At 35.6% G+C, this 60948-nt stretch overlaps 1 protein-coding gene and 1 long non-coding RNA gene across 2 annotated transcripts; one reads left to right on the top strand and one right to left on the bottom strand.

The window, feature by feature from the left end:
• The first annotated feature begins 30343 nt into the window (after nt 1-30343).
• Nucleotides 30344-49123, top strand: LOC128997241 (60S ribosomal protein L44). Its single transcript, XM_054422853.1, has 4 exons — nt 30344-30446; nt 41217-41390; nt 45228-45344; nt 49062-49123. Exons 1-4 carry the CDS (start codon nt 30444-30446, stop codon nt 49080-49082), a joined length of 315 nt encoding a protein of 104 aa, XP_054278828.1. The 5' UTR covers nt 30344-30443; the 3' UTR covers nt 49083-49123.
• A 4877-nt stretch (nt 49124-54000) lies between these two features.
• On the bottom strand, nt 54001-60239 carry LOC128997333 (uncharacterized). The gene is made up of 3 exons (XR_008491121.1): nt 60097-60239; nt 56967-57069; nt 54001-54060 (listed from the first exon to the last, which is right to left on the bottom strand). It is a non-coding gene; the product is annotated as an uncharacterized LOC128997333 (long non-coding RNA).
• Nucleotides 60240-60948: the final 709 nt, after the last annotated feature.

Genomic DNA, 60948 nt, shown 5'->3' on the forward strand with positions numbered 1-60948 from the left:
CCTCTAGAGGGGACGGATCACATGTCCTCTATCGGATAGTCTCTTTTGACTAATTAATTCCCTGAGCTATGTTCACCATTGTCATTTACAATCAGTGTTACCACACGCCACACCAGGTTGTCCACGATATCGTGTGTATCGGGTGTAGGGTTAGCAAATCACACCTCTCAGTGTTGTGACGGGTAGTCACCAAAAATTATTTTCTAAATTTTGGGATTATATTTCAAAAGTAAAAGACCTGGTAAATGGATTTCACAATGCATATACCAGTGTCAGAACATTGGCATTTAGTAGACAGAATTCTTGATGACACGTAGCTTGCTCAATCGACCGACCCACAAAAACCGTAGACTTAGCAATTGTACTTTGGAGAGACTGAGGTCGGAGTTGACCGAAAGGAAGACACTTGGCCCTAGTAATCAGACGGGGACACTTCGCCGGTCTCCAGGTTTTTGGTAAGGCGATTACTTTATTAATATTTCAACTTTATAATTTTTGTGATTGTCCAGGCTAACTTAACCTTTTAAAGTCAGTGATTGATTGATGTTAATCGTAATCATTCTTATAATAATAGATTTCATTTATAATTTGTGTGAATAAATATAGTGACTATTAAATTCCTGTTTGAATATAATAACGTGTCAAAAAGAATTATAATTATTAGAGTTTTATATATAAATTTCATTTGCTTAGGCCTACTTAAATAAAAGGAGCCTGTAATTATTTTATCATCCATTTTTATTATTGTCTTTATTATTATTATCTTTATCATATTGTCCATCCACTTTATTTGAATAATGATTAAACATTCTTTTACCTCTCACTAAAGTATTCTTATTATTTTCAATCGATCCCGGTTACGCCCCCGGTCACAATATTCCAATCGTGGCAAATGGTGGAGACAGCCGTGTCTTAAGTTTTTACTTAAGAATAGTTCTTTTTTTGTGTACATCAATGATTTATTTTGTTTGAGTTACATCTTATATGTCTATAATTGTTAGGCCTTTGTTATTATTACCTGGACAATCGTTGTATTTTTTGTGCATGCTAGAAAGTAAGTAATTTCTATTTAGTGTTGTGTCTTATAAAAGTATTATCTATTTTTGATTTTGGGCGGGTGATAAGCGATTTAAGCCGTTTGATATACCCTCGTTGAGAATAAATAGCTGGACGACAGTGAGCTGCAGCTCATGCTTAATTCTCGTTGTTAGGCCTCTGTATTAATCTAGTTTTAAAGTTTTTAGCCACACTTTCGTTTCATACGTCTTTTACCAGGTATTAGGGCTCGGTTATAATTAGCTTATTTACACGAATATTTTTGTTTTGTATTATCGAAGATTGCTTATGCGTATTATTTAAATGACGATTGATAACATTAACGCTGTTTAAAGTTAAATTTTATATCTGTTTATTTCTTTTATTTTGTACCTATTGATAGGATGCGATATGCTTCTATAGCGAGTTACAAATTAGTAATGTGTTTCTTTAACGTAGGAATGTGTGGATTGATTTTGTTACATTAGCTCTATGAATTATTTAATTTAGATCAATTTTTCATGTCATATAACAAAACTATGTGTAATGGCGAGTAATGGACGCACTAAGTTTATCAGACATTAAAAGCTGTAATAGAAAGGAGGTATTAAACTGGTATAAAAATTTAGGGCTAACTTATCCGGTAGACGCTGATCTAGACTATTTAAGAGGGAATCTTAGATTGTTGAAACTTAAGTACAATCAAGATTCCAAACTTACTTTGTATAGTTCACCAAGTGAGTTTCAAACTTATGATTCAGTTAATGAGTATCATAATGAGATAACTTTAGATAATAGACAACTTCCATCTACCGCTAACCCCGCCCCCGTATATCAAAATACCGACATCCAGACCTTAGGTGCCAGCTCGGGATCGCATACCTTCGACCGGACCAACAGTTCACTTCCTACCCTTGACCCTTCAGAAGCCGTCACAATGAATAGGGAAAAATCTCCTTTTTATCAACCTGGAAATTTCACGGGAAAAGCTGGTCAGGATATTCACATATTTTTTAACAAATTTGAGCGCGCATCCAAGATAAACGCATGGGATGATAATAAAAAGGTCTTATATCTTCCCATGTATCTAGAAAACGCTGCACTAAGTTTTTTTAAAAATCTTGAAGTTAAAAACCCTCAGGCTACCTATGAAGCTTACAAAACTGCTTTCTTATCGAATTTTGCACCGGTTGAAAGCAAAGAACTGCTTATGCTAGAGCTAAACTCACGAGTCCAACAACCTAATGAAACGGTGGCAGAATATACTGCTGACGTTGAAAAACTCTGCCGGCTGGTCGACTCGACAATGGACGAGTCCAAAATCTGCGGTCATATTCTAAAGGGGTTAAATCCTGCGATGTTACAGCAAATTTCTATTTTGGATAATACCACTCTAGGATTGTTAAAGGCGAACATTGCTAAATTTGAGCATGGCAATTACTTGTTAAGGCGTAGATTTGGGGTATTGGAGCCTAAGCAATCCAATCATGCTGATATTGAAGCCAAATTAAATTCTCTTACTGAAATGGTGCACGAGATACACGTTTCTGCTAAAACCGACAGATTTGAACGCTATGGTAAAGATAGAGTCGACGACAGATCTCAAGACGACAGCAGGCGGTCTCGTAGGGATATCTCGCCCTATACTCCACATAGCTCTCGTAGTTTACCACGTCATGAAGAAAATAGGTCGTCTAGTTCCCAAAAGTATCACCGATCACCTGTCAGATCACCATACCGCGAGGAGAATAGGAGACCAAGTTATCGCCATTCCCCCGCCCGTACCAGCTATAATAATCGAGATGAAAGGGGACGTAGTCCTTACCGATCTGAAAGCCCTTACCACAAATCAAGGTCTTATACTCAGCTTAATTCGTACAGTGATCGTGACCGATACCCCCGCAGGGAAAATGTACATTATGGGGGCCGACCTGGTAAACAGGTGCATTTCTCTAACTTCCCCAGTCAGCCTTGTAGGAATTGTCATAACATGGGACATTTCACTGTTGACTGTCGTGCCCCTCGTTATCAAAAAAACTAATTAGGCCGGGGGATGATGAACCTCCCCCCGCTGGCCAAATACCTCGGAAGTTTAACGACAGTGTACATAGCATAGATAATGATGAGTGTAACATTTACAATCCATGCGTGCAAAAGCAATATCAGCAAAAGCATGTAAGGTTCCTTTCTGACTTTACAAAACAAATGAAAGCGGAAAGTGTTTGCAGCTCAGTTGTTACTCGGGGAATCAAGAAAAGATATCCTTTGCACGTGAACGGACTAATGGAGGGCGGTGAAGTAGCTATACTCTTAGATTCTGGAGCTAATATTTCATGTGTAAATAGCAAGGAGCTCAGGGAATCAAAATATATTATCAAGCCAACTAACGCACTCCTCACTACAGCGGGTAAAACCCATTTAAATGTGTTAAATGTAGGTGAAGCAGAAGTGGAATTTCGCATAGACTCTAAGTGTTTTGTACATAATGTATTTGTAGTAGAGGAACTTAATTGTTCTTTACTGCTAGGAAATGATTTCTTGTCTCAGTATTGTACAGTACTCGATTATGATAAGCGAACAGTTGCGTTCTCGTGCCAGGGTCAACGTACAGAGTTGCCGATGCTAGGTAACTGGACACGAACTTCAGCGCGCAATGATGAGTCAGCCGCTACACGTAGTGCCCCAGTACAAATAGTCTCAGTCGATTTATTAGATGCTTCCCAAAACTTTACACTAGATGCATCCAACGTGACTCATAATTTGGAAACACTTTTCCACGAGCCCGAGCCCCAAAACGTGACTTTAAGCCCAATTTCTAATGGTGTCTCTGATGTTGTAGAATCTGATATTCTAACGATAGTACCTAAATCGGACCCTCTACCTCCTAACTTCTCAGGAAGTATAACTGATAGTGGTGGGAACAAAATAGATATAAACCCGCAGTTAACGCCTTCTCAATTCAAGTTAGCACAGGAGCTAATAAATTCTTACAGGGACGTGTTTGCTAAGGACGATACAGACTTGGAGGAAGCAAATATTCCCCCGTACGAGATAAGAGTTAAGTCCGAGGAACCCGTAGCCCTACCTCCCTATCGGTTAGGCCCCAAAGAAAGGGAGGAATTAGATAGACAGGTGGACGGTTTATTAGAAGCTGGTGTTATTGAACACTGTCAGAGCCAGTATGCGGCACCTACTTTCATGGTGAAGAAACCTGGGGGGAAGTTTCGTTTAGTACATAATTATAAGAAAATAAACGAACTAATAGTGGATGACAAATATCCTCTCCCCCGAATAGATACTATCCTTGAGACCTTGGAAGGTGCGTCATTCTACACTCAAATGGACGTAAATCAGGCATTTTTTCAACAGCCAATAGCCCCCGAGCATAGGGATTATACAACTTTCATAACCCACAAGGGGTTGTATCGCTATACCCGTCTCCCTCAGGGAATGAAAACTAGTCCAAATGCTTTCCAGCGATCAATGAACAGGGTTTTTGCGGGATTGCTGTATCACGGAATAGTATTATACATTGACGACTTGGTCGTGTATGGTAACACTTTTGACTCACAGCTTAAGAATTTAGAAGACACATTCAAAAGACTTAGGACCGCTCGTTTGAAGCTTAAGACATCTAAATGTCATTTTTTCTACACTAAAATTGAAATATTGGGGCATGAAGTACAGCCCAATGGTATAAGGCCCCTCCAGGAAAATATTCGGGCTATACAGGATTTTCCCCGTCCCCGTAAAGTCAAGGACGTGCGGAGTTTTCTGGGTACTGCGTCATACTATAGAAAATTCATCCCTAAGTACAGTGAAATCGCTCATCCGTTAACGCAGTTAACCAAGAAGGAGCACTGCGATTCGCGTAGCTTACCATGGTCAGAAGAGCATGAAACGGCATTTAAGGCGTTAAAAGATGCGTTGACTACTCCACCCTTACTAGCTCATTTTAGTAACAACCTTGACACAGTGGTTATGTGTGACGCAAGTCGAGTAGGAGTCGGTGGAGTGCTGTGTCAGTACCAAGTGGACGGAACATTGCGACCCGTTGCTTACGTCAGCAGAACGTTGAAGAATACGGAGAATCGTTGGACTGTGTCTGAATTAGAACTTTTAAGTGTGGTGTTTGTAGTGAATTATTTCCGTTCGTTGTTACTAGGTAGACATTTTACTATTTACAATGACCACGCTAGTCTTCAGTATTACAAGAACATTAAGAATTTGAGTTCTAGGCTAAATCGGTTGGCTATGAAACTGATTGACTTTGATTTCACGATAACACATAGGCCTGGTGCGGTAATGAGGGTCCCGGATGGACTGAGCAGGAACCCAATCAACGTGGAAATAGACAATGAAGCAGTTGCTGAGGAGATGCTGATAAACCTGGTCACTCAAGTTAACATTCACAAACTCCAGTTAGAAGACGAGTATCTCTTAAGCATTCGTAATGCACTTCACGATCCTGTAGGAGCACGTGGGAAGATTAGGAGAGCCTCTAGAATGTATGTCTTAAAAGACGATATTCTTTACTACAAATCCTACTTTAGGGATGGGAACAAACTTTTACTAGCCGTCCCAACTGCTCTAGTAAAAGATATACTAAATGCATTCCATGATAGCTTATCTTCTGGTGCACATTCGGGAATAACAAAGACAGCGTACAAAATAGGAAGGCGATACCATTGGCCGACAATGAATAAAGACATCGCTACCTACGTCCGATCTTGTTTAGATTGCCAACTTAGGAAAACCGACAAGCGAAAGCCTGCGGGTTTAATGCAGCCTATTAACCCTCCTTCCACGATCCCGTTTGTGAAGATACAGATAGATTATCTCGGTCCCCTTCCTAGATCCAACAAGAAACAATATATAATTGTGGCAACGGATGTTACCACAAGATACGCAGTCACCAAAGCCGTGGAGAAAGCAGACGCAAAAACTACAGTAAGATTCATATTGGAAACAATACTACCAAGATTCGGGTGTGTTCAAGAGGTCCAGACTGATCGAGGGACACACTTCACTGCGGACATCTTGAAACAGCTTCTCGACGCCCTAGGAATCCAGCATAAGAAGAGTTCAGCATATCGACCACAGTCACAGGGTCTCACGGAGCGCTTCAACGGGACGCTGTTGGACATGCTTCATTTCTACTCCAACAGCCAGCATACCAACTGGAGCAAGTTTGTGGACAATGTGACATTCGCCTACAACACGTCAATACAGGAATCCACCGGACACTCACCATTCTATCTGCTTATGAGCCTCTTCATTCCATCGATTTGGCCATCCTCCCAACAATCCCGGACAACGACATCTTAGAAGCAGTCAAGAGAATCCACGATGTGCGAGAGAAAATCCCAGACATCCTCCACAAAGCCCAGCAGCGCCAGAAGACCCGTCATGATGCAGGACACACACCACGGCATTACGACCCGGGTGACAAGATACTTCTAGCAACTCCCCACTCTGGCGAAGGATCAAAGAAGTTGGCCCCCTCCTATCGTGGACCATTTGAAGTGAGGAAGAAGCTCTCGGACCTCAACTACGAGATTCATCTTCAAAAGGCGGGAAAATGGACGACAGACGTAGTCCATGTAAATAGGATGAAACCATTCTATGATAGAAGAAAGTAGTTGTAGAGTAGCATAGTTATGTCAATTAAGTAGGGACTATTATTCAACGTAAATAAATTGTATTTTTGTATTTAGATTTAGATTTTTCTCTTAGTTAGTGTAGTAAATATAATATGTAGAATGAAAGGTTTTATGTTATACTATTGCAAATCAACAATTGATTAAAGCAAATCTCCTCAAAAAAAGGTACTAGGTAGTTGTAGAAAGGGTTATTTTATATTAGGTAGATTAAGGTGAATACATTGTAATAATATAGGTCAACAATCCACACATTTATTCATTAATTAGAACATTAATTTAGTTTTTTGCCCTACTATCACACAATCACTGATCTTTGTGAGTAGGAAAATTACAACAGCAACAGTATATAATTGGCATATGATTTTATCTCTTACTTTCGAAACTGTTGCTAATAATTAATTATTTGTTTGTTCGCCTTGCCATAACCCCATAAAAATTTAAAAAAAAATTCTTTATATTGTATAACGTACATACAACCACTAACACATGTTTCTTTTCTGTTTACATATATCCATGGAAGCTGAGATGCCAACGACAGTCAACAACACATCGCTGAGTTGCACATAGTCCGCAAGGTCGCCGCCACACCCGACACTAGTCTACTATCTTCGCTGACGCCACCAGTCTTGGCCACAACCTAATCCACAGCCACTCAACATCTCTACCGTCTTCTCATCAACACCAATTAAGAATCTAAATTTGACATTGTTAATTTTCAATTACACAGGTTCCTTTTAACAGACATGGGGACCATGTCTAACTAGGCGGGGGTAATGTGACGGGTAGTCACCAAAAATTATTTTCTAAATTTTGGGATTATATTTCAAAAGTAAAAGACCTGGTAAATGGATTTCACAATGCATATACCAGTGTCAGAACATTGGCATTTAGTAGACAGAATTCTTGATGACACGTAGCTTGCTCAATCGACCGACCCACAAAAACCGTAGACTTAGCAATTGTACTTTGGAGAGACTGAGGTCGGAGTTGACCGAAAGGAAGACACTTGGCCCTAGTAATCAGACGGGGACACTTCGCCGGTCTCCGGGTTTTTGGTAAGGCGATTACTTTATTAATATTTCAACTTTATAATTTTTGTGATTGTCCAGGCTAACTTAACCTTTTAAAGTCAGTGATTGATTGATGTTAATCGTAATCATTCTTATAATAATAGATTTCATTTATAATTTGTGTGAATAAATATAGTGACTATTAAATTCCTGTTTGAATATAATAACGTGTCAAAAAGAATTATAATTATTAGAGTTTTATATATAAATTTCATTTGCTTAGGCCTACTTAAATAAAAGGAGCCTGTAATTATTTTATCATCCATTTTTATTATTGTCTTTATTATTATTATCTTTATCATATTGTCCATCCACTTTATTTGAATAATGATTAAACATTCTTTTACCTCTCACTAAAGTATTCTTATTATTTTCAATCGATCCCGGTTACGCCCCCGGTCACAATATTCCAATCGTGGCAGTGTCGACTTGTACTTGGTTTGTGCAAATTACATTGTATTGTTGAAACCGATCTCTACAGTTGTAACATTTTGTTCGTTACAACAGTTCGTGTTGAAGTGGTTCTTATGAATTAGTTAATTATATTAGTTGTAACGAGAGCTCGCCCTTATGGGCAAAAACTTGACCTAAACTATGTATTGTGCAAACTTCTCTATTTTAATCCCACGCTGTAAATAAAACATGCGACTAAAATTTCTTCCATAACCTTATTTTGGTGCAACGCGCGGGTAAATCGGCCCAGTAATATGGTCAGGCTAATTGTCATAAGTTTTCCAAAAGCTTTTTAATATATTATAAGATTCATCAAAGGAATAGTAAACTTTTCAGGCACATGGGAAACATTTCATTTAACACAACCTGCATGTAAATCTGTCCAATAGATCTCCAGATATCACTCCTATTAGACTTAAAATTTCACCCCATGTTAAATTGTCAATAGATTTTTTAATTTCTGTTTTAATAACACTTAGTCAAGTAATATCTGAAGGTGCATGGAAATTAATATCTGAAATCGAAGCAAAATGGGCAAATATAGAGACAATTACATTTCGGTCCAGTAGTATGGTCAGGCTAGCTGTCGTGAGCTTTACAATTTTGTCCCATGTTAAATCTCTATAAGAAAAGTCTCCATAAGTATTTTTATATAATATGTTCCTAGAGGTCACCCCGTGGTTGAAAACCCAACCAAAAATATGTAATGTACAGACTTCTCTATTTTCCCCACACACTGTAAATAAAACATGTGATTGGAATATCTTTCATTTGTTTTGATTTTCTGTTTATATTTTTTGTTATTTCGTCATCACCATGGCAACCCATAAGACCCATGTTATTTTTTTAATGATTTCAAATTCATTTTTTGTGCTTATTTGTGAGCCGAATTCAATTTATAATGGGATTCTGCACATCTACAGGTAAATATCTTTCATTTGGTAACAACCACGTGTAATTCGGTCCAGTGGTCAGGCTAGCTGTCATAAGTTTTTCAAAATTGTTTTAGTATATTCTACTAATATTATAAATGAGAAAGTTTGGATGTATGTTTGTGACAAGTAAATGCGAAACACATTGGTCGGATTGGGCTGAAGTTTGGTGTGATGATAGCTCACATTCCCGATTAACATATAGACGCATTCTTATCTCAAAAGTCCTTTCAGGCTCCGCCCCAGTGGCTCTGGAGTTTCCCATGTTAACCTTATGAGTAATCATATTTAACAGAAATAATACCATTTCATCAGCTGTTTCAAATACACAAGTTGGTTCTATGATATTAAATGGCATTAACAAGTTATAAGGTTTACCAACAGGGTGCAGTACTATTAATTTTAATATAAAACTTCATTATAGAATATTTTTTTTCTAATTTATGTCAATAGATACTAAAGTGCAGCCGAATTTTGTTTCTAAAAGCGTTGGTGGATGTGCAACTTTTTTATACAACGAATGTAAAGATCGAAATGTTTCTATTTTGTGTCCTCTTCCCGTTGCAAAGCACGGGTACAGCAGCGAATAAGATATGTATATATTTTAATGATTCGAACTTAAACTAATCAGCTGTTCTGGCCAATTTAATTGTTAAGTGGCGCAAATAGAGTTTGGTACAATGTTTCGTTGCATCACTGTCAGTGGCAATGAGAGGTTATATAGGAAAGCATAACCACTCATAGAAGTTATGAGTAGTGTAGTGATAGTTGGTAGTGCCGTACGCAACTCGCGTAAATAGTGTTAACGTTAACGACACCATCTTTACGCAATCGTTGCGTAAACTACTATTAACTGATCGACGGAGACGATAAATCTTACAGGTATCGACATCTTCAATCGTTTAAAAACACTTAAATTTTTTTCAGCTGATCTTAATGGATTAACTGTATGATTTTTTGGATACTGATAGTATGATTTTTATTTCTAAAATCAACCAATACACGTATAGATCACATAAGGTGGATGAAAATGTATTTAAGCTTTGGCTATTAATACAACAACTAGACATTCCATCCCCATGTTAAAGTTGTAGCCAGGTTTTTAATAAAAATTGTCTTAGTTGATGTGAGCCACCTACAGATTGCGCTGATCTAAATCACTAATTTCTGCCGATTACATTATGGTTTTTACCAAGTCAAACTGATGGAAAGACTTATTATGAGCTATAGCAACTGTTGTGACCCAGCAACTATGTCAGTAACGAAAAACAAGGTACAAAATGGAGTTTTAGACACTAGCGCAATCTGTCACACAACTCCACACAACTACATTCTTTTTTAGTAAAAAATTGGCGACAGCTGATCCTTATAGATGGGATGTTTCTTCTGTATCCAATAGTCAATGATTTAAGCTATTGCATCTTGCAAGTAAACGTTTTATTATATTGTAAATTGAATACTGTGTTTCTACACTTGACGTATGATAACATGTGTGTCAATGATTTACTTTTTATTTGGGATGATGTTTATAAAAGAAAAATTGCCCTCCGTTTTACTATAATATCAGAGGATAATAAATGTGAACATATGAATTGTTTTATTCGGTGGTATTAATATAAAATGTACTAAAACAACAATTAATAAACTGAACCCACAATCTTAAATCTTAGAACCCTAAGCTTTGTATATTAAAAGGAATGGAATGGCTAGAACCCATTTTCTATTTGAATCAACCACAGTTGAATTCGTCACTCGAAATGCTACTGACAAATTTCTATTTTCTCTCGTAGTTTCTGATAATTCAATAATTAGAGGAACTACAGGATTGTATGTATTGAAGTGAGTTGTCCGTTCAGTTTTGTTTGGTTGCAAAGTCTGCCAATACAAAGAGTCATTAATTAATAGGAGAAATATGTTCCTGGCTCAATTTAACTATTCTGATCAACATGGTAATGGTATGTATATTTCTCTTTAATTGGTTGCACAACATGAAGAAAGCTTTTAAATGTTCTTAAGATGGTCCACACGGATGTATTTGTTTAAAAATATTTGTTAAAATTTAAAAAATTGAGGAGGATGTATAATAAATGTACTTTTATAAAAAAGTATGTTGTATAATCTATGAAAAACCAACCAATAAAAATGTAGAAAATACTTGTGTTGAGACAACACTAAAGTAACTGTGGCATTTACACACAAACTCTGGGTTCTGATTATTCCATCAAGCATAATTATAATTAATTGTGGTTCGATGTCTGATATGATACCCTGGAGCTGTAATTTACTGCTCAAACCAAAACCACTTAAGAGGAAATATAATGGTTTGAAGCAATAGTAAGGAGCTGATTTCAATTGATCAAACTATATTATGTAAAGTCTACAATGATTCGTAACTATTTAAGTACGGTTTAGACAGTTGCTAACTATACTCATAATTAGGTACTTATATATTCTATAATTGTATTATGTACACCAGCTTGAGTAACTGACTGACTCGCGTATAAAAATGTGAGACCACTTCAGATGAGCGAGAGACTTAAACGATTTTTGGTCTTGGCCCCAAACTCTAAGGAAAATTCTAAAAAGTTGCATTTTCAAATTTACCCCCCACCTCCTATTAAATTATCCTTTCCCCTTGTTATTCTCATAGAAAATAGAAATAACATTGAAAGTTGCTCACTTTGGAATGGGGATCCAACCCGTTGTCCGTTTTGAAACGAGATACTCGACATTATTTGTGAAGAATGTAAAACGTGATCTTAAATTAAAGGTATAGTTTCTAAAAATTAATTTATTATTTCAATCCCTTCATAATTTCAAAACTAGCAGGTGGCTCAGTAGCCCCCCTGTATTTTTCAATATCGATTTCAATTCAATTCAATTTCAAAACTACGTCTTTTTCTATGACTCATCAAAACAGGACACGGTAACAGTTTGTTTGAATCGTAAAACTGAGAGGACCAGTAGACGTTAATTTTGACGATGTAAAACTTTACTTCTTTTCGTGTCTCTGCTCCCTGACCATTGATAGCGTTAAATTTTTCAAAGATTTGAAATTTTCATTGAATGCGGAATTTTTTTATCAATTTATTTCTGATTCACGAGTTTTATACTGGAGGTATAAAACTCATCGTCGTATAAACTTATCGTCAAATCACTTTGCACTCGATAAACATTTCACTTCCTAAGGGTAGGAATAACTTCCTCAGTCGTGAGTCGTTTTTAGGCGTTCGGCCTATGTGAGGGGTAAAAATATGGAAGCAGGACGTTTTTTTGGGTCCCGTGAAAAGTCTGACTTCATTTCCCAGGAAAAATGCGATTACAAAAATCTATTGGAAATCATACAAATGTGTTAATTATTTATTTAACCTCCCAAACACATCAATCACCACGATTAGTGCTCTGTCCCTTTAAACTAATATGTTAATTAACCACTAAAATACCACAAGACTATTAATTTTCAACCCACCATGGTGTGAAAAAAAACTCAAGTTCGAAATATAGTATGTGCTTTTTGTCCTTCCTTGTTGCCTAAATGATGTTATTTTACTCGTATCTATACTTCCATTTCGAAATGGACAAACCTATTTTAACTGCAAAATTAATAATTAGACTGTAATAAAACACGTCTATTACAGAATAATTCTAATGGATTACTACAGTCCATTAACTAGAATTACTAATACTGTAATATAGAAAAATTGATTAAAAGGAGTCATACAGGTCTACCTATGTAAGTTCTACGATTTATAATAGGTCTTTTTTTAGACCTTGACCGGACACAAATTCTTCTTTCATTTTGATGACCAATGAGGTAGAAAATACCATCCGTTAAAGTGCATATTTATATGGGTATTTATCATTAATTTATAGAATATTTCTCTTATGTGTTTGTATTTGTGTTCAACTAGACATTCTGCGAAGTTATTTTGTAATGGCTCTGTTAATCAAATTCATAATCCACGTAACAATATTTTCAGCAAATATTTTTCCGAGGTTAAATTACTTGGGGGATAATCCAGCTTATAATGCCGGGCAGAGTGTTGACTAAAGGCGCTAAACCCTCTCTTGTTATTTTTGACATCAAGCAATTTCTTCGGACGTAAGCCACCGTCTTTGAAATAAAAAAAATAAGTGATAAATAAAACTTAAAACCAAAACACTTTATGTAAACTAGTAAGAATGCCAGTTATACGACTATTGATCTTTGTTACTGCTATTTCGCTATGGATGTTTAAATTGCCAGGGATAAACTGATAAAACTACAATAATCTGGGGAAAAATATTTTAGTAAACAGTTCGATCAATTTATTGCCAAACTTTTGTGAAAGGGTAAACATAATACCCATAATATATACAATACAGGCAAATGTTGATTAAATTGCAAAAAAGTAAAGAACAGAAAAGTGTTACAAATTCCTGATTCAAAATAAAAGTTGTTTGGAGATATGTTATATGGAACAGATATACATTTATATATCTCTTTAGATGGTAAATCGGCTGCATAGTAGATGACATGAAATTTGCTTATAAGGGAGGAAAATATATTACATATTTTTATTAATGTTTTAGTACTTCAAGGAGTAGTTCATAACTATTTAATTTGGTATTTTGTAGATTTTATCGGTAAATTGTAATATTTCGATCCCTGAATTCTAAACTGTCTATTTTTGGTATAAATGTATACTTGTACAGGAAATGGACAGGTCTGCGTCCTGTTCAGTCCGCCCTTTTTTATTTTTGTTTCTAGAATTTTTTTAGCTATAAATAATTTTAATATTCAACATTACAAAGTCTTCAAAGCTGTACTCTGTTACGGCAGAACAGCCAAGAAACTCCGAAATCTTATGTTTTGTCTTGTAAATCAAGTAATTTAAAAACAACTATTCGGCCAACTGGCAATGCGTACAAATGGATTGTCGACCTATTGATAAACTCCCACTTATGTATTGAACGTGAAACTTTTACTGGGTGGCCTTAAGGGAAGCTATAAAGATCTATAATCGTAGTCATAAAAGTGAACTATACATGTCCTATCCATTAAACAGATGTGCAGTTCAGATATGGATAAAGTTTATCAATCTTGTCTTGTCAAACTTGTGCTATGACGTAATTGCATTTCACTGTTCAGTATTATCGATGATTCTATGATTGATATGGCAAACCTCCACGAATAGATTGTGGCAAAAAACTATTTTCCTACAGTTACCTAACAAAGCGGACTTTCTTGTACTAATTATAGCACCAAAGTAGCTAATTGCTGCATTTATTTGCCGCACTCGTTTTATTTTTTCCACACTCGTTTTTTTGCCACACTCCAGTATTCCAACCAAACAACACAAAACAGTGTGCATTATTAGGCACGTAATACGTGTACGCTTGAAAATAAGTTGGCAACACTTCAAGATCCTACGACTACGATTATCTGGTACAGTGTTTCCCATTTCGTTCAACGCTTGGATTTAACCTAACCTTAAAAAGTGTTGTTTGGTGTTTGAAAGACTAATTATTACTATGCTTTATAGTCTAGTAACTGTGGGAAAAATCGGTACTTCAGTATTAAACGGAGGCCACATTTTGTCAGCGCGCTGCGGCGGTTATGTTAGGTTGGGTTATCATAATAGAAAGTATCGTTCGATTCATAACGAAGCGAGGAAAGTCCTACACACATAATATTTACGATAACCCAACCTAACATAACCGCCGCAGCGCGCTGACAAAATGTGGCCTCCGTTTAATACTGAAGTACCGAAAAATCTTATGTGCAGCACGAGCGCAAAGGGCCACTTTGCACACTAGTTATACAAAAAAAACTATATTATTATTCATAGTGTGGCAGTATCAAATACAAATATTACCAAGCGAAAATATCGTGGTGTAATGGATATTCGTCGTTTTGTACTGGAGACATTGCGAATACTACCACTTTAGACTTACAAAAGATCCTATTCATAGGGTGGCAGTGAAAAATATCAATTGTTTTAAACAATTTCGAAAGGCAATAATTGTAAACTTTGTAGAGCCATTACGACTAGTTAATTACTATTTTTACTTCACAAGGGGCTACACTAAGAGCTGAAATAGTTTTGTCTGAGGAATTAGACTAGACAAAAATTAATTTAAGAATTGGCCTAAAGTAATCCTTCGTAATTACAATATGTTTGATCAAAATTCAGCTAATTTGGTTTTCGTTTTTTTGTAATATGTGTATACAAACTATACGATATGTAATTTTTTGGTACACCAAATTGTTCTAAAAAATCTTGGTGTGATATAAATATGTGTAACCACTCAAAAATAACTAAACGTCTCCTCCAAAAATGCATTTTTACGTAACATTCAATTTTCAGAAGAGTTTTGAAGACTGGGTGTTTGTATTGGAAGGCCCTTAGTATGTATTTTATATATATATACATATATAAAAAGCAGCTTAAAAATTATACTCTCGTACTTTGTTTTAACTTCTTTTGTAAAAACGCCAAGACAGATTAATTGGTTAGTTCCTATTATTTACAATAAACAATACTAAATAACAATTCCTAGAATAAGTTAAAAGCTAAAATAAACTCATTTTCATGCCATTTGCACCGAACGTCAAAGCAATATTATGTTTGAGGAAAAGCACGAACAATATTCCAGAGAACAGCTATATATTGGTAAACTATATGAAGTTCTCTAAAGAGAACTCTAATTACTAATGGAACCGTTCATTGAAACCTAGAACCTGGTTTCAATTGGCTCTATCGGTGCAGAAACTATTCCAAGGGGAATTCGTAACCCATTACCCACCCTCTTAAGACTGGATTAACTACATTGCCAGATAAACTTGACTATGCTGTTGAGAAGGCTATTAGAATCAACCACTCGCTATTTATCAGCAAATGAGATACATTACTTCAACGATCATTAAAAATTACATTAGCCTACATGTTCCTCTTTTACATGTATACATTATAATCAGTGTTGTCACTTGTTACAATATTATTTTTCAAAAAAAGTCTGTCGTTACTTCTTGACCCTAGCAGTAGAATTTTTAACATTTAGATAACAATTTGTTATACCTCTCATTGTAATCCGTGGACCCGGGACAGATTCACTTTTTCGTTTTGATGTCCAAATACGCCAAAAACATCATTCGTTCAAATTATCCGATTTCGATTAAATGTTGTACAAACGTGCAAACCTACGTTTATTCGGACGAGTTCCCTAACCATAATGATCGGACTGTGAGTACGGGGTTTTAGACTGAAATAGGGTTTTACCATTTTTACTCCCCAATTTCTTTACAGCCCTTTTTTACACAAATAGTTTAGTAAATTGAAGAGTTGTTGAGTGTGTAATGGTTACGGAGAAAATTCCAAAAACTGTAAATTCAAAATTCCCATGTTATTCTTTTGCAGATGAAATAAACTGTTTTAATTATCTTGTTTATTCATACATTTTGAATGAATTGAAATTTGCCAAATGTAAATACATTTATATAGTCAATACTTTATACTAAGCTATTAAAATTTCACTAGAAGCACGCTTGACTACTCTCTCTGTAGCAAAAAACCTAAGTACTCATTGTAATGCTATTTAAATAGGGAATAAATTTGACATTTATAAGGAAATTATTTTTTGAAATGCCAACAAGGCTAATGGATATTTGCTTAGTCTGCAGGTTTGCTGCGACGTGGGTATTATTTTATATTCAAAGAAAAATTAACTAGGACATTATAAAAGTTGTTGTTTTACCGAAGTCTGTTATCTATTTGCCGTTGTTTATAACATTTACCGAAAGTTACTTTTCGGCATTTGCTCCAATTATTCTTGAAATTTAAAATGTTGCGTTCCAGTGTTCTGTTTTGTATAACACTTGGAACTTAAGTGCAATAATTTCGGTACAGTACTAGTAATTAAATATACCGTCCATTTACAGTTTTACCGTTTTGGCAAAACTCCGCAACAGGATGGTTTTTTTTAACGTCAATGGCTTTTTGTATAACATTGTATTGGGGAAATGCAGTCAACACTTCTTAAATGTTTGTGGATGTGTAGGGCGTCGTCCCTCTAGCACTCAAGTCCGTGACATAACCTAACTTAACCTAACCACTAGGCTACCAAGAACATTGCACATTTTTTCATATAAAATATAAGTACATCCACAACATACAACTACAGCTATAATCACAACTAATTTACAAGAATCTAAGTTACATTTTATTTTGAATATATAGATTTTGTATACTCTTAATTGTTTATGGAAATGAGTCTTAAATGAATATATTGACTATGCAGCAAATGATTGTACAGCAGAGGAGCAAATTCAAGCTAACCTAATTAAGCTTAAGCGTGAGACCCCTTACATAGTTGTCCAAACTATTTGATGAGGTGTTTATTATGGAATGTTCTACAATCAAGTTGTATATTTACACACGCGAAGGTATGGAGTGTGGCTGGGATTGTGGCAAGACCCCACTACACTACTACCAATACTACCATTGAATATATTCAATGCTACTACACCGTAGTGTAGTGGGGTCTTGCTTGTGGTTTGGAGCCTTAGGCGGACTTGTCCAGAAAACTAAAAAAGTTTGGTGTCCCAGGCAAAGAGAAATTTCACTTTATTGAAGAACTCCATTGAAGTGGTTGTCATACAAATCCTCAAATAGTTACGGTATTTGTGTAACTAGTGAGCTAAGTGCACACTAGATAAGTGCGTGCGGAATGTCTCTCGAGTGCAGCAAAAGCCATTTGCGCTCGTGTTACAGGTTAAGTGTAAGATAGGGTCATGTGGCCCTAACTTTGCCTGATTAAATCAATCATTTTTCATTTCATTTTCATTTACAAATTATAATTTTCCTACAGTCACTATAAAGCATATAAATAATTAGTCTTTCAAACACTATACAACACGTTTTTAGGTTAGTTTAAACCCAAGCGTTGAATGGGAAACACTGCACCAGCTGATTGTTGAACAGTAATAATCAGTATAAACAAAACAAAAAAGTAATTTTGTAACTTTCTTACTTACGCACCAAGGCCAAAACAGTTCGTATGCTCGTTCATACTTCTTTCTTGATTTTTCAGTAAACGGGTCTAATGAAACATGCTTTGCAGTTTCTGCTACATATTTCTTCCGGTGTACACATACATTCACAATCACTGAGTTCATTATTCTCAAACATGTTAGGCCCACTTATAATAATTATTTCAAACACTTTAGGTTAAGCCAAGCGTTGAACGAAAATAGAATATAAACACGAAATTACAGGTTAAATCCTAGTATCAATAGTCAATCAGCTGATCATATTAATAGTATAAATTTCCAAGTGTACTCGGATTAAATGCATAATAAAACTACGCTTTTTGTGTTGTTTGGTTGGTATACTGGCGTGCGCCAAATTATAAACCGTGCGAAAAAGTATAAACGGTGCGAGACAAAGTAAGTAAATGCAGCAATTAGTAGCTTTCTGTACAATGATCAGTGCAAGGAAGCCAACTTTGTGTGGTGACTGTAGGAAAAAATAGTTTTAATTAAACTCAATTCATTTCAAAATGACGGCCTAAAAACGAGCCAGTTAAAAAAAATATGCACCATATTAAATTTGAAGCTTTTTTCTTTCCAAATCTAGCGAAACAAAATGTAATGACAACGTATAAAAATCCAAATTTCATTAAAACTAACCACTAAATTGAAATTATTAAGGAAATCAAATTTAAAGTAATTTAAAATCAAAATCGAATGACATGTTAATGTAAAAAGTGTTGGCAATTTTTAATAGTCCGCCTTTAAAAATTGCATTAAGACGATTACTTGAGCAAAAATCATCCGATTTTGATGAAATTTTCTAAAGTGTAAACTTAAATTAATTCGAAGAAGTTCGTAAATCAGCATGATCAGACTTTGAAGACGGGATTTATGGATGGGTTTATGTGGTGAAAATGGGGTTTTCTTATTTCGACCCTCAAAATATAGCTTTTTCTGCAATCAAAATATATCATTTGTCAATATGGCATTTTTGTATCTGAACCATTCTGTAGAGCTTTAAAAACAACATGGTTTAAGTGGTTAGAGAGTTCAAAAAACTGTAAACTGAAAATTCCTTCGTCATCCTTACGGAGGATAAGTTACTGTTGTACAGTAGTTTGCTTATTTATGGTTATATAGTTCGGCCGCTTAGAAAACGACCTGCGCGCTAATCTAAACCAATGCTGGAAGAGGTCGCTTTCTAAGCGGCCGAACTATAGTATGATAACATTATTACTAAGTCCATGCTAAGCTTTTAACATCTCACTAACAAACACACTTTATTATTTTCCATGTATAAATAGGGGTTAGATCTAACGACTTTGGAAGGCATGTGGAAAATCTCTTACAGCAGGTTTGCTGCAGCGGGGTTATTTCTTCTTTAAATGCCAAAATCGATTTTATATCTTTGACAGTACGAGTATATCCCAATTACATGTCAAAACCGAAGTTTGTTGTATGGTAAATATAAACTAGGTAGTTTAACTGGCCCACTGACAGAGTGTTCACTACTGTCAATTACTGTATAATATTTCTGTCAAATACTCCAACTTGTAACCAAGCTGAAAGGACAGCTTGTAAGCTATAGGCCTATCAACCTAATTTCATATTACAGTACCTACTTCAACTATCATAGTACAAAACGACGGGAGGGTATATAGTTTTGAAAGTAGTGGATGAGAGGTACATTACACAAACTGTATTATATATATCTTTAATGGCTACAACCGATCCAAATTTCATCATAAACAAGCTGCTATACCCGTGTGGACAATATCACAAAAACATAATTCAACAAGTTTTAAACGAACCTGAACACAGTGCAAACTTTTTCCTGACTTATTCTTATCCCTGTCCTCTCATTGGTCAATTTTAATGTTAGTGGAGAGGGAAAGACGCCACTTGGTCAGTTCCGCATGTATCGTCGTACCGGCAACTCCCGTGCTTCACGGTCACAAACTATCAAACCGCAAAAATATATAATTTTACCGTTCAAATACAGTAATACTTCGTAAAAGTTGTTTTTTAGTTCTTTTATAAACTTTTGGACAGTGATTTTATTTTATTTTACCTTTCACTCGAACACGTGCTCGAGATCGTGCACAGACTTGTCGAAAAAGCGTGGTTTCTTTTAGTTTTTACGTACAATCTGGTTTTTGAAGTGCAAGTTTATTTTGATATTTTGGAGAAGAGTGTGTTTGTGTCATCTTATGCCATTTTTTGACTGTACCATCGTCATCGCCCCCCCCCCTTCTAGAACGTCACTTCAGTTCCCAAAGAAGGCGCCTTCTCCCCCCTGCTGAGTCGACTCCCCTCGCTGATCCCTGGACCACGTTGCTGAGAGGCCCTGTACCAGCAGCCACAACCTCCCAAGGACCAAAAGTGCAGTAGTATTATCAGGTACTGTGCTCCAATCAGAATATTACTTGCACTATTTCATTTATTAAGCAAAAGTTATTGTAGAACTTTCACGGTGTTGTTTCTTTACGAACTCATTGACATTTGTAAATTCTGAGAAAAACCGGCGCATTGCTGTAACCGAGTATTTCGTTGCAGTTAACATTTCATTTCTAGTTGTCCGAGAATTTACTCAATAACTATAATTAACGAGCGACTAAACTCACGTTCGGGAGTACGTTACGGGCACATTAAACATTGGTCCTTCGAGCCGGATCCATTTGGTCTCAGATCCCTCAAACCCCTGTCTTGAAACACCTCAGAATTGATCACACTACACAAAACATCCCATATCAATGGAAACCAACTTTCATAAAACTATATTTAGTCAAGAACACGCTAGCCTAATGCACTTCAAACATTCAAATGACATCTCTAACAGTACTTTAAAATAAATAGTGTTAAATACATAACATAATGAAGTTTATCACGTTCAAACGCCAATCCAAACTAATCCAAACCCGAGCTGCGAAACTTCTAATTCATGCTAAAACTCTTGAAGAAATACCTGAAATATTAGATAGGCACAAACAACAAGCTTTATCTTTATATGAAGAACTTAAGGAAAAAACTAAAGAGTATCATACTATTAGGGATAAACTTCTCAACACTCCTAGTGCAATTGAAGAGGACGATGAGAAAGAGTTACAGGATATCGAGTCACAAATATCTGATATATTTTTGGATATTCATTCTACTGTAAGACCTTTATTACCAGTCACAAACAATGATGATTCTCTTAACACCTCCAGTGTTAGTTTTCACGCTCATGAAACTCAGTCTACGAGTATTAGACTTCCTAAAATTCAAATCAAATCTTTTAATGGAGAAATGTCTCAATGGATTGCTTTCTATAACATTTTTGATGTTACAATACACAAAAATAAGTCTCTAACAGATATTGACAAGTTTCAATATCTTTTGTCTTCACTTCATAATGAGCCTTTAAATCTAATTAAGGCATTGCCTATAACAAGTGAAAACTACAAAATAGCTTACGAAACGCTCACAAAACGTTACCACAATCCAAGGGTGTTAAAATCATTGCATATAAATCACCTCATTGACATGCCCACTTGCCACGAAGTAAATGCAAAAACCTTAAGGCATTTTATTTCACAGTTTCGAGAGCACAGTTCAGCTTTAAGTAGCCTAGATGTTAGTACTGTCGATAACAATCCTGTCTTAATGACTTTGTTACTACGAAAGTTTGATGTTAATCTACGTACACGTTTTGAGGAAAAACGTGTGACCTTAGAAGATCTCCCTACTCCTGAGGAGTTCATAAAGTTTTTAGAAAATGAGTGTGTGTACTTAGAAAATGCGCATTTAATAAATTCAGATGCAGTTAGCTCACGGAGTCAAGCACAAACATTTTTCAACAATAACAAAAGCAAACCAACATTCCAAAGGTCAAAAAATGTTACATTAAGCGCTCAGAATGTTGTAAACAGTTGTACATACTGTAATGACAACCACTCCATTTACTCGTGCTCTGCATTTTCGAAACTTGCAATCAAAGATAGATTAAATTTTATCAAAACAAACAGTTATTGTGTTAACTGCCTGGGCCCTCATAAATTCAAAGAATGTCCTAGTAAAAGTACGTGTAGGAAATGTGATAAAAAACATCACACATTTTTACATTTAAATGTAAATCAATCGAAGGATATGTCCCAAGGTCATTGCCCTAAAACTGGTATCGGCGGCAGCGCCCCACCTCCCCCCCGGGCTGTCCCATCGCAATCAGCTGATAACGCTCTCTCTCTCCCTCAAACTGCTTGTGCAGTAAATACAAATAACGAAACTTTTACTACAGTATTGGGTACTGTACTTTTGAAAATCCACGCTTCTAATGGAAATAATATGATTGTGAGAGCATTGATTGACAGCGCATCAACCTGTTCTTTTGTAAACACTGATGTCGTAAATAAATTGCAATTAAAGAGACAGTTTTCTCCTAAGATTGCAAAGGTCGATGGTATATCTGCAACCCCTGTAAATACAAAAGGAATTGCTCATGTTAACATTTTCACATTAAATGAACAAAAGGTATCACACCAACTTCCTGTTGTGATATTAGATAAAATCACATCAGATCTACCTGCAGTCTGTCTGTCATCCAAACTTAAGGAAATGTTAACTAATGTCAACCTCGCAGATCCTAGCTTTGATAAGCGAGGTCCAATTCAAATGTTGTTAGGTGCTGATATTTTCATGCAAATAATAAAATCAGCACATTTTAGCTTAGGTGAAAACTTGCCTAATGTTTTAGACACAGTCTTTGGCTTTGTTATTATTGGTAAAGCGCCTGTACTGAACTCTGACCCATGTGACGTATCTGCGAACTGCACAACACTTGTTTGCCTTCAAAACGATCCATTACACAAACTTATGTCCGACTTTTGGTCCCTAGAACAACCACCAGAACCAAATAAATTTACTGAGGACGAAATTGCATGTGAGAATCACTTTGTTAAAACTCACACTCGTTCGCCTGATTCTGGGAAATTTACTGTGAAACTACCTTTTAGACAAAACCCCGAAAATCTAGGCGATTCATCGTTTACAGCAAAAAGACGTTTTTTATCTCTGGAAAATAAATTAAAATCCCAGCCTGAACTTAGAGCACCCTACTGTGATTTTATGGAAGAATATCAAAGTCTGGGGCATATGACTTTGTTGAAAGGAGATTTCCCTAAAGATAAGCATTATTTTCTCCCTCACCATGGCGTTATAAAGGAATCCAGCACTAGCACCCGTCTTAGGGTAGTTTTTGACGCCAGTTGTAAGACCTCTAATAACATCTCTCTAAATGACATATTACACGTTGGACCTAAACTTCACAATGAAATTGCATCAATTATAATCAACTTCAGACAACACCGCTTTGTTTTTACAACGGATGTAAAACAAATGTTTCGCTCAATAATTCTTGATGAGTCAGACCGAAAATATCAGCTTATCTATTGGCGCAAGGACCCAGCCGAGCCGTTATCTGTTTATCAGTTGAATACGGTTACATACGGAATGACTTGTAGTCCTTATATTGCTAACAGAGTAATCAAACAACTAATTGAAGATGAAAAGGATTCTTGCCCTGTTGCATGTAAAGCTTTACAGGATCATATTTATATTGACGATATTGCACTCGGTGCTGATAGTTTAGAGGATGCTGTCGAGCTGAAAAATGATGTAATATCCTTATTGAATAAAGGAGGTTTCCAGCTAAGAAAATGGACTGCTAACAATGACACGCTCTTATCAGATCTTCCTGTTGATTTTCTAGAGAAACCTGTACATTTTTACACTCCTGATCAGCCACTCATTGCAATTCTAGGTCTACAATGGATTCCAAGCTCAGATAATTTTACTTACAAAATTAATCTGGACAAATGCGAACCTCTCACCAAACGAAAGGTGTTAAGCAATATAGCTAAAATATTTGACCCTTGTGGTTTTTTATCTCCTATTGTCATTTTTGCCAAGACTTTTATCCAAGCACTCTGGGCACGAGGGCTTAATTGGGACAGTATAATTCCACATGACTTAGCAGAACGATGGCTTATTTTTTATAAAGAATTACCAATGCTAGAAACTGTCAAACTACCTCGCCATTTTGGTACTTCTAACGTAAACAACATTCAACTTCACGGGTTTTGTGACGCAAGCGAGGTGGCATATGCCGCATGCGTTTATTTAAAGTTGATTAATAAGGATGATGATACTATCAAGACAACTTTAGTAATAGCAAAAACAAGAGTTGCACCGCTTAAGCGTACAACATTACCCCGCCTAGAACTATGCAGCGCTCATCTGCTAGCACAGTTATTGCATTATTCTATGACAATTGTAAACAAACAAATGAATATTGACTCAGTGTACGCGTGGTCCGATTCAACGATCACACTTGCTTGGATATCAACACCTCATTATAAATTAAAAACGTTTGTAGCTAACAGAGTAGCACAGATTCAAGAATGGCTACCAGGTGTTACTTGGTCACACGTCCCTTCTGCCTCAAACCCTGCCGACTGCGCCTCGCGAGGAATATTACCTCACCAATTAATAAATCATCATTTATGGTGGACTGGTCCACAGTGGCTATCGTCTCATCCCGATTGTTGGCCTAAAACTTCTAGTTCCAAGCTCAATATCAGTGAACTTCCAGAAGTTAAGATTACAACTGATAACATTTTAGTATCGACTAATGCCGAGAAAAATGAATTATTGACTACTTTCTCTTCATGGTTAAAGCTCAAAAAAATAACAGCTTTATTATTACGATTCGTACACAACACAAAGGACCCATCAAATAAACTTACAGGTTATTTATCATTGAAGGAACTTGAACAGGCTACCGTGTCAATTTGTAAAATGGTGCAAAGTGAAGCTTTTTACTCGGATATTCAAAATTTGAGAAAAAATAAACCTTGTTCATATAACATACAATCTCTCGCTCCCTTCATAGATAAGGATGGCCTAATCCGAGTTGGCGGGCGGCTAAAGAATGCTCTTATCAGTTTAGACGCTAAACATCCAGTCTTAATGCCCAAATCTCACTATGTGTCAACGTTGATTGTTGATTATTATCATCTGATGTATCTTCACGCTGGACCACAGTTTTTACAATCTCACATCTCAAAGCGTTTTTGGATTTTATCTGCAAGAAGCTTAATTCGATCAAGGGTTCACAAATGTATAACATGCTTTCGTTTCAAACCTCGCACTGTGTATCCTAAAATGGGCGATCTACCAGAACCTCGTGTTAATCCTTCTCCTTGCTTCAACGCCACTGGTCTTGACTACGGAGGCCCTTTTGATATTAAAGTGCACACTTTGAGAAGAGCTCAAATTGTTAAAGCTTACTTGTGTTTATTCGTATGCTTCGCCACAAAGGCAGTTCATATTGAGATTGCATCCGATTTAACTACAGAAACATTTATCGCCGCTTTGAGTAGATTCGTTGCACGAAGAGGAGCCCCATCTCATTTGTATATGGATAATGCCACTAACTTTGTGGGAGCTTCACGTCAGATAAACAGAGTTATAAGAGATCTTATGAGAAGTCAAGATACAAAAGATAAATTGAATGAATTTGCCGTGCAGTACGCAATTCAATTTCATTTTATACCACCTTCAGCCCCTCACCAGGGTGGTATATGGGAGAGTGGCATCAAAAGTGCCAAAACCCTATTGAAAAGAGTTATTGGTGAAAGAATTCTCACTTTAGAAGAAATTCAAACTTTATCTTTGCGTGTCGAAGCCATTTTAAACTCTCGTCCACTATGTCCCATGTCATCTGATCCATCGGAACTCGACATTCTAACTCCAGGACATTTTATCATTGGAAGACCCATGATTTCCCTGCCTGAATCAAACCACGGAGAGTCACCTATGAATCACCTGAAACGCTGGCAAGCTGTACAATCGATGGTTCAACATTTCTGGAAGAGATGGCAAGTTGAATACCTACACACACTACAGCAGAGAGCGAAGTGGACCAAATCACACCCTAATGTAGAAGAAAATGATTTAGTCTTAATTCATGACCAATCAGTCCCACCTCAAACTTGGATAAAAGGAAGAGTCATCAAAACACACCCTGGACGTGATGGCGTCACTAGAGTCGTCACCCTGAAGACAGCCAGTGGAACGCTCACGAGACCTGTCGTCAAGATCTCACCCCTTCCTAAGTAATCTAAAAAAAAAAAAAAAAAAAAAAAAATAAAAACAAAAAAAACACAAAAAAATAAATAGGTTTATTTCATATGATACCTATTTCTACAAACATACTTTTTTATTTTCAAATGGAACTTTCTTTCAAGAGAACTTTTAGTTTTGTTTTACATTGCAAATCCCTGGGTGATTCACGGGCGGCGGTATGGACAATATCACAAAAACATAATTCAACAAGTTTTAAACGAACCTGAACACAGTGCAAACTTTTTCCTGACTTATTCTTATCCCTGTCCTCTCATTGGTCAATTTTAATGTTAGTGGAGAGGGAAAGACGCCACTTGGTCAGTTCCGCATGTATCGTCGTACCGGCAACTCCCGTGCTTCACGGTCACAAACTATCAAACCGCAAAAATATATAATTTTACCGTTCAAATACAGTAATACTTCGTAAAAGTTGTTTTTTAGTTCTTTTATAAACTTTTGGACAGTGATTTTATTTTATTTTACCTTTCACTCGAACACGTGCTCGAGATCGTGCACAGACTTGTCGAAAAAGCGTGGTTTCTTTTAGTTTTTACGTACAATCTGGTTTTTGAAGTGCAAGTTTATTTTGATATTTTGGAGAAGAGTGTGTTTGTGTCATCTTATGCCATTTTTTGACTGTACCATCGTCATCGCCCCCCCCCTTCTAGAACGTCACTTCAGTTCCCAAAGAAGGCGCCTTCTCCCCCCTGCTGAGTCGACTCCCCTCGCTGATCCCTGGACCACGTTGCTGAGAGGCCCTGTACCAGCAGCCACAACCTCCCAAGGACCAAAAGTGCAGTAGTATTATCAGGTACTGTGCTCCAATCAGAATATTACTTGCACTATTTCATTTATTAAGCAAAAGTTATTGTAGAACTTTCACGGTGTTGTTTCTTTACGAACTCATTGACATTTGTAAATTCTGAGAAAAACCGGCGCATTGCTGTAACCGAGTATTTCGTTGCAGTTAACATTTCATTTCTAGTTGTCCGAGAATTTACTCAATAACTATAATTAACGAGCGACTAAACTCACGTTCGGGAGTACGTTACGGGCACATTAAACACCGTGCTTTGCAACGGGAAGAAAACGTGACCTTGAGAGCTATTAAAGTGGTGCCGATCCGTATTTTAAAATACACCAACTCTATGACTTAGTGTGAAAATATAAACTGTTTTAAAAGTGTAGACCTAATTACTTTCAAACCCCTACTTTTGATGTTAATTGATACATAAGAATATGACAACAGACCTTAGTGTAGCAATAACATCAATTGCTTCATATTGATGCTTCATGAATGATATGTTTTATCATAATTCTTCAATTTTAGTTAAGCCTCTTTACATGTAGCTTACTATATAAATTACAAAATGAAACCTTGGGCAATACTTTACAAAACGTATACAACCTTTCTTTAAAACCAAACATAACCCTCCTCAATCTACATAAAGCTTCACAAACATATATTTTTTTAAATAAACAAACACCAGTTCATTGTACTGACCAGCTGTATCATTAACTGAATTAAATAAAATCATTTAAACTTTGGAAGCATGCCAGGCGTAGCCCTGTGGGGCAGAGCCCTTAGGAAATTCGTCCATATCAATACTTTTCGGCAAATCTACACACTCTAAGCTTCAATTTTGATGTGCCATATGCCCATATTTTTATTTGGTAAATGACCTTAACCGTTTACATAAAATTTTATTGTATCACTTTAATAATAGATTATTACAGGTTAAGCCTATGTTAAGGCAAAAATGTTATTATATTTTTTAGCCGTTGTTTGAGTATGTCAACCGTTTCAAAAAGTAGAAAATGCTATTCCTCAAACTTAAAATTTTAACTGTTAATGTATGCGTACAAAATTATAAGATCGATTCTGAATTTAACTAACCAATTTTGTTAGGTATCCATTCTGTTAGACAGTACAGTAATGTATATAACATATGTATATAACAGTTATCTCGTCATATTGCAGACGTTATCTCGTTACTGCATGTTACTTATATGGAGCTTCTAAAAATCAATATAGGATGAGAGCCATAGTGAATGGTCGTTCATGAAAAACATCATATGTTTTCCGTTTTGCCTAATCTATTACAAACCTTCTTTAAAGTAACTTTGAAGCCTGATTTAAACCCTGTAAACATAGTGCATACAGTGTAGGCGTAGTCATGAATTACATATAAGAATACTGTACGTACAGCACTTTTACCTAGTCTCTACCCTACCACATTATTGTACACTGTAGCGTAATAGCATCTTTTCAATGGTTTTTTCATGTTAGATTCCAGAGGAAACATGGGTGCACTCACCCTACTGAATATATTGTAGGGTTGGGGTCTTAAAACTGGCTCGTTTTTAGACCATCATTTCGAAATGAATTGAGTTTAATTGCAAATATTTTTTCCTACGGTCACCCGACAAAATGTTGGCTTCCTTGCACTGATTATAGTACAGAAAGCTGTAATTGCTGCATTTACTTACTTTGTCTCGCACCGCTTTGGCGCACACCATAATATGATCAGCTGATTGACCTATTGATACTATGGTTTATCTATGTCGATCTATTAATAATTTTAAGATCATAAATTGGAATTTAAATGAATAATACAATAATTGATGAGCTGGTGTCACCTGCATGCCATGTTTTGTAATCGGACGTCTGGTGCTAAACAACACTATACCACAGACTAACCAACACAAGTAGACTTCTCATCCCATTGTAAATTTGGAAGCACGTTTTTCGTGTCTAGTTCATGTACGTGACACAAAGGCACTAGTGTCGATGAAACTTTGTTTCCATTATTTTAGGGTTAATTTCTTGATTTGTGCTTTACTGTTTGGTTATATAACTAGGGGACAAGTTATTGTTTATGATTAGATCGTATTATTTGTTTAAACGAGGTTTTAAATGGATGTAATTGCGGGAAGCACGATTTTTATTTCAGCTGCAGTTTTTTAATACGGACAAAATGAGAGTTTAAAAATTAGAAATTTAAAAAAAATTATTATAGGCCTAAAACTAAAAAAAATATATAATTATTTTTTTAATTAAACTGTCATAACCTAACTTAACCAACCAAACTTGCTGATAATGACAAAATTGAATGAAGGTTTACTAATAGAAAAAATAGTTCTGTTTATAAGATAAAACTATAAATGCCTCAAATTAAATTTTATATTTTTTAATTATAAAATTAAACTGTCATAACCTAACCAAACTAACCAAACTTGCTGATAATGAAAAAATTTAATGAAGGTTTACTAATCGAAAAAATAGTTCTGTTCATAAAATAAAACTATAAATAGCTCAAATTCAATTTTATAATGTTTTAATTATAAAATTTAACTGTTATAACCTAACAAAACTAACCAAACTTGCTGATAATGCAAAAATCTTAGACAAAAAGTTTGTGCCCCCGATGAGTTTCGAACCTGGTACCATAAGATTCATAGCCCAGCACGCTAACCACTGGACCACCAAGGCCGATTGCTTCGTATTGTTTCATTGCGCTAATGGTGTTCCCTCAGCCAATAGAATGCTCTCATTTTATTGTTATTAAAATAACTGCAGCTGAAATAAAAATTGTGCTAACGGCAAACAAATTGTAAACAAAACATGACCTCTACATAAACCGTACATGAACTAACAATAAAATTGTCTTCAGCTGTTCCATAAGGATGAGAAATCTACTAAGGGAGTATGTTTTATCTATGACTATACACTACTTGCAACGTGGCCAGTTAAAGGTGGTCATGCCAGTACCGCATCAATGGTGTATACATATATTCCTTTTAATTTTCACAGTAAACACTAAGCAATACATAACAAGTAAGTTTGTTTATTTTTCCATTATGAATCCTAATTTCACCTAGTTCAGTTGTTTGTTTTAACCAAGCTGGAACTCAAAAATGTCATATGCTTTCTTATAGTATGGTTGAAGGTAAACCATTAGTTCTTGTGATCTATGGCTCTTAGATTTAGTTTGTCTACTACAGTCCAGTCCAGTCCGTCGTCGCTCAATCTTCAATCTTCTCTCAATCTCAATCTAATTTCTAAATGGTCTTCATCTTTCCGGTTTGAAGAAGGTGACAAAAACGCAGCAAAATGGTAAGTATTTCTATCCATTTCCATCTGTTTTTGTCTTGTATCTTATATTATTTAGTTTAAAACAGTTCGTTCAACTTTAAGATATTAAATCTTTTCAATATTCCTCATAACCTGTATTTTTTTAATCTTATAACTAGTAGGTATCGTTTTTACCAAAGGTTGAGGTTATGTCCCAAGTGATTCCCATTGGATAAACATTGGCCTAGATGTTTTTATGATTCACCATTTGGCACTATTAGGCTAGTTCGGGAATTTAATTTGGCAGTGTTAAATGTAACATTAAATTTAAAGTCAGACACTGTGAAGGCGTTGAAGCACCAGCCTAGGCCCAGGTTGGAACCTTCAACCTAGGGCTAGGCTAGGCTCCTCCCTGAACATTTTCCATTTATGTTAGGCCCCTTGTTGAGTTATTGTTGTAGTTATATTTTGATGAAACGGAAAATTTCTAGATTAACTTAGAGACTATTACGATTTTTAACCCTCCAACTGGCAGCGTGACTAAGTTATAAAAAATCACATTTTGCAAGGCTTAGCCTAGGTAAAATTCTAGGCCTATGCTTCAAAACGTTTGAGGTACAATTTCTTAAAGATAAGATTCCACTGTACCTAATATTAAAGTGAACGAAAATTTCAGTTGCAAGTCAGTTGCACCATGTAGCTTACACGTCACAAAACTGCCATAAACATGTTAGCCTAGCCCTATTTTCAATAAAATATAAGTTAGGCCTAGTTCATAGTTCATAGTTATAGTTCATAGTTATAGTTCATAGTTCACTTCATCTTCTCCACGGTCATCAAGATCGGGGAATCTTCAGAATTTTCTTTCTTCATGCTGTAGGCCTGCTGTGAGCATTTTTTTTAGGGCCTATTTAGGAAGTTATGGTCATTATAGAATTCATTTAGGTTGAAATATGGTTTGTTTTGAAGATATTTTTTTAGTGATTTAATAAAACTTTTAGTGTCAGTTATTGATTTTAGATTTTTTGGCAGAAGATTAAAAAGCCTAGTTCCCATGAAATGTGGGGTTGAGCTAGTTTTTTGGAGCCTATGTTGTTCTAGGTTTAGGTTTGTTTTGTTTCTCAGATTATATTTGTGGCATTCGTGTCTAAGAGTGTTTGGTTTGTTTTTTATAAACTTTATTGCTTCAAGGATATAGGTGGAGGTGATGGTGAGGATTTGGTTTTTTGGGAAAAAGTGGTCTTGGTAGTGTGCTTCTTCTATAATTCCCAAAGCCTTTTGTTGCAGTATTACAAGTTTCTTTAATGATGTCTGATCTGTGGATCCCCAGGCTATTATTCCAAAATTTATGTGAGCTGCAAAAAGTGCGTGATATGCTGTTATTGTTATTGATTTGTTTGTAATTTTACGTATTCTTCTCAGTGCAAAAAGGGCTGATGACAGTTTTTTATGCAAGTTGTCTATATGCTTGTGCCAGTTTAGGTTCTTATCAATTGTAATTCCTAGGAATTTTGCATTGTCGGTTATGTTTTGCTGCGTGAGGTTTTCTTCTTCTTGCTGTCTGTTTGTAGTTGTGAATTTTATGTGTATAGTTTTCTTCTTATTTATAGTTAGGTTCAAGTTGTCACAGATTTCTGTTGATAGTTTTAGGGTTTCTTCAATTTTTTGGGGCGTTTCTTCTGATTTAGTTGTCGGAGTTATGATTGTGGTGTCATCAGCGAACATTATGCATGTATAATCTGGGGGTAAGTTGTCTGGAAAACTGTTTATATAAGCAAGAAAAAGTAGAGGCCCGAGTATGGAGCCTTGTGGCACGCCGTATATGGTCTTTTGTAGTTCGGATCTAGTTTTAATTTGGTAGTTATTTTTGTAGTGTTCTATTTCAACGGTTTGGCTTCTGTTATCACGGTAGTTTTGTATCCATTTTATGGCATTTCCAGTGATGTTCATGTCTTCTAGTTTTGTGATGAGAAGCTTCCGATCTAGGCTATCAAAAGCCTTTTGTAGGTCCAGGAAAGTTGCTGTGGCTTGCTTCTTGTCTTCCCATAAGTTAGTAATTGTTTCGCATAGTTGGGCTAGGGCTGTATTTATCGACTTTCCCTGTCTGAATCCGTGTTGGTTTGGAGATATTAATTTTGTGTTTTCGAGAAAATGTATCAGTTGCATATTTATTGTTTTTTCCAGATATTTTGAGAAGGTTGGTAGTAGCGATATTGGTCTGTAGTTTTCTATGAGCTGTGTTTCTCCTTTTTTGAATTTAGGATACACTATGGATATCTTCATTAGTTCTGGGACAGTGGATTGCTCAATTGAGGCGTTTATGATGTGTAAAAGGGGTTCTAGAAGTTCATTTTGACAGAATTTGATTATTTTATTTGAAATGTTGTCTATTCCTGATGAGTTCTTGGCTGGGAAACTGTTAAAAATCCAAATCAACTCACTTTTAGCGAATTTCCCATATAGGGAATAAGCTATTACCGTAGTACTCATGGTAAGACCTGGACCCGGGACCGATTTTTTTTTTTTCGTTTTGGGGTCCCTAGAGGCCAAAAACACCATCCGTTCAAATTCATATATATATATATATATCCTATAGCCTACTCTAATACGAGCAAAGTTTGCTTGTATGTATGTATGTATGTATGCTTGCACCAAGATCTCGAAAACTGCTCCGACGATTTTCTTCAAATGTTGTATATAGTTTATTATTGGCCTAAAAACGAGTTTACTGCAATTAGAACTGCCAACAAAAATCTATTTACGTAGAAAAATGAAACTGAAAATCACATTTTTTTAACATTAGTCTTATGGGTTGCTAGGTAACCATGTTGGCTGAATTAAATAACAAGGAAAATGTAAACAAAAGACTTGTAAGCTATCTACCCACAGTATACTAGCAAATCAAAATACAGTACAAAAGGAAAAACATCAGTTGTTACTATTGAGCAAAGATTATACTGAAGATTACTCGATTCTATAGTCAAGAGTAGCAGTGTGGAGTGTGGGATCTGTTTATGACGATTAGATTACGGTATCTGCAATCCTTAAATGCTATGGGAAGGGAAGGAAACAGGTCCGCGACGTAGGAAGTAGCAAAGGCGAGCAGTCTGGAGTGTGAAAACTGTTTATGACGATCATATTAAGGAATCTGCAATCCTATAATCCTGTGGGAAGGGGTGGAAAGAGGTCCGCGACATAGGAAGTGGTGAAGGAAGTAGTAAAGGTGAGCAGTCCGGAGTGTAGGAACTGTTAATAACAATTAGATCAAGTTATCTACAATCCTAAAATTTTATGGGAAGGGAGGAAGGAATCAGGTCCGTGACGTAGGAAGTGGTGAAGGAAGTAGTAAAGGCGAGCAGTCTGGAGTGTGGAAACTGTTTATGACGATTAGATTAAGGAATCTGCAATCCTAAAATCCTATGGGAAGGGATGGAAAGAGGTCCGCGACGTAGGAAGTGGTGAAGGAAGTAGTAAAGGCGAGCAGTCTGGAGTGTGAAAACTGTTTATGACGATTAGATCAAGTTATCTACAATCCTAAAATGCTATGGGAAGGGCGGGAAAGAGGTCTGCGACATAGGAAGTGGTCAAGGAAGTAGTAAAGGTGAGAAGTCCGAAGTGTGGGAAATGTTTATGACGATTAGATTAAGGTATCTACAATCCTAAAATGCTATGGGAATGGAGGAAAACAGGCCTGCGACGTAGGGAGTGGTGAAGGAAGTAGTAAAGGTGAGCAGTCCGGAGTGTAGGAACTGTTAATAACGATTAGATCAAGTTATCGACAATCCTAAAATGCTATGGGAAGGGAGGAAGGAATCAAGTCCGCGACGTAGGAAGTGGTGAAGGAAGTAGTAAAGGCGAGCAGTCTGGAGTGTGAAAACTGTTTATGACGATCATATTAAGGAATCTGCAATCCTATAATCCTGTGGGAAGGGGTGGAAAGAGGTCCGCGACATAGGAAGTGGTGAAGGAAGTAGTAAAGGTGAGACGTCCGGAGTTTATGACGTGACGGGAAATGTTTATGACGATTAGATTAAGGTATCTACAATCCTAAAATGCTATGGGAATGGAGGGAAACAGGTCTGCGACTTAGGAAGAGGTGAAGGAAGTAGTAAAGGCGAGCGGTCTGGAGTGTGAAAACTGTTTATGACGATTAGATCAAGTTATCTACAATCCTAAAATGCTATGGGAAGGGAGGGAAAGAGGTCTGCGACATAGGAAGTGGTGAAGGAAGTAGTAAAGGCGAGCAGTCTGGAGTGTGAAAACTGTTTATGACGATCATATTAAGGAATCTACAATCCTAAAATCCTATGGGAAGGGATAGAAAGAGGTCTGCGACATAGGAAGTGGTGAAGGAAGTAGTAAAGGTGAGACGTCCGGAGTTTATGACGTGACGGGAAATGTTTATGACGATTAGATTAAGGTATCTACAATCCTAAAATGCTATGGGAATGGAGGGAAACAGGTCTGCGACTTAGGAAGAGGTGAAGAAAGTAGTAAAGGCAAGCAGCCCGGAGTGATGGAACTGTTAATGACAATTAGATTAGGATATCTGCAATCCTAAAATGCCGTTGGAAGGGAGAGAAACAGGTCCGCGACGTAGGAAGTGGTGAAGGAAGTAGTAAAGGTGAGCAGTCTGGAGTCTGGGAACTGTTTTTGGGAATTACATTAAGGTATCTACAATCCTAAAATGCTACGAGAAGGGAGGAAAATAGGTCCATGACGTAGGAAATGGTGAAGTAAGTAGTAAAGCTAGCACTGCTAGCAGTGCAGAGTGTGGGAACTGTCTGTGGCATTTATGTATCTGCAATTGTAAAATGGTATAGGGAAGGAGGGCAAACAGGTCCACGACGTAGGGAGTGGTGAAGTAAGTAGTGAAGGTGAGCAGTGTGGAGATTGAGAGTAAATTAATGAATCTGCAATACTTTTCAGAGTAAACTAATAATTTTCCCCGAGCAAAGCTCGGTCCCCAGGTACTATATATTTATATATATATATATTTATATATATATGTGTCCGTTAGCGCGATAACTCGAGCAAAAATGATCCGATTTTGATTAAATTTGGTACAAACGTGTAAACCTACGTTTATTCGAACGAGTTCGCGAACCAGCATGATCGGACCATGGGAACGGGGGTTTATGGGGGGTTTTATGGGGTAAAAATGAGTTTTTCCCATTTTTGACCCAAAAAACATCAAATTTTGCAATTTCTTTCTAAACTATTTTGTAGAGCTTAAAAAAACAAATAATTTAGTATATTGAAGCGTTATAATGCGCCTAATGGTTACGGAGAAAATTCCAAAAAATTGCAAATTTAAAATTCCCATGTTATTCTTATGGAGAATAAGTAAACTGTTGTAGTTTACTTGTTTATTAACATATTTTGCCCAAATTTGGAAAATGTTTTTATTTCTTACTAACTATTAACATTTTACATAAAAAAACACTTTTACCCTCCCTGTTGCAGCAAACCTAAGTATGTGTTAAACTGATTCTATTTAAATAGGGAATAAATGTGATATTTTTAAGGAGACATTTTAGTGGAAATCCAATCAGGCAAATGGAAATTCGCTTAGTCTGCAGGTTTGCTGCGGCGGGGGTATTTGTTATTTTAGTGAAGTGCTCCAGTTTAGCTTTTGTTTGGTGTAAGCCTGTTTGTGGGTCCGGTCGGTTAGGCTTGCAATTTGTATCTTCATTTTTACTTAGGCCTGGTGGATTTGTAGGTGCTCCTATTTTTATGAAATAGTTGTTGAAATATTGGCTTAGATTGTTTGGGTCTGTCTCGATATTGTTGGCTATTTTCAACGTAATATTCTGGTTTGAAATTTTAGGCGCTTTCCTTTCTTTATTTATTAGGCTACCCTCCAAATCTCTTTATTTTTATTTTTGGATTGTTTTATATGTTCTATTGTATGTAGTGCCTTTTGGTCTCTTACATGTTTGTCGTAGGTAGCCTTTAGTCTTGTAAATGTTTGTTTATCTTCTAGTGAGTCTGTGAGTAGGAATTTGCTGTGTGCGGCTGCAGCTGCATTTTTCAACTGTATGGTTTTGTAGTCCCAAAATGGGTTCTTAGGTTTAATGTTATAGGTCTTATATGTTCTAGGCATTGTCGAGTCCATTTCTTTTATTATAATTTCCAGGAAGTTTTTGTATTTTTCATCAACGGTTTCCGCTTGGTAAACATTTTCCCAATTTTGTTCACTTAGATTTCTCTTTAGTTTGATGAGGTTGTTGTCCGTCGTAGGTTGTATTATTTTCTTCAGCGGTGCTGTTTCGTTTAGGGCGCGATTTAGCAGTGTACAGCTAATTCCATGATGGTCTGAGATCACATTCTCGTGTGTTTGTATTTTCATGGTTTTGGGGTCCAGGTTTGTGATACATGTGTCTATGCTGCTGATTGAGTTTCTGGTTAATCTGGTGTATGGTATATCTATTATTTTGAGGTTGTGTTCCAAAAAGAATCGTTCAAACACTTGGAAATTATGGTCCAGTTTCTGTCTGATGTTCACATTAGTGTCGCCCATCAAGATTATATCTTTTTTGTTTCCAGTAAAAATGCACAGTAGTTTGTCTAAGTTGGCTAGAAATTTGTCTAGGTCTTGGTTAGGGGATCTGTATGCTCCTATTATTATTAAATTATGCTTTTTAATCTCAAAGGCTGCTATTTCAGATATGAGCTCCTCGTTTATATTGGTTGTGTTTATCTGTTTTAAGTTTTTTGAGAGGTTTTCCTTTGCGTAGATGGCAATCCCACCCCATTTATGTTTAGTTCTTGAAAAACTGCATATTAGCATGTATCCTTCAATTTGAGTTTGTTGAAGCATATCATTTGACATTCCATGTTCGGTGATGATCAGTATTTCGGGACTTACTGTGCTTATTTCTATGAGAAGTTTCTCTATCTTCTTGTGTAGTCCTCGCTGTATGTTTAATTGGAATATCTTTAGGTTAGGTTTATTTTTTGTTTTCTTGCTTTTGTATTAATTGGTATGTGCAAGTTAGGCTAAGTGGGGTGGGGAGTGTTCCGTTTTCCTATGGGGATTTTGGATTATTGTCCGTGTTTTCTGTGTCTGGGTTTGGGTTTTGAGGTGTCGGGCTTTGTGTGTCTTGGGTGTGTTCTTCATTGGTGAGATTTATTATTGTAGAAGTAGAGGTTTCCAGTAGGGAGTCCTGAGTTGGGTTTTCAGTTTTTAAGTCCAAGGCTTCCACAATAATTTCCGCCAGTGTTGATGCTCCTAGTCTGTTTGGATGTATTCCGTCTGGTTGGTAGCAGTTTTCTTCGGATGCTGGTGAGGTGTCTATGTATGTTGCTCCTAACTGTTGACACATGAATTTTAGCGCTTCGTTTGTGTTATGGATGTACTTGTCTCTTATATCTGCTCGGGGAAGTATTCCGTTTACATACCATTTTACTTCACAAAATTTTTTTTTCCCTGCTTCTATAGCATACCATAATGGTCGCATTACATGGTTTGGTGTCTTAGCTGTTCCAACATTGTTTGAGCCTATATTTATCAGCACTTTTTCAGGAAGATATTGTGCTCTGCTGATGTGTTGGCTAATGTCTTTTATTACTGCGCCTGGTTTCACTCTGTTGTCAATGGTGCGTCCTAGTGATGCTTTTAGCATGCTAGCGGCTGCACGTAGTGTGGAGTCTCCCAATAGAAGTACTTCAAGTGTTTTTTTGTTGCTTTTAGGTGAGTTTGTGGTTAGGGGTTGTTCTATAGATTTTTCCCCTTGGTCAGATCCAGTCTCCTGTGTATCGTCATTTTCTGTAGGCCTATTTCTGTTTCTTAGGCCAACTTGTTTTTGTTCAGGCTTGTGTGTATTTTTGGTCATAGACTTATCTGGATGTGTCTTTTTGTTTTGAGGGTTTTTGTTTGAAGCTTTTTTTTGTACTGGGCCTGGGCCTTTAGTGACGTTTGAGAAGTTCAGTAGGCCTGTAGGCCTATTATTTTTATTAGTTTCCAGTGCTTCTTCCATTTTAGGGGTAGAGTTGGAATTTTTGGAATCACCTTCAAGGCATATGTCTCGGATGGTTTCCTCTAGCTTAAAGATCACTTCCATTTTTTTAATTATCACATCCGAGAGCCTAGCATTTTCTTCTTTTTCTTTGCTTATTTGGTGTTTCAGGGTGTTAATGTCTTCCATCAGTATTTCAATAACTTTATTTAGTTGTGTCGCTTTCTGTTCTTCCTTCTTCTCGCTTTCTCCGGGCTGTGCATTGGAGTCCTCTGTTTTGCTAGTCTGTGATGTATTCACATTGTCATGGCTTATTTCTAGTTTTGGCTTAAGATTATAACATGTCTTACATATCCAAGAGAATACAAAGTCATCATTTATAAGATCTCTATATTGTTTTTTGGTAATGCCGACACATTGAATGTGGTACCAGCCGCTTTGACAGTCACATTCGACTGCTTCATGTTTTTCCTCCACGTTTTTTTGGCAAACTTTGCAGGGGTAGGTAGGAGACTTTTTTTTTTTTTTTTTTTTTTTTTGTAGGAATTTGGTTAAGTTGGAAAGGTGGGTTCAAGGTTAAGGCCTAGGTGTTTTGGCTGGGTTTGGCGTTTGGTTTGGCTTGTTGGATTCCTACTTGTTTTTCAGTTTTTTTTTTATTTATTTAATTTTACAATTTTTTTTTGTTTTTTTATTAACCTAGAGTTGTTTTCTTTCTCCTAAAAAAAAGTTGCAGTTTTGTTACTATTTTTTATTTAGGCTACTTATTGTTTAAGTTTAATATTTTGTGCCACATACCTGCTTTTCCTACACATAGAAATGCTCACAGTACTAATGGTTGGTTGGTGCAGTGTCTTGTTGTTGTGTTGCCTTCTCAATCTGACAGATTTTGTCTGCTAGGTTGGAGGTAGAGCTGCTTTTTCTTCTTACTTCTTGCTTTTAAGTTTCATCTATTCAAAATGGCGTCAGGTTTCTGTATTTCTTACGTTATTTGGTTTTATTACTGTTTCTTAGTCAATTTTTGTTTTCAAATAGATTTTTGATTGGTGTTGAGATGTTTATAGACTGTAGGTAACAATTTCTAAATATGGTAGTTATTTTAGAATGAGTTTGAAAAATGGAGGTGGGTGTCCTATGGCCTGTAAGGGGTGTCACTTGTTTTGTCACTTTAACACTCGATATTTGTCGTATAAATCAAAACTTATTTATTCACTGTGTTTTAGATGTTTAGATCTCACTTATTCACTAGTATTTCGTCGCACAAAACGTAAAATCTTAATAAAACTGATTAAAAGAACTGGAGAGTTCACAGGAGAGATCTTGTTTCCAGCCACGGCCTCCTTGATCCTAACAAGGGATATTTTTTTGTCCACAAAGTAACGAGTGGCTCCACTGCAATAACCGAAGAATAGTGAAAAATAATATTTTAGCCTATACCTATCAGCCTACACATATGAGCTCACAACAACAATACCCCCGCCTTAGCAAACCTGCAGACTAAGCGAATTTCAACTTGTCTGATTAAGTTAGGCTACTTTTTTACTCAAATATTTCCATAATTAAAAACATATTTATTACCAATTTAAATAACATTAGATTTAGCGACTGCTTAGGATTGCTGCTACGGGGGAGGTAAAACATGTTTTTTGACAATTACGTCAATAATATAAATTGGTCAAAATTTATCAAGGTTCTGATTCTGATTCATATATAAGTTTACTGATAAACAAGTAAACTAACTTACAACAATTTTCATTTTCTCTATAAGAATAACGTTGGAATTTTAAATTACACTTTTCCTTTAATTTTCTCTAGGCATACAATAATTTAGCACCCCAATATACCAAATTATTTATTTTTTTAAGCTCTACAAAATGGTTTGGAAAGAAATCGCAAAATACATTGTTTTTAGGGTCAAAATTAAGAAAAAACCCATAATCCCCCGTCCCATGGTCCGATTATGCTGTTTCGAGAACTTGTTCGAATAAATGTAGATTTGTGACACATTTGTAGCAAATTTCATCAAACTCGGATAATTTTTGCTCGAGTTATCACGTTAACGGACATATATATATATGTGTGTGTCCGTTAGCGTGACGATATATGAATTTGAACGGATGGTGTTTTTGGCCTCTGGGGACCTCAAAACTAAAAAGGAAATCGGTCCTGGGTCTAGGTCTTACCATGAGACCTACAGTAATAGCTTATACCCTATATACGGGAAATTCGCTAAAAACAACTATCAAGTAATTTTTATGTGTTCGTGAAGTGGCAGAGCGACTAAATAGTTGCAGCTGTAAAACAAGTTTTATTCACTAAAAAATAGGTAGCCTACTGGTAGATCTAATTTTGGTTAGAAAGACATGTGTGAGGTATGGTGACTATTTTTGTCTACCAACTGGAGAAAACACATTACAGTACTTAGTTATGTTAAAATAAAATACCTATGCACCAATAACAAAATTCAGTGAAGTCACCCCTCAATGGTTAACTTTGCATATGTGTCTAACTGAGCCTCATGTGGAGAGTCAAATGTTTTCCTAATGGGATATCACAACTTGGGTGACATTATTGATTTAATTCGGAAACCTTGCCTAAAGCTGTGTTACCGTACGATTTATTTTCAACTCGGGAAGTATGACATGGGCTACTTAATTTAATCAAATAAAGTAGACTAGGCCTAATTAAAATAAAATAATTTTTAATGCTTTCCTCCATCAACTGTTTGACAGCATTTTTCACCTTGTAAATTCTTAAACTACAATTATAACTTTCTAGTTTCTTTTAAGTTGTCATTTTCACTCTCAATTTTATTGCTGTTTCATTTTATAAACAACGATTCTATTTGCTATAGGTTAACGTCCCTAAACAGCGGAGGACTTTCTGCAAGAAGTGCAAGGTACACAAGCCACACAAAGTTACGCAGTACAAGAAGTCCAAGGAAAGGCACGCCTCCCAGGGTAGACGGCGTTACGACAGGAAACAGCAAGGCTATGGAGGTCAAACCAAGCCTATTTTCAGGAAAAAGGTCAGAATATTGTCTTGTCACTAGGCCAAATTTATGCTGCTATGCTAATTTTCCATTAAATTTTAATTTTATGGTATTGGTTTGACAGAGTGCCATCAAACGGGGTTTACCAATATTTTGTTGGTTTGTGTTATGATGAAGCCCTGGATTATGCATTGTCGATCGACTGGTAAGCCTATGCTTTCCTGTCTTTGCAACAATGCTACAGCAATGGCAGCCACCAGCTTGTAGTGACAAATGTCACATCATTCTAGAAGCCAGCCTACATTTCCACCAACTTTATTAGTCTTGCTTGGTATACACCATATTTTTTTTTGCAATTCTTTGAAAATCAAGTTAGTCATAGCGATAAATATGACACATAGGCCTAATCACTTTCTCTTAAGTGTTCTCAATAATTGTAAAACATATCGGCCTAGTCATATTAACTTAAATTATGTCTAAGTACGCACTAACTTACAGTGATGACTTGATTATCCATCTGTGCCAACACACACTGAATGTCCATCCAGTAAACGAACGATCCTTGTTTGCAGTACCCTTGTGACGAGTTACCAATTACTCGTGGCGGGGTTGCCATTGAGCTATATCCTACAGTTCAATCGATTAAATTCTAATGAATGTAACATAACTTAGTGATTCTTATCCATTACTTTGACATGCATTGGCATTCGTACAAATTTCAAATATAACTAAATTAATATATTTTTGAACTTATTTGTCATTAAAGTTGTTGAAACAATTACTAACTTTTAATTCCCGTGCTGTTTGCCTCCTTGTCTCAGGCTTTTTGCTAAATGCAACTTTGGGAGAGGGGCATGTCTGGGCACAGTTGTTTGCACTGAATCGCTTACCAAGTGATTTCCTCTCATCTGCAAGCTGATGGGGCTTGTATACACCCATTTCAAAAGTGGGGTACCCTAGTGAGAGTTTAGTCTAGGTATGTGGGCCTAGACGTTATTCTGACGACAGCCAGTGTGTGTGTGCTAGCCTTTCAACGGACTACGACAGTAAATAATCATCGACAGTAGTTCATCGGTTAAAACAGTAAATAATAATAATAAAGCACTATCATAAAAGACTATAATAAAGCATTTTGAAATTGTTAATAATTGATAAAGTAGGCCTAATAATTATCCAATAAAATGGAAACACCACTACTGTAACGATATAAGTATGATTTTTCAATATTCCTCCAAACAACCATAGTACTCTGTTCTTGCTGTGATTGAGGCATAAGAGATTGCAGGGAGGTATGAGGGGTTGTGGTTGACTAATTGCCTGTTATGTAGCCCTGCCATAGTGAGGAAGTAAATTTAGGTACTGTACATGTGTCTAAAAGCTCATGGCATTAAAGATATTCTGTTTACAGTCAATATAAGGCAAAAGGAGTAATTTTGACAAATATGTGGTGTAAATTCATACCACATTTTTATAAGACGCAATCTTTGGGATCAACTAATTGAAGGGTTGGTGATTACTGATAACCAATGATTGGATAATCAAGGCTCTATAATAGTAAGTGTATGCATTGTCGATCGACCAGCAAGTAAATGCTTTCAGGTCTTTGCACCAATGCTACAGCAAAGGCAGTCACCAGCCTGTCGTGACCAATGTCACATCATTCTAGAAGCCAGCCTACATTTCCCTAAACTATCTTACTATAGTAATAGCCCGATAATCCGGCATCTGAAGGTCCAACGATCTTCTGGTAAATTTTTGTCTGTACAATATCTAAAGGGATAAACTTGTTAAAATATTTATGATTTCAAGTTCAAAGCCACTTTCAACCTTTTCTAGTTATTTATTGTTATGCTAATATAATTACGATACCTACTAATTTGTGAATTGTCGATCGACTGGTAAGCCAATGCTTTCTTGTCTTTGCACCAATGCTACAGCAAAGACAGCCACCAGCTTGTCGTGACCAATGTCACATCATTCTAGAAGCCAGCCTACATTTCCCTAAACTATCTTACTATACAGTAGAGTCCCGTTAGTCCGAAATGGTTGGGACCGGGCCCATTTCGGATTACCGAATATTTCGGATTAAACGTTTTTTTATTTTAATTTTTTGTCTTATTCTTACTACTTTTTTTCGGACGCAGGCACGAGCCCGGGATTGTTTTTCACATTACTTAAGGCTAGACCTATTGGCTGCAGCATTATCACTTAGTAAAATCCATTTGTGATTTGGCGGACGAAAATGTAAAATGTTACGGTAATAACAAAAATGGTGAAATATTTATTTACTAAAATACTCTACAAAAAAGTCTATCTCGTCCAGCCGCTACAGAATACTTTGACGAGGTACAGCTAACTGTGTCAAAAGTTTTATAAAAAAATTCAAAAACTTTCCAAAAAACTTCAAAAAATTTCAAAAAAAATTTCAAAAAATTAAAAAAAAAAATTTTTAAATTAAAAATATATTTTTGGTTTCGGATTAAGCGGACTTTCGGATTACCGAAGTTCGGATTATCGGGACTCCACTGTAATAATAGCCCGATAATCCGGCATCTGAAGGTCCAGCGATCTTCTGGTAAATTTTTGTTTGTACAATATCTAAAGGGATAAACTTGTTAAAATACTTATGAATGTTCTAAGCAACTTTGAACCTTTTATAGTTATTTATTGTTATTCAAATATAATTACGATACTAATTTGTGCATTGTCGATCGACTGGTAAGCAAATGTTTTCTTGTCTTTGCACCAATGCTACAGCAATGGCAGCCACCAGCTTGTCGTGGCTAATGTCACATCATTCTAGAAGCCAGCCTACATTCATTTGAAACAGTCTTAATTCGTCTTTTAGCATTTAACTTAAAACCTTTTTTTGTGTAATTCACACATTTGAAAACCTAATTAAAGTGCGTTTAAGATGCAGGAAAGGTAGGTTACTTTTAAGATGTGAAGGTTTCCTGGTACTATGTATTCTGAAGCATTAGGTACTATCACGATTACTAGAAAAATGCCGGTATGGATCATTAACATAAACAAATGACGTTGTTGGCCCGAATCCTATACTAATAGCATTGAACATATGTTTTGGCAGTTCCATTTAAGCAATGTTAAATAATGTTTATTTTCAGGCCAAAAACGTCATTTGTTTATGTTTATGATCCATACCGGTATTTTTCTAGTAATCGTTGGTACTATTAACTAACATAGCCAACATACCATGTATATCCTTTCTTTTAAATACGTATCAATGCTGATAATGTGGTTAGTCAGCGGCTCAGACGGTAGTGCAATGAATATAAAACATGTTGTAAGTTTGTTCCGGTGCTGCCACTTACTAATATGTATCAGTTAAGTTAGTACTTGTACTATACTAACTCAACTCTTTATTGAATGGCCCATTTCTTGATCGTAGGGACACTCTTAGGATTTCAGTACTTTAACACTTTGGATGTTGTCCTTGCGCCTTGCCTGCCAAAGATTGAGCGTGGGGTCACCAGTACCCTTGTTGTCTAAATGTAAAGGTGTCAGTAGCCTGATAACACTGTCCTGAGAACATTCAGTGTGGTGTAGCATTGTGTTTTAAGGAACATAACTCCAAACTTATTGTTTGTTCGTTTATCCAAGTACTTTGTCCCTGCATTTGGCAATACTGAGGGTCTGTTGGCAAGTTTGTTCAGTGCTGCTATCGTTTTGTTTCTTTTAAAACTAAACACACTAATTGAACACACAGTTGGCCTACATCCTTTACTGTGCCTCTCCCATTTGATGAAACTAAATTTAAACATTTTTGCACGTTCATCTATGCAGCACATTGGCTGTTCCTGCGGCTGGTAATCACGTTACCGCAGAAATGTGTTAATATTATATTTGTTACAGGCCAAAACCACAAAGAAGATTGTGTTGAGGATGGAGTGCACAGACTGCAAGTACAGGAAACAGATTCCCCTGAAACGCTGCAAGCATTTTGAACTGGGAGGAGACAAAAAGCGAAAGGTATATTTGTATAATATATTCGTTGTGCACTGGTTGGCAATTACTAGCTTATTTTTAGTCAGGGTTGTTTCAATTAAAATGTGATAAACAAGGGGATTTATTTTAATTTATGGTCTGTTTGTTGTCCAAAGCAAAATGGTCCTTCTAAAACGGTTGTCTTTAACTTTAAGTATTTTTTTCACAGTTTAAATCTTATCATATCTAGCTACAGATCCAATTTGGATGAAATTTAGTCTGTAGGTATTAATCCATGGCATCTTCAGGCGTTTAATTTCTTGTTAAAATTTTATTTTGGATTTGAAAAAAAAACCGAAAAATCAAATATTTAAAATAATTATAGATACTGTGAGACACTTTTTGGTTACAAAAAGCTCTTAAGAGTCCTTGGAACCTAGACGTTCTAACTCGTTAAACAATTAAAAAACTAGAGAAAGTTTCTAATCCCACAGTATACTTGATATTTAAATAACACTCGGTGTTTGAAAAAATATTATGAGATTGTAAATAACTCTTAAGCGGCTGTTTGAAATTAACGAAATTAACATTGCTCTTATGGCGGACAAATCCAAGATGGCCGTTAGCTTCCATGGACTCCCTTGGAGAACAATTAAAAACTACAAAGAACATTTCTAATCTCACAGTAGGCCTATACTAAATTAAATTATAATGATTTTGGTATTTGAAAAAATATTTTTGGACGATAAATAAATCTTCAGCAGCTCTTGAAAATTATCCAAGATGATCGCTAGCCCCCAAGGACTCTTTAGGTATAATGTATATAGGGTTTTGTATATTTTTATGCAAATTCAGAATTCTTGCAGTCTAATTTCTAAATCTATGCCTAAATTTCCTAATCTGCTTAGCACTAATCAGCAAAATTTAGAATTTTATATTTTAAAATCAAAATATTATCCTAAGTAATTAATTTTATATCAAAGGATTCAACTTGATGAGCAATTACATGTTAGACTTATGAGAAACAATGATTTCACACTTTAGTCCGTGTTTCTGATTGAATCCTTAAATTAATACTGTAGGCCTATTTAATGGTCTTGTAGAATGATGTAAAATTATACCAATCCCAGAGAAGCATTAATTAAACTAAACTTTATGTTTTAATAAGATAAATTAATAAGATAAATTTATAAAAATAGTTTAGCCTATTTATCTATGTGTAAAATTAAATTACTGTATCAAGTAATTTCTTCTTGGGTAAGCTGAAAGATGTTAGTTAAATGTTCTGGTGGATTCAATATGATGAGCAACCACATGTTAGACTTATGAGAAACAATGATTTCAAACATTATTTGGTCCGTGTTTCTGATTGAATCCTTATTTAAATGTTTGAAGGTTTTTAATAGGCCTACTGAATTGTTATTAGATTATTGAGCCCTACTGTAATATAATGTGTCCCTTAAATTTTTATTAATTTCAACTCTTGTATCAGTGTGACTAATATCATAGACTAAGCGACACAAGTAGACTCCTCATACCATTGTAAATTTTGAAGGTTGTTTTCCGTGTCTAGTTATGTACGTCCACACTGATCGCTGGGGTAGACAACATTTTGTTTCTATTATTTTAGGGTTATTTTCATGATTTGTGCTTTACTATTTGGTTATATAACTAGGAGATCAGTTAATTGTTTATTTGGTTAAATGAGGTTTTCATTGCCTGAAATAACAAGAAACAAATTGTAAACAAAATACGACCTCTACAGTTGGGCGTAAAGAACTAACAATAAAATTTGCTTCAGCTGTTCCTAGAGGTCGACTAATCTATGTTTTATCTATGCTAATATTTTAACTATCTCAATATAAAGTTACGAGTTACGATACTATGGTCTTAAGTAATTTCTTCTTGATTTACCGAGAAACCTTTTCCTAAATTATACTGGGGGATTCAATATGATGAACTTCATGTTAGACTTATGAGAAACAATGATTTCAAACACTTTTGGTCCGTGTTTCTGATTGAATCCCGAATTATATGAATAGTACTCCTGTGGTCCTGTGTTTCAATGAAAATCAGAACTAATTGAGAGAAAGACACTGGCAAATCTATGAATCTGTAATATGTCACTAGAGAACTTCTGAAGCACATCAGTAATAATTCATAACCTAAATTTTTACAAAAAACTGTCTGGAAGTTACTCTCTGCTGAAACCAATCTAAATAGGCTAGTTAAAGGATAGAGTGTTTTAAGGATTTAACTATTCAACATGATGATACCAAGCTTAGTAGACTTAATTATTTCAACTTGTTTGGTCCGTGTTTCTTATTGAATCCAATGTATATTTTAGAAATTTCCGTAATTTGTTTAGCCAACAATCAGTTTTTCAGTTGCAAATTTCAATATCTATTTCACACGAGGCCACTGGTGGCGGCCGGGCAACTGCAGTGGATGGTACAGGCAACTAACAAGCCACTCCACTACAGCCACTGTCCAATGGTAGTTGAGAAAATACTGTCGAACAATGAACATCTCCTTCTTCTCGCGTTGATAATAAAGAAAATAAGGCGAAGACACAGGCCTTCTATCCCAAATTGCCGGGAACTTTACAATTTCAAAAATTAGATCTTCAGTATTCACTTTGTCTTCTATTATTTTGTTTAGTCTGTTCTTCTTCTTCTCATCTTCTTTTTCAGTTCTGATCAATCATTTTCACATACAAACAATTCATCACATATACAAACAATTCAACCCGAGAACACTCAACAACTACGACAGTGCGTTTGTCTCTGCACGTGAACTGAACCAAAATAGTAGCTGCGCGCGCATCCCCAGTGGCGGCCACTGGTTACTTCGTGTGAAAGCTCCCATTTAATTCAATGCGCTGCAAGAAGTTGCTGCCACTGTGGTTGCCGACTAGCAGTTGTGCTAGGAGACACTGCTCGGCCACTGTGTCCTCGCGGGCAACTGCAGTGGCTGCGTGTGAAGGCTCCCATTTAAAATAGTGTTAAAGCTGTGGCAGGCAACCAGTGGACCTCAGTGGTGGTCCCAGGATTTCATTTTGGGGGTGGGTGTGACCACCGGGGGGTCTGGGGGTATGGAATATCCCCCAAAGAATGTGGGGTCCAGGGAATAGGAGCTTTTTCAGAAAAAATTGAAATTTAAAGCCTCAAAATTGAATTTATACGTATTTGAGCTCTAAAATGTGCCCAAGCTAATAGTATATATGTTAGCTAATAAAATATTTCAGGGGGGACATACCCCTCCCCCCCTGGAACCGTCACTGAGTGGCCTCGCTTGAAATAATGTACGAAGCACAAAATGAACTCCATAATATGCTTGAGTATCTGAAATTGTACTTTATTATTAAGTTTTTAAATATTAAATATATTTGTTAAAGTCCAAACAAATTTTAAGTAGATAAATGAAACCACATGATGATGTTACCTTATTTCCGTGTTTCAACTGAGATCATGATTAAAGACCATTGACTGAGTAAGGTTTCTATTTCACTGTGGTCGATATAAACATTTTGCTAATGGTAGTATGCTTAGTTTTAAAAATATTGGCATAAAGGTACATAAAGAGGTTCTAATCACATTAAATAGGTTACAGTTCCGGCACCACATTTTTTAAATCAAGCACTGCATTTTAAAGCATTTACTCTGATTGAGTTTGTCACTGACATCCTTTCATTTTAAAATTGCCATTGCGACTCTGTAGTCATGCACTATACTTACTAATGTGTGTTTTTTTCTGTTTCAGGGCCAGATGATCCAGTTTTAACTTTTGATATTGTTGGTTCATTAAATGTCCTTTTTATTTAATATTTCTAACTTATTTCATCCCAAATAGTTTTTATAAAATAGACACTAAGTTATTTAATATAAGTATAATAGCTTTCCATTCTGAATCTTTAATGGCTTTTCATGCAATAATCATTGGTACTGGTAACAGTTTATAAATCCATTTGAAAGTGAAGTTGAATCTTGATTTAGAAGTAAAATTAATTAGTCATGATAGAGCCAAGTTGGTTTGGTAGCTTTTCTAGTGATTATTGTCTTTAAAAAGCACTTGCTTTGAAATTGAAATGGTTCAATCATAACAATGAATATTTTCATTAATTTTTTAACTAGGCTATTTGATGGGATAGTACACAGGTGTAATTGGAATTGGATTCCAAAATTTAAACTGGTTCACTTTTATTTTACTTACTTTACTTGCAAGTTAAAATTTACTTCATACGTGTTAAAAGCTGAAATTGACCTGTCCTCGTGTCACCAAAACAACTAACAGGTGGTGATAATTATTGATCTCATTTCTCTCTCTATGTCTGTGATGTTCAAAAGGTAATTTTTGTTTCCAATTGAAATTCAAACAGCTTTCCATATTATTGTCATAATCTAATATATAAAATTCTCGTGTCACAGTGTTTGTCTGCAAACTCCTCCGGAACGACTTCACCGATCGTTATGAAATTTGGTGTGTAAATTCTGTAGGTATGCGAATGGGACGTAAACTATTTCCCGTTTCGAAATTCTTAAAAGGGCTCCGCCCCAGTGGCTCTGGAGTTTCCCATGTTAACCTTATGAGAAATGGAATTAATGAATCTTAACAGCTGTTTCAATTAAACAAGTTGGTTCTGTTCTATGATATTCAATAGCATTAAAGTTACAAGGATTACCAACAGGGTGCAGCACTATTATTTCTTTTACATTTATGGCAACAGCTAATTTGCAACCAAAAGGTGAGTGAGCGTAGCGAACGAGCTAACCTGAAGGCAAGTGAGCGCAGCGAACGAGCTCCAACCTAAAGGTGAGTGAGCGTAGCGAACGAGCTCCAACCCAAAGGTGAGTGAGCGTAGCGAACGAACTTCAACCAGGACGTGATTGAGCGATGCGAACGAGATCATCTTGAAAATTAAACGTAACGGTACTTTCTTTCCATCGGTCTGTCTTAGGGGAAACCTATAACTTAGGCGATACGAAGTTCGCCGGGTCAGCTAGTATATCCTATAAAATTGTATTGAATGTTTCTTAGCCTTAGCTAAATTAATCCTAGATTCATTTATAGGACTCTGTCCATAAGTTATTGAAGTTGCTTAAAACGTCAAAATTTTAGAAGATATTTTGTGATGTATCAGTCCGCTGATTATAAATTTGTCTTAAGCTTGTCATTTGTTTACATTCTATCTGTATATTTTTTTAATGGTTGTTTACCTTATAATCAGTGATGAGTAAGCTGATTTGTACATCTTCCGAGTTGGGCCAATATGATGGTAGTTTGTACCAAAAAAATAATTTTGGTTTAAAATGAGTACAGTAGTAGTGTCATACCATTGTATACTAATGAATGTGTCAATGGTCATACTAATGGATACAATGGTGTCTATTGCTTTGAAAGTTAAAAATTATTTCCATATACAATTTTACACCCAAGATGAACAAGTATTTTCTTAAGTTTTATTAGCACAAGCATGGGTTTAGCATTGGTAGTGCATATGGTTAAAAGAAAAGAACGCCACTTTTGAAAATTTTCTTTCTGTGACATCATGTTGTTACTAAGATTTTAAAGTACCTACAGTACCGGTACTTTAAATCAAACAAATTTCCATCTCGTTTTACAGAAATTTTAGAAGTCAAAACTCTAGTTTTAGCATTTATTTTGTACATATTTTACATTCAATGGTTGAAGATGTCTGGGAAAATCCTTTAAGGTCATGCTTGCATAAATATCTGTGTATTCACTAAGAACATATAAAACAACTAAGAGCTAGCCTACTAAAGAAATCAGAATAGTAAAAGGAGCTAATTTAACACCAGATTATATAGTACATTTCATTCCAGTGCGTTTCATGTGTTAGGAGTAGCCGAGCATGTGAGAGTTGTTTTCACGTGAAACGGGAAACTGAGGATGGAAATAATTGGAGCATGTGCCAGAAATTACTTGCGGTACAATTTATTAACAATACTTTTCATCATGACGCAAAAATACGTTTACAGAAGAACAGGCCTCCTAATTTACATCATTTTAATTGTATAAGAGTAATAAGATTAGCAAACCTAGGTCCCGGGCCTAGGTCTTACCATGAGACCTACGGTAATAGCTACTTCCCTAAAGGGAAATTCACTAAAATTAGAATTTTAAGGTTAATATTCATTGTGCTGTAAAGACAACACACTAAGGTGCATAGTGGGCAAATGAAGAACTGATTGAGAGTAAGGGAAAATCAGCTGATTTGTTTTCCCTTGCTTAACATATTAGCTCGTCCATATTAAGCGTATCCTTAGCTTGGGAAAACATATTAGGCTTACTTTCTTTGATCGGTGTTATCGAAAATAGCTACTTCCTGTAAGGTGTGTTGAAAAGAACTTGTTCTATTTCATAAGTACTGTGAGCGATCAAACGGTCTTACTGAGTAAAGGATAAATATTTTATCGCAAAAGAATGCCATTTCACCAATCTAATGCTTGACAAAATTACACTAAACACATTGCGAATGGATGCTTCTAGTGTCATAATGACAAAATTGAGGAAAAGATTGATTGGCTGTTTGAACTTGTTTGTCTCATAGGAATCTCTTTCCCACATTATAGGCTCCATAATAGTTTGTTTAATTAAATTATCTTTGATATGTTAAATCGGGAAAGTCAAAGTAGCCATGATCCTGAAGAAGTCAAAATGAGGAGTAGCTTGACAAACGAGTGGTTATGATGCTCGTCTTAGCAACCAAACTCAGTTCAATGTTCAGAAAATCCAGTAACTTTTTGGTGCTTTTAAAACTGAACCCACCTATCCTTGACCCTTTTTGTCTTTTAATTCACAGTCATGGCTTCAAAAACAGCTGATCTTGGTCATTTTGCATAGCTGTCATAAGCTTAAAGATGTACCTGTCTACAGTACAGAAAGTATGTTGCTGTAATAGTATATTACGTTACTAGTCCTGAAAATAAGTGTTTACCGGACGAGTGTGGTCGTTCCCGTGCGAGACGAAGTCGAGTACGGGATTACCATACGAGTCCGGTACACACATTTTGGACGAGTTACGTACGATAGTTTACGCCATACTACTTAATTCGTACGAATCCTTAAATATTTCAACCAACTAAAGGACTAAACATCACCAGTCATAACCTCTAAGAGAGGTTATGTTTTTGTTTATAACCAATCATTTCCACGCAAATACAGTATAATCAGCTGATTGGTGTCCGGTAAAACTCATTGCAGAACAGTATTACGCAATGAAACCCCATTTGAATAAGCTGGCGGCAAACAGCTGTTTTCTGGACTAAATCCTTGCGTGGGAAGTTCGTCAAAATAATGTAGTGTGGCGTAAAGTTATTTTCCTTCTAAACTATCAATTTAGCTTTAGGTGTGATTAATATTATTTTATTCATGTTCAATAACATGATATGAAAATTATGCTTTAATACTTTTCATTGAAATGGCAACCATAAAAAGTAGGTAGGCCTATTTTAAGCCAAAGTATGAATGGAGATGAGTGGCGCGATCTTGTAGTCTTGTTAGTGACTAAGGCCGACATATATTCCTTAAACACAGCTGTTAATTAATAGCCCATACAGCTAATGGCATTAGAAATCACTTTAAGCAATAGAGCTGGAGATGTTCTAATTGATGTAATAAAAATAATGTGCATTTAGCCATGTTGAAGTTACAAAACCAAACCTTCCCAGATAGCAAAAAATACTTGATTAAAGCTTGAAACAAGTATGATTTTTCAAATCTGCAAACTTGAATCAAGTTTGCTCGGATGGGTCCGTAAACTTGATTCAATTTAATATCATGCGTCGAAGTTCCCGCTCTTCCAGTTTGAATAAAACTTGAAACATCTAATTTGAATAAAACTTGAAATTTCTAGTTTGAATAAAAATTGAAACATCTAATTTGAATAACACTTGAACTATCTAATCTAAATATAAATTGAGAAAATACTTGATTCAAGCTTGAAATAAGTTTGGTTTGACAAATCTGCAAACTTGAAGGATCGGGTTTGTAAACTTGATTCAAGTTAAAATCATGCGTCAAAGTTCCCGCTCTTCCAGTTTAAATAAAACTTCAAAGATCCAATTTTAATAAAACTTGAAATACGTAATTTGAATAAAAATTGAAACATCTAATTTTAATATAAATTGAAGAGTACAAGAAATAATTCTTTTTTGGCCACTTACAAGCTCTTTTTTTATTTCAGAAAATTTAATTCATATGCTTTTACCAGGATTCACACAGTCTTGACACATGTAATACAAATTTCATATTTTTTAGGTTGAGATGCATAGCACAATATAATCTTCCAATATTTCAGATAATTTTTCACAATCACAACATAATCTAATAACAATCTAATGCCAATAGGCCTACACTTCTCTAAATAAAAAAGCGAGATACCATCTAAAAACTTATTTTTATAAAAGAGGAGGAAAACATGAGTTATTATAGTTTTCAACCCTACAATTTTACATATTATTACTATTCAGTACGGTACGTAGAATTCAGAATTCTTTGGAATTAAAAATAAAACACAAGAGGTAATTTGTCTAAATAGATTTATATTGAAGATTTACATAACACATTTACATTTAAAAATGCCTCATATCTTTAACTTTCAACAAACAATTCCCTCAAAAATTCCTCATTTTACGATTACTTTAATAATACAGAGTAAGTTATCTATTCAACAAGATCTTCATCATCCCCATTGAGTGGAACTTCTTCCCCACTGTCCACAGTGGCAGGTTTTTTCCCTCTGAAAAAAGTCAAAACAAAATAGAATCAATATTAAATTTAAGGATAATTAACCAAAATGATTAATTTTGTATCTCTGGTATAAAAAAAATAGGCAAGTAAGCAACATTTTTAACTAACGCAGTTTAACTCACAACCAGTGTAGGCCTGTTTAGTGAAAATTAATTTATTCCTACAATGATAAACAAATACAATTTATGATCTTCCCAATAATATTAATATTAATTATTAATATGTATAAAACACAATTACATTTTTATTGTCAACAAATGCTAGACACAAGCCCAGGATTGTTTTCACATTACTTCAGGCGAGACCTAGGCGTTGCGGCATTATCACTTCGATAAAATAATTAGGTGAATCTGCGGGATTCTATATTTTCGTTTAAGTATAAAACTAGTGATAGTGCTTGGTTGGTTATCCTAAATATAGCCAAGACATTTGTTACAAATCTTGCTCATACTTTACAAATATATATAAGCTTTCATTTACTGTATAAATTAACCCAGGTAAGCCCAGCATTGCTATGAAACATGAAAACCCCTCTACAAGAATAAAAATACTTGCATTTTTCTTTTGGCGAATTTCCCTATAAGGAAATAGCTATTACCGTAGGTGGCATGGTAAGACCTAGGCCCGGGACCGATTTACTTTTTCATTTTGATGTCCCCAGAGCCCAAAAACACCATTCGTTCACATTTTTATAAATGTATATATAGATATATATATATATATATATGTCCGTGAACACGATAACTTGAGTAAGTTAATTTTTGTCCGATTTTGATGAAATTTGGTTTGAAGGTGTAAGGCGGGATAAACTTGAATGAGTTCGCGAACCAGCATGATCAGACCATGGGAACGGGGTTTTACGGGGGGTTTTATGGGGTAAAAATAGGGTTTTCTAATTTTTGACCCTGTAAACACAAAATTTCCCAATTTCTCTCCAGACCTTTTTAAAGAGCTTAAAAAAACAAATGATTTAGTATATCAAAGTGTTTTTTTTACAATTATTGGTTACGGAGAAAATCCAAAAAAATTTTATTTTAAAATTCCCATGTTATTCTTATGGAGAATATTGTAAAATGTTGTAGTTTGCTTGTTTATGGATATATTTTGACCAAACTTGGTAAATTTATTTATTTGATACTAAGTTATTAATATTTTACTAAAAAAAACACACTTTTTTACCCTCCTTGTAGCAGCAAGCCTAGGTACTCATTAAAGCTAATGTTAACCCATGTAGCACAGATGGTTGGGCCAACGTTGGTAAATTGTGGAGCCACACAGTTGGCCAACGGTAGAAATGTCACCTCTTTAAACTGTTTTCCAGCCAACCATTGTCCAACCGTTTTATTTCACACAAAATAATAAAGATTTAGTACGAAAAGCATAATTATTAGTTGAGTAAATTGATTAAATAGTTCATAAAAACAAATTTTGAAAAAAACTAGAACAAAATTTTTTTGGCCCAGACGGGTCTCGAACCCGGGTCCTTCGACTTATGAGCCTCTTACTTTACCACTGAGCTATCTGTGACTGCTGATATAGAGAGTTTTCAAGTGGTGAAAGAGTAGCCGACAGTTGCAATGGTCGCAATACTTCAAACATTTTTGATACTACACAGTATAATATGATTCTGTTAATCTGTTAAGGCATCATAAGTAGTTTTTTTTTTGGAGTTAGAGAGGATACTGGTATTTGAATGATTAATTAATTACCGTTAGATTGTTAATGCTATTATAATTGCCTGTTATATGATTAATTACTCTTTCCCCTTAAATTGTTGCAAATAAGTTAAAGAATATTAATTTAAAAAATATTTGCATTATTAAAATTATTAAAATTCATTGTTGTAGCGCCGGAACTGTAATATATAAAATATCTGGTTTTACAATACCTTTATCAGTTCCAAAAACTTTTGGAAACTTTTGGAACTGATAAAGGTATTGTAAAACCAGATATTTTATTATAATTATGTTGTGAAAGCTAGACCCAGAGAATGAAAGTCGTGTAAACTCAACTATGGACCATTGTTGGTCCAACAAAAGTATCTTTTGTTGGTCCAACGGAGTTAAAAACGGTTGGACAACGGTTGGCTTGATGTATGATACCCAGCAATGTATTTCATTAACAATGAACCAATGTTGGTCCACAGTTGTAAATATTGGTTGGCCCAACTACGAGATATACAGTTGGACAACGGTTGGTTGGTTGTGGAAGCTCCAACCAACCATCGACCAACTGTCCCACAGTTGGCCAACGTTGGCCCAACCATCTGTGCTACATGGGAAATTAATACATTTAATTGAAAACCAATTCAGGCAAATGGAAATTCACTTAGTCGGCAGGTTTGCTGCGGGGGGGGGGTATTTTTTAGCTTATACAGTACCTGAGTCCTTGAGTGATCATAATGATAAACAATAAAAAACATTTTTATGAAAAACCATTATGCAGTAGACTAGACTCCTTTTTACCCGAACACCTAGTAACCAGACTGCACTCAGCAGATATATTTCTTAAACCAGACAATTTTTATCAGTACGGTTTAACCACACTGGATCGGCAGGAAGTGGGGGGGTACTGAAAAAAATTGTCTTGTAGGATAGATTTGAGACCATTCATCACATGTCTAAAGATCAAAAGATTTAAAAGGTATAGTCTTGGCATCTTATGTTTTGTTTATAGTAATCCCAAAGTGTCTATAGTTTGGCTATTTTACAGAATTAACATTATTGGCTTATATATTTTGCAGTAGACTTTCATGTAACAAGTATGAGGGCACGTCAGTTTCAACTGTCTCCTCCCCTGTATAATTTAGTCCACGGTACAGTATTATTAGGCTACCAATGGAATTCTATTAATGATGAGTTGAATAGTTAGTTGGTGAAAATTTTTTATCCTTACCTTCTTTCACATCTGGTTTTGGCTTGTTGAAGCCACTTAGCATCAACGCTTGTAACTTTGGCTTCCGTGGCTTCACTTATGCCGAACATTTTCTGTGCAGCAGCTAAAAAAAAAAAAAAAAAATACTTAAAATGAACTTAATACAGAATAGTAGCCTACATTTAACCCCTAAGACCTAAAGTTTGTCTTCCCATTTCAAGCCTGGGGTTAGATTTAATTTCTGAAGCAAAGTTCAAGATTTTACTTTCATATTACCTTAATATTTTAATAAATCAACTGTTTGACAAGTTCGCTACTGATCGACATGTACATGCGCCGGTAGGGCGATTAAGATAGACCGATCCTAATATTCAACGTCACTGATGGACTAAAGGTAGTAAATAAGTCAGTAGCGATTAGTAAACCTTCATTTGATTTTTCCATTATCAGCAAGTTTGGTTAGTTAGGTTAGGTTATGACAGTTTAATTTTTATATTACACAAATTATAATTTTTTTTATTTTTTAACTCTCATTTTGTCCGTATTAAAATTCCGCAGGTGTTATAAAAATTGTGCCACCCCTACAGTGCCTATCTTAACCGCTTCTGGTAAAAATAATCCAGCTGTAGGCCGATGTGTATAACTTTATTTAGAAGGTCTTTATTACATAACCTGTGTCTAAACTTAAGCCTAGACCTAAGTTATTTTAGTTATAAATTATTTATGTTAAAACACCCAGGTACAGTTCTGCAATAAACCTACAAAAGGCATATTTTATATCATCAGATGCAACTTTTATTCGATAATTTAACTTAGGTAACTTAATAAAATATTAAGTTAAGTTAGGATTACATTATTTTTCCATAAAATACTGAAGTAAAGTTATAACTTTAAATGTTTGACTCAGATTAAAATATTTCATTCGAAGTAAAATATTAAGTTTAACTTAGGCCAGAGTTTCTCAAAGTGTGGTCCGGAAGCATTTTTTTGTTGAGTCCACAAAAAACATTTTAATCAAATTTATTTTTATATGTATTGTATATTATATTATACTAGCCTATTTTGCTATAGGCTAAAGGATTAAAATTAAGAAAAATGCAAACGAACTTAAACCTAAATAAGTAACTTACTTATTTATTATTTAGGTTTAAGTTTGTTTGCATTTTTCTTAATTTTGATTTTAATAAGTAGCTTAAAGGCCTATTTTGCTTGGAGCGATTGCAGCGATAGTCACGTGGCGATAATCGCTCCGCGATAGTAGCTGGGCACTGCTCTGACGGAGTTTGCGTTGTCCTATTTTGCTTGGAGCGACTATCGCAAGAGTTTCTAGCTACAGACCCGGACCACTGCCCTGGGTACCAGTCTGAGCGATAATCACGCCATGACTGATGCACAGTAAAACATGCACAGAACCTCAAAACAGTCCAGTTCACTCCGTAGGCACATTAATAATACGGGTTAAAATAGCCATAATTTACTTTTTGTTCACATTACTTTCTCCATTCATGTGCTGTTAAGGTTGTACTGTTTTGGTTATTTTTTCTTACACATTAATTTCATTTTCTATATTTAATTGTAGGTAGAAGAAACAGGCGACTCTTCATTACCAGCAAACTTTGCATTGTCATTGCTCATATGTGTGTTTACATTTTTTTAGGTAATCCTCGTCCATTCAAATTTAAATATAAAATGCTTGACTGTTCCAAGCTGACTATGTTACTTAGTTGTGGGTTTTAATACTGTATCAGTTTTTTTGTATGAATAAATATTTTTTATTTAGACTCCAAGTTTTATTTTCCGACATTCATGTAATCTTATTGATATCACTAATTTGTTTTTATTGATATAAATATATTTTTTTCATTGACATCACTACAGTTTTCTATTTATATCCTACCTAGTGACATCTAGTGATAAGTATCTGTCCCAAATCCTACGTATCACTATGTATTTTCTATCAATCGTCTATTGATACTTCCACTAGGGTCAAGTAGAGCCTCATCTTCTAACTCCTCCCTGAGGAGATACTTTAAAAAGTTACAACACGCACTCGTGGCCTCACCATTGTGAGTGCTGGTAGGATTCAAATAACTATGAAAAATCGTGCGACGACTGAAAATTAATCGCTCTAAGCAAAACGGCCGCTGTAACAGCGATAGTAACTGAACAATAATCGCTGTGCGACTATCGCTACAATCGCTCCAAGCAAAATAGGCATTAAGTTAAGCGGACTAAATCAAAGTAAGTTAACGTAATGCCAATTTTAGTTTAATGGAGAAGAAATGTTGTAGCCTATATCAGAAACTCATCGCCTGAAAGCTGACCAGACTCTTACTGCGATTAAACGTAGGTTACTGCATTTTATCTGACAGTGTCACTAACAACGTAGGCTTAAATATTGAGTAGGCTACTGAAGTAACTTAGCTTTAAGTCCCTAGCCCTAAGTTATAAGTCACCTACACATTAAAATATCATTGTATAAAATATGGCATTAAGTTAAGTCTAAAGCCGGGTTTTCCTAGACGCGGAAAAGGAGCGCGGAGAGCGGAAAATCGATTAACATGGCATTCCGCTCCGCTTCTAGGAAAACAGTAACATTAAACTATTTAAGACAAGAGGAGTTCACTCTCCACGCTACTCTCTCCCCACATAGAAAAACCCAGTTTTATAGAATAGTCTACAACGTAACTTAGGCCCATTATGGCTAATCTAGGCTATAACTTACCATAGTCTATACTATATCCTAAACAGTGAAGACAATGCCTAAGTTAGACCAAACTCCAATACCTATCTTACATGGAGAACTTGATATCCAAGCTGGTTAAAAAAAAATGTTTTTAGGCATACAAACAACTCAAACAAACTAAGGTAGGCCGATAAGTTGACAACAAATTATCGGTCATATTTAAATAGGTACACTTCGCCTCTAACCTTTTTATTTTTCAGGTTAGGCTACTCATTGCACGTAGGCTGACCAACTCAAAAGTGGCTTGCTTTAGGCTTTAGGCTATACTTAGTTCCTTTAAAATGTTCACTGATTTTGAGTTTACTTAATTTCTTCCTAGACTATTCTCGTAATTAAGACGATTTGATTTTGTTAGTCACAATCCTTGAGTTTACTTAACTTAGTTTCCAGTTTGTAAGAACTTACCTTGATGGATAAGAAGAAATAGGCCTAGATGAAACTTAATAAAAAATCAGCTTCAACAATATATAATAACTTGAACAACTCAGCACCACAATATCGATATTTCACAATGAGAGAGATTGAGAATGAATCACTCACTCACAAATACACAAAAACAAAGCAATAAACCAATATGGCCGATGGCGTCTTCAAGTGTCGGTCCCACCGTTAGCGTCGTTCCCGCTTGGAATTGTGGGTAACTTACAGTCGACTCCAATTCGAATCCAACGTGATACTTAAAAGCTGTAATTTCAAGCCAACGTAAGCGTAATGGAAGTGCATTGTGGGTAATATTACACTCGACTCGGGTTCGAATCTAATGTGATATTTCAAAGCTGTTAATACAAGCAAGTGCAAGCGTAAAGGTAGTGTGTTGTGTATACTCGAATCCAGTTTGAATATAATGTGACATTTCAAAGCTGTTAATTCAATCCACTGTAAGCGTAATTCAAGTGTGTTACACGAAGTTGACACTTGACTCGAGTTTGAATCTAAAGTGACAATTCAAAGCTGTCATTTCAAGTAAAAGCAATCGTAATTCAAGGCTTGAATCAAGCTTACGTGCTATCTGGGTTTGTTTACAGTTAAGTTTTCTATACCAACCTGTGAGAAATAGCACTGTTGAAATATGATGCCATGACTAATGTGTACGTTGAAAAGTCGTAAGGAACTGTGACTGCATAAATGGCTTTGAGAGTTTGCAGAAGGCCATAATACCATTGACAATACCTATTTGCACAGCGGGCAATCACAAAGATGCAAAATGGCACGATTACACTATCGGAACGGAGCTTTAAAACCAAATTTTTTTCCCAC

This window comes from Macrosteles quadrilineatus, unplaced genomic scaffold, assembly GCF_028750875.1.
Source record: "Macrosteles quadrilineatus isolate MER2022 unplaced genomic scaffold, UCM_ALF_1.0 Scaffold_6__1_contigs__length_79288215, whole genome shotgun sequence".
Lineage (NCBI taxonomy): Eukaryota > Metazoa > Arthropoda > Insecta > Hemiptera > Cicadellidae > Macrosteles > Macrosteles quadrilineatus.

Bases quoted from the DNA above. Each gene is read 5' to 3' on its own strand.
- LOC128997241 (XM_054422853.1), top strand. The intron at 41,391-45,227 runs GTCAGAATATTG...TATTTGTTACAG, and splicing joins AGCCTATTTTCAGGAAAAAG to GCCAAAACCACAAAGAAGAT. The intron at 45,345-49,061 runs GTATATTTGTAT...TTTCTGTTTCAG, and splicing joins GAGGAGACAAAAAGCGAAAG to GGCCAGATGATCCAGTTTTA.